Here is a 57,824-nt window from a genome sequence, read left to right as displayed (position 1 = left end):
ACTTTTATCTATTATTTTGCCCACACGTGTTGTAATGTTGCTTTTATAAAGAATTACTGTTAGAATGGTAACTCTAATGAAATTCTTTTCTTTATTTCCAGTGCCCAGGCAGCTAGAAATTAAACAGCTAGGAGGTTTGAGGGACCTACAATTGATTTCTACCCCAAGCAGTGAACTAAGAAATGAAGTTTCATTTTCACTGCAAATTAGAAAGGAGCTTTTCAATAGCTTTCCTTAATAGTCATTATACCAGATTAAAACTGGTAACAGACAGGAAATCCCTGACTGTTTATTGATTCTTTTGTTAGCTCAAGAGAGACTCCTGAATGGGATTTTTTTTTTTTTTTATGGGGAGTGGCTGCATTCACTCTAAGTCCTTCAATCTCATTCTTGCAAGGTGTATTTTGTTAGTATTTCTTTGGCTCCATTTCTTTAATCAGACATCTTAATTTCCACCCAACGTGAAAGTGACAAGCTGATGCACTGTAAAAGCAGATCTGCAACCATACCCTGGGAAGAAGTTCCAGATCACTTACTCAAGGGTTCGCACTTTCTCTGGGCCATGAAAAGTTACAGTACTTACGGCAAATTGTGCAAGCAGATGGAAAAGTCTGCACCATAAAAGCTGTCTTTTCCGCAGTCAGCAACATTCAAAGTAGATATTGGCACCTTATCTAGATTTGTGCCAGGTGAAAGCCAGTCTGTTTTTTTGTTAACACCTGCTGTAGGCCTGGCACATAAACTTTAGCCATCTTCCAAAGTGACACACCTTTCATTGCTTTTACGCGTTCCTGTGTTCTTCAAGAGCCTTTAATGTGGGCTAGTAAGGCTGAGTATCAGTTTTTTGTCAGCTTTTTGTAACTGACAAGCATACAAAACAAATAAAAGCAATGTGAATAAGGTAGATCATCTTTATTATGTTGGCTGTAGACAAGGTTTAGTCAAGTGCTGTTTTCTCTAAAAGGCCTACACTAAGCAGGATTATGTGGCTATATGATCATCCATGACCAAAAAAATGTTGCATGTATGCCACACTGGAGCTGATGAGGCAAAGGAAGGTACCAAGTCAAAAGAGATGCTGAAAGAATATAAAGAACACAGCAGTGTAAAGTATGTGACTAAACAAGGAATGGAAGGTTTAAAAATGTATGTTGACTTAAGAGCAAATTTGAATCTTTGGTTACTAATGTAAAATTATGCTATCAGTTGCTTTTACAAATGATCTTTGTGAGCGGTCTTCAGAAGAGAGTGAGGCCTTTTAGGTAAGAAAAATCTTCCATTAGAAGGAAGGATTGCCTTATACTCTCCATTCCCTACTTCTCCATGGAATTCCTCTGTCAGATTTGTCCATGTGTATTTCTGCTAAGGGTACAAATTATCTCCATTACTTTATAGATTAAAATAACCCCTCTTTAACAGTTCTTTTCATATGTAACAGAACTATTATTATTCCTGTGTTTATACAGCTCTTCTATTTTGAGTAAGTAAGAATTTATTAGCGTCCCCAATTTACAACTATATCTTAAAATGAGCATATGAGAGGTTTGTAATCTCACACAGGGTTTAGCAAAATCGCACATAATGAGGAGAGAGTGTAGTTCTCTCTGCTCTTCGCATGGAGAGTGTATTGTTCAAAATTCTGGGTCTTTCAGTTTTGATAGAGACTAATACAGATTTTCCTTTTGTGACTGTTTGATAACTGCTTTCCACTTCGCTAAGAAGGCATTTAATTAGTCTTTAGTTGGCTGTTACATTCCACAAGTATAACCAAGGTTTCATTACAAAAGAACATAAGCAATTTGCCAGTAAATAAATTCATGAGACAGCCATTTGATAATGTTGTCCAAATAGTATCCTTTTGCTTGAGATTTGGATACTACCAGTTTTACAATTTTACTAATAACATATTTTGAATCTTAAGTTTTTATAGTTGCCCCTTATATTTTCAGTGACCTGTAGTTCTCGTGCCCTTATACATGTTGGTGATTCCCAATCCCCAAATACTCCAGATATAAAGAAAGCAGCTTTAGAAAGATTGTTTAGGTTGTAAAATTTGAGTTACAGAAATACCTGTTCTCAAATGTAAAGCCTAAACAGAAAATTTCAATACCTACCATTAGACTAAGAGAGTTTTTTTCTGCCCTTCCACTTAAGATTCTTGTGAGGGAACAGCAGAGGGAGGAAACTAATCAAAACAAAAAGAACCTGAAATTTGGCCAAATCTTGGACCGCACCCACCAAGAAGGGATCTTCATCTCTTCATCTCTTGTTCTCAGTCCTAAGGATGATGCAATGCTGACTTCCCACACAATAGAGAATGAAATTATGGTGTAATAACTTGTTGCTCACTCATAGTCAGACTGAGGAACCAAATAACTACTTTCCTCATTGAATTTAGACACAACTGGAGAGAGGACAAATTTAAAAAAAAAAAAAAGCTAGGCCTTTTTTTTTTTTTTTTTTCCTAAAAAGGAGAAGTAAAACCAGCAAAAAAGAGATCTGGGAGCTAAGCTGAAAAATAAGGAAGCAGATCTTCCTGCATATGAACAATGAATGTTTTAAAGTTTAAACAATATATAAATTGAGATTATAAGTGTTCACTGAAGCATTCACGTAATTAGAAGGAAACAATAATGTCTCATTAATTTTTTGGTAATAGAATTATTTTCTGATACACTGAAGTCATTAATGGGATTTTAAAGCTCATTATATAATGTGCTTGTATTTCCCTGAGAAGCATGGCTGTAACTATCTCTTTGCTAGTGTCATTTACTGGCTCTGGCACAGTGGATGCCCCAGCCTTAGCTAGTACTGGTTGTGGCCAGACCACACTGAGTTCTGGGCTAGTCTATGTGGGGTAATGGCCCAACGAGATGGAAGTGGTATATAATCTGTGTTGGATACTGGCACAACCTGAAATAAGGAACATTGTAGGACATCTTTAATACTATATTTCATCTTCAGTACCCTTGCCCTCAGTTCCTGTGCTGCTGAACCTTGATTCATACCGTAGACACTTGGCTAGTAAGTTCTCCAGAGGTAAATTGCAACATATCCCAACTCTTAAGCCATCTAAATTTTACTGTCTAGTCTAAACTACTTACCTAAGCTCCTCTGCAGTCAATGGAACTAGATAGGCATCACCACAGAGTAATTTTTCCCTTTCCGTGGTAGGAGGGTGAGACAGGTGTGATGAAACTCTTTTTGGGGATGCCTGTTTCATTCCTTTGTCTGTGGCGGGAACATAGGTAATTAGGTTAGACTACATGCATAACTTGTAGAGGACTACAAATTAATTGAATCTGTGCCTCAATATGTACTTTACAGAGTTCTAGGATAGACGCGCTCAGTAGCAAAAGTACTGTAGAGTTGTAGAAAAAAACACATGCTAAAGGTCAAACTCCTTCCTTTTACAATGGAACCTCCAGTTTTTGAGACTGGGCAGGACCCTTATTTCAGTGCCAAACGAGGGTTTCTGTCTTTGGCCCCTTACCTACCCTGCAATGGACTGCTTAGGCAGACATAATGAACCCAGCATTTCTGGTCATGAGCCAAATGAGTACACAGATCACATACAGTAAAGCAGGTGTAGTAGACATGGTGTTTGTCCTGGACACACCAGTTTTATGGGCATATATTGAATGCACTGCATGTGCTCAGTAGGTTGAGGATTTCCTGGAAGCACTTGGTCATGCTATCACAAGCAGTACAGTAAATCTATGCATGTGCAGCAATTCAAGTATTTCCCTGAAGCAGATTTTCTGTGCATATGAACAGCAGCTGAATTGCACAGGTGCAAGGTGTACATGTGTGATGGCAGATACAGACAGGGAGTAGAAAAAGATCACAGCTGGGATGGGTCTGCTCTTGTTGGAACAATTAATAACCTGCTTCTAGTGTATTCCTACACCAAAAGGTGTGCCAGGAGTGACTTGTAGGTAACTGCTGCCATCAATTCATGGGTCAGAGACCTTGAATTGAAGACCTTATTGTGCGGAAATCCTTGTCAAATATGACTTCTGTTACATTGAAGGTAATCTCATTTACACTAAGGTAAATGAAAAACAAACCACTTCCTGATGTGAGCTTGCAAACACAAAAGCTATTTTTTAATCTACACTTAGGTTACATTTTCTAACTGTAAATCTAGCTATCAAGCAGCTGCTAGAGTATGTAGTGTTTTTATGTGACTAAAAACTTCCGTTACGGCTATGTCAATATGTGCAGGCTGAAAATCTGACTCTTGTAATAGAATGATTTTTTTTAAGTTTTTAAAGAAATGCTTTTAGAAAACTTTTAAAGAGGATACTTTCCCCTGCATTTTATTGTAAGAATGTAAATGAAGCAGCAAAGCAAATTTATTTCCATGCTATCTTTTACTGTGTGTGTGTGGTACTGTTCTAATTCTTAAGAACACGCATGCTTATTTTTTATGGTTTTTTTGCTTAGGAAAGTCTTTTGCTCATTCTGGGAAAAAATTCTGTTAATCACAGGAAAATATTTTTAAGCTCCCTGTTTATAAAAAAGAGAGGAAAAAATGCCTTTCATCTAGAAGTACGTACTTCTATTAGTATATGCCATTAGACTGTCCTTTAATAATACAGTTATAAAAATGATTATCTTAAATCTAAAGTTAATTTGGTCTAAATTCTCATCAAAGCTTCTTAAATGGGAAGTGGCCTCTCAATTAAAACCGATACTTTTCAGATAGTATTTTAAAAACCGGCAACCTTAAAATAAATAATATTTTCATGGAAAAATTTTGGGATTTTTATAATTTTGCATCAAAATAATGAGAATTTTTTGATTCTTTAAGAGGGTTTATAAACAAGGTCAAAAAGATGAGAAACATGAAAAAGCATCAAGCTAGGTATTTTAGGAAAATAAAAGGTCTGCTTAGATAGACTAAGGGAAATGTATGTAAAAAAACAAGGGATGAGAATGCAGCAGGGCAGCTAAAAAAACCTATCTGGATACTTAGCTTGAAATAGAAAAACAATTGATTTATTCATGGAAAATGGGTTTACTTTCCTGGAAACCCAGAGAAAAACTGGTGAAAGCTGTAATTTTGTTTGACAGAAATGCCTGATCGGAGGGATCTGTGAAAACACCAGAATTTTTCAGGAAGTGAGGGGAATTTACTGTAGTCAGACTGTCCAGACCATGCATTATCACACAGTGATCTGTTCGAAGCCTGGGAGGAAACTTTGGTGTATGTGGGAAAGCCAGTGTGTATCGTCCAGAGCTTGCTGAGTGTTTTCAGTCTCAAGTAATGCTGTGGGATAGAAGCTGTGAGGGATTCAGATGAATTAGTTCAGTGCAGCAGAAAACCACTAAGCCTGAAACCAGCAGAGGTTTATTTTTCAGCCAAGTGCAGACCTGCAAACAGATTCAGGGAGGCACTGAGGTTTTGGGAAGATGGAGGGAGACCTGGTGAAATGCCTTGTGCTTAGGGGCCGAGAGCGTTCGTTCACAGGCCGCGCTGTGAATATATCACACTGTCCTGCGTCAGTGTTCCCTTTCCCCATGAAAAGATAGTGCTAGGGAAGGGAGTCGTTATCTGTTCAAAAAATGTCCTTTATGGTACTACGGAAAGAAGAGCCCATCTGTTTTCTCTAGTGTAGAATAGACTCTAATTCTAGTTTCGTGAATTAGGATCTCAGGGCAGCCCCTCCACACAACCTAGACCCTAGTTAGAGGGGACTAAGAGCAGGTAGCGCATTCTTCTCATATTTGTCTGTTTTTTGGCTTTTTTTGTTGTTTTTAATCTAACCTGCTCTAACTGAAGAGTCTGTTCATTAGTACTACATTGTCGTCAGGGATATCTGGAGCACTGGTTTGTTGCTCTTCTAGTAAAATGTAAAACCCCTCGCCAGATGAAAACTTAGGGAATGTTCGTCGTATGCATGGAAGGAGGTACTCTGAGTTTTCTGAAGTGAAGCAAGTGTTTGTGGTTGAGGGCCTTGAAAGTAGCATGGAAGTGTTTTCTCTCTGCGTACACATGCAGATTCATAAATCTCTACAATACTTGAAACAGATTAAAACTTTGGAAAGATTCCCTAAAAGCTGTAGTCATACCCCTGAGAGGAGAAGGATGTTGAGTCATCATGAAGAAAGGAAAAAAGCTGAATGTTTTTTCTATTACAATCATTACAGAGGTCAGACGCAACCAAGACAGACAGTTGAACAACAAAAACAATGGTTAAATGATTCAAAAGGCTAGGTTTTCTGCCATTAGACAGAACCATTTCAAGCACTCTGAAAGAAAATGTGGAAATGAATTGTCACTCCAGTATATCTAAACATATGTGCCTTTTGAGTCCAATGCCTGAAGAATGATTAATTTTACAATGTTTCAGTAGAAACCTTCTGAAAGACTTACATGTAGGCTAGCTGAAGGCTATTGCAAATATACCAGCATCAGAAAGGTAAATAATCAAGTTGCATTTACTTTTAGAGATCTCTTGAGAGTGTCAAAAAGATTAGGTAACATTATGATTCTTTGCAGTATGGCATAACGTAACTGTTTAAAAAAGAAGTCAAGCTACTCTTTTGTTTATGTAAATTCTTCATTATGATCAACCAGCTTGCCTTTTTTGTGCAGGATAACTGTAAAAGTGAATGATGTATTTGAAGATTTAACTAAGACTGGAAAGAATACTAAAAATTTGGAAAGAATATCATACGTTCAAATAACTCGGCCAGGTTTTAATTTCACAACATAAGGTATTTATTGTACACTATTACTTCTACATTGATCACACAATGACTTGTCAGAAAGAGAATCTGCCTGCTCTACATATTAACTCTGCTGTCATTATAGCTTTCTGAAAAGGTGATTAATTTTTCTGAGGGTGGTACGTTTTCCCATTTGTCATAAAACAGGAAAGACTGATTCAGTGCCTGCTTCTGCTTCTATTTACAACAGCAAATTAAATGCCCCACAACAGAAGCTGTTCAGTTTCTGCTACTAATTAACCAAGTTGGAATCTCAATTGAGAAACCAGAGTGGTTACTAGTTTACATGTCGCTGCGGTGATAGAGTGAAAGAAGGGAGCCAGTCTTAACCCATCTGCTCCGTCTATCTGGGTTTCCTCCTGTTCGCAAAGGATTGGCCAGTTGGTTCATCGTTCACTTGGGTGTGACTGGAAGGCATGATGAGTCATGGTTTAAATGCACGACTCATACCGAAAGGAAAATGAGGCCAGTTTTAACTCTAGTTTTAGTTTTATCTCTAGCTGAGTTCTGTTAAAGTCACAGAGTGCCCAGAACTGGAAAAGGTAACTCTATAGAAAACACAGAGAAGGAGGTATCACCATCAACACAGGAAAAGAGAGAAGTATTCCTGCAGGTCTCAAAAATAGAATATTAGATGATGCACAGAGTAGTGGTGATCTCTTGTCAGAGGATGCTGAGAACAGCAAGTTTACAATGGGAAAATGTACTTGCAAACCTGGAGTTTGTTATAGAAATGATGGAACTGATTATATAGTGTCATTTCCTGATAACTTGGTTCTTTGTTCGTCTTTTGTCTTGTGAGGTATTGCCTAGGATGCGATAGTCTGCTTGATAACTTCCTATTGTTCCTGCTTTCCCTTTCCCTTCTTTGGACAGTTGATGATCTGTGCCTGGGGAGGGAGAAACTGCTAGTGCAGGAGAAGACTCACTCAACTTTTCTCCAGAAACCTTTTGGAGCTGGGATTCTCACACCGCGAAGTAGGAGCTTCCTGAAGCAACTTTCACTGACAGCTTATTTCAGAAACACAGTTTCTTTTCCTCTTTCCCTTAACTGGGATGAAGCACTGAAGTGGGGCTGCAATAGGCCAAGCTGCCTAGTCAGGGACTAAGCTAACAGTTCTACTCAGCAAAAACCTCTTATGCTGCTCCTGCTGCTTTCTGGTGATTACAACACTTTCTGAGACATGCTCTTTCTCAGGCAAATGTGTAAAAATTGCCCTTGACGACAGTTGATCTTGGGTGTTTCCCAGCCAGTGATTACCTGGCCTAGGAGCTTTACAAAACACTCTGCAAAAACACCAGAAAAAGTCAGTGTAAAACTTACTCGCACATGCTGACCGCACAGCAGCCTACTGTTACCTTATGCCTTGTGCCAGATTAACTATACAAGCTGTTCACGTGAAGTGAACAGGCTGAAGTATAGCCCTGAAAAGTAGCCTGTAAGTATTTTGGTGACAATTCCTAGAGTGTATCTTGTATCTTTCCGGAAATGACAGTACAGCTCCTGTCTCTTTTCTGCAGAGCTCACCCAGGGTCTTTTGTCCCCTCTGAGGTGGGGAAGAGGAGGGAAGACAGGGATGGAAGTGGAGGTCCACTTTGCCAGAAGAATTGGTTCTTGTTAACTTCTTTGCAGACAGACTTATTTCCTGATAAGGAGAATTGCAAACATGACCTTAAATTCCATGTGAGGTATCTTCTGGCCGTCATTTAACTCGGGAGATTAATTTTTGCATAGTATTTCATATGCCACTATGATCAAAAATCCTCATCTTTTTGTCTCCCTAGCAAATTTTGGCTATATTAATTCAAAGACCATGCCAGTGCGTAGCTGACTGTACTAGGAGTTTGTGCAAGACCGTTCCCTGTGTTACCATATGCTCCATAAGAAGTCAAGACTTGTAATCCTCTCTAAGGGATATGTCCATTTACAATAGCTCCAGAGCAGAATCTTCCATACGTGCTTCTGCCAAGTTCTCTGCTACTGTTGGGGCTTCAAGATGGAGCACTTTGCAGAGAGACCAGGCTCCCTTTGACTAACTTCTGAAGACGCTCAGGAACAGTGTAGGGCTTGTGAGTTGCTCGCAGGAGCAACGTTCTCTGGGGTACGTTTGCATATTACCTACTCCTCCTTGCATCCCTCCATCTAAGAGTAACTTGGAAAATTTGGGATGCTGGGGTTCAGGTGGAGCTTTGCAAGTCGCACACAACCTGTTTAAAACTCTTTGTGCAGCCACAGCAGAACACAGTCATGTTTGGTACTGATAAGACACAACCTTTCAGTTCTGAGGGCTTGTTTGCATGAATTCCCACCACGTGAAAACAAGTTCTTGCCTAAGAAAATGCAAATGCCTTATGCTTTACGACAAACGTAAGTCAGAAATTGTTGTAACTATCTCGTGGGAAGCCTCTCTCAAAAAAGAGCAAAATACTAACGTTCTGGTTAAAATACTCATGAATCACCACACAGAAAAAAATGACAATGCCTCTCACGTTTAATGCAAGATCTCAGAAAATGGGTAGAACATACTGAACTGAGGCAGTTAATGACACTGTTGTATGGTGATTAGTATATGACATCATGAGATCTATTATACTGCACGTTCCTTTCAGACAGAGAAACATAATAGAAACTGCACAGCTGCTGAAGTCTGACAAACTGCTAGGAGAAGAAATCCTAAAAATAGTAGTTTAAGTAACAAAAACATGCACCATTTAGATATTTTTCTCGGAACTTAATAAATACATGCAGAAATTGCACATAGATACACAGTAGTTACTACTGCCTTATAATAATAGGTGAGAATGAATAGTCAGGAGCTAAAACATTTGTGGAATAAAGTAATAAATGGAAAAGAATAATTCAGGAATGCAAATGAGCAGGCACTTCAGCTGAGAATATAAGATTTGGAATTGGAATTTATATCATATCATATGTAGCTAATGTTTATGCAAAATTAGTCAAATAAGTACTCCAAAGAGAGAGTAAAATGGAATATATTAAACACTGAGTCTCTCATGTGATAAGACTTTTAACAGAGTATGTATCATTAAGCAGATGAGTACTCCCACTAAGATCTGAATTACCAAGTGTTTAAAAACCCATTCAAAACGTGCCCTGTTATGTTTTATATCAGGAAATACCAGAGATTTTTTTTCCCCTCTGTCATTTTGACTTGGATTATTTTAATATTGCTTGGCAGTTTCATTGGTGGCACAATATGATTTGGAGGACTAAAATCATGTGGCAGAACAGATCATCGGGCTCATCATCAGTTTCAAACGCTGATCTTTGAAAACAAGAAATAGCAAACTTTTTTTTAAGAACAGTTTTGAGAAAAGGTTGTTATGTAATAGCCAATAATGACCAATTTTACTGTCTTTGGGAAATTACTTTTTCCAATCTGACCCCTATCTGAGGTTTCTAAACCTGCCTATCAAAAGTTCATTCAGATCAGCTAAAGTGTAAAATTATACATGTATAAAATACAAAATACAGTTTGAGGTTCTACCAGTTCCATTCAGTTCTGTCTCTTTGTTGTGCAAATCTTGTCACGTTGAATGAAATCGGTCATATGCCACCATAATCATGTTTATTTGGATTAGGGGCTGTTCTTCTACCAACGAGAAACTTGTAACTGCTTCTGTGTTGCTGGCAGTTGAATTTGTAAGGCGTGATGACTAGGCCTCACATGCTTCTGTTAATTCAGAAGGTCTCTGTCATTGTTATCAATACTTGCTGTTGCATAAAGTGAGAAATATTGTACAATAACCACTTATAAATTGGTAGAAACTTCTCAAATATACATTGCATTTAGTTTAGTGTTGAAAGTTCTCACTTGCGCAGTACCAAAGGAATCTTATTTTTGTCAGAACATTAACAGCTTGCTTGTTTTTCGTTATTTGCCAATTGCAGTGGAAATGATGCAGCACAAAAAACTGCTGACTGAGGAGTCGGTTGTATTTTCTAGATACTCTGCTTTTGAAATAACACTATAGATTATCGCAAGTGCTGCACTTGCCTGAATTCTGCCTAGTTTTTACACTGCTGATACTTCTAAGAATAGAGAAATCTACCTTAAATGCTACTTCTGAAGTCACATCAAATTCAATATTAAATTTAAATGTTAAATTTAAATTAATTAATTTAAATTAATGTTTACATCCTTATGCATGGTTGTGATGCTATTCCTTAAATGACATTGTATCTTAACACCTATATACGGATTAATGTTTTGTATTGTTGAGCAGCCATCCAGTACTGAAGACAACTATGATTTACTTGTGTAGGGAAATGACCACAAGGATGTGTATTAATATGCACTGGTGTGAGGTGGCACAACTCTAGTGATAGTAGAAATCAATAAACCCCAATATCAGCTGGCCAAATAAATGATGATAAGTTTGATGAAGGTCTCAGTCAAGAGAGACAACATTTTCATCATGTGAGGCCTGTGATGGGGTTCTCTGACAAGCAAAGGCTGTGCTAAAGGCCTTTAATTACTCATATTCTGAAATAAAGAGCCCACATGGGGAGCCGACTAGACTAATACTTGTGAATTTTTCCAAGAGTTTGTATACATAAGCCTTGAGTGAATCAGAGTGAACACTTGAGATTTAGTGTTCTCGGTGTCTGACAAAGCATCGCTATTTTATCTGGGTTTTATGCACCCGGGTACATTCTATCCTAAGTCTAGATATGATGTCTACTCTACTTCTGAATAACTAGCAAAGACAGTTACAAAAATTTATGCTGAAAAATTAAAGAACCACATTTTATTTGCAAGCATTGTTCTTCAGTGTTTCTGCTGGGGAGTTACAGGACGTTAAGCAGAGAGAACTTCACAAATCAGATAATGTGTTTTAAACACATTGCACTTGGTATAACATTTACAAGTTTAGCAGATGTGACCTGGTGATAGAATAGAATAATTGCAAATACTAGACTGTGGGAGGCACCTTGAAATATATCCACCTTGAAATAGGTATACCTAGGTATATAAATATACCTATATATCTAAAACTTATGTCTACTTAAATTCAAAATACTGAACCAAGCAGTATGTTCCTTGCCCCCATCCTAATCCTGAACATTTACCCCATGCTTCCTTGTTTGACCTAAGCATGACTCTGGTTCTACTTCTCTGTGTACGTCTATGTAGCCAAAGCTTGAGTAGATTCATGCCTGGACCCTGTTTAAATTCTTTACTTGAGTGTCTGGGTCCCAGAGCACTAAGCAGCTCTTCTAACGTAGGCAGACTAGCAGGTGCAAGCAGAGCACGTCCGATGGGTGCAGACAAAACCAGGCCTCTCACAAAATGCAGCACTTTTGTTTTTAACATGACAAGAGAAGCAGCAACCAGTCATGGTGATATAGATAGCGTTCTGGTGGTTAGAAATACTCTCTCGAGAGGTATCTCCTACTTTCCAGGAAAATACCCTAGCCTCCAAGCCAAGGTGGGAGTGCTTTCTACCCCTCCCTTGAAATCGGATCCCCACATAGGAGATAATATGCTATTGACAGGGGAATAAAAAGAGCAACTGAGGAGTTTGAGTGGCCTTATGACTGGAGCACCTAGCTAGAAATAGAAAGTACTGAGCCCCTTATTTCAGGGGTATGAATTACATCAAAAAGTTCATGCGTAAAATCTGAGTGGGGTGCCCCAATATCCAAGCTTATATGGCCCTCTTTCTTGTTTGCTCTCCTTCTGGCTCACAGATTGTGCATATTGCTGCACAAAGACCCACTTGTGATGTGAGAGGATCATGAGAGGGATGCTCCATCCACGTGTACGTTTTAACCTATTTTCTGGTAATGGAGACATTGTGCTGGACATGACAGGGCTTTCTAATTCTTTCCTCTGAGCACTTTCGGAGTGTTTTTTGTAGAATTTAGAAAGCGTCAAGCATAACAAAACTGTGCCATCACCACTTTTCAGAAAATCATCTTTTCATTAGTGCTCAAGACAATAGTCTCTGTTGTTCAAATTGCTCCTCTATTTTTAAGCAGCATGAGCACATGAGAAGGATTTCATTTTAATCTATGATGTGCATTGCTTTAAGCTTGTAATGGATGAGTTATAAAGATAGGTAACAGGCCATGAAAAGTGCCAAAATTATCTTTGATTAAACTGAGATTGTTCAGAAGCTGTTAAGGTTTCAAACAGCAATATATGACATATTGCCAACTAGCTAACTTCCAGATCCCAGATGTACTTGACTTACTAGATAGATAGGCATCATTAGATGAGCACGTATTATAGAATATATATATTTAAAATGAGGCTTCATCCAAACAAAATAATGGCATTTAGGTAGAAAATGACCTGGAAAATCCTTACAGTGAAAGCATAAAATTTAACCATTGATGGCATAGAGTAGAAGAATTAATTAAGCAAAAAAATCCCCAAGGGGGAAAAAAAAAGTTCTGAGAAAAATTGTCATCCTTCCTGTTGAATTTAAAGTCATCTTGCTTGCAGCACTTGTTAAAAGTGTTTTTGTATGTTAGGATTCTATAAAGCCATTGTAAATTTAGTTCAGTATATAATGTATAGTTTATGTACTGCAACCATGTGCTTATGTTAGGATTTTACTGGGGAATGGCAAACAACCTGCTAAAACAAAATGTGTTTGCATTATCAAATAGAGGCAGGAAACAAACTTCTGGGAAAATGGGTTCCAGGTAGGAAATGTGCCTTTAGTTTATCAGTGCTAAAGCAGACATACTAGAGATAGAGTCCTCTCCCTACCTTGCAGGCGGCAAAAGAAAAATAAGCTTATACCTGGAGGAAAAATTGTTAGTTGTTTTTTTTTTTTAAAAAAGAGGTTGCTCAAAAGAGCAATGAGGAAAAAGAAATCAGCCATCCAGTAAGAAAAAGTGTGTTAAATTAGAGAGCTGAATAATTCAAAAAACAGCTAGTATGGTTTTGGAGACTTACAATCAGGGAAAAGCTGCCCATCAGGAAAGTTAATTGCCTGTCAAGGAATTAAGTCAGTTATTGTGTTGCTATCAGTAAATTCCAGGTTTTTATAGAAGCTTTGGAGTGGCTATCAAATTATTTTCTTCTGCAGAGAGGGAGAAACTCTTGTAAAACAGCTGTCTGACAGCAGGTTAGAGCAGTTCTAATGAAAAATTCCATAAAATGATTCACTTCACAATAGGAAATGAGTTCTAACAGAATGAACAGGTAACAGAGAAGTTCAGGCATGAGACTGTTTGTAAACAACATTATAATTTAACATTTTTGCTTTATCAGAATGGATTGCTGGTTCATACAGCTAATACATGGATAAACTGCGTGGATATACTGCATCTTCCAGAAATAATTACGCAGAAGGGAGAGTGAAATTGAAGCAGAATTCACAGAATGCATAATCCAGCTTTAAAGAGAATTAGTAACAAAATCTAGGAAGGAATCACCTGGAAAACTAACTGAAAAAATAGCAATCCCGATTACCTAGTCAGCTGTTCATAGTGAATAGACACAAGTGGGCTGCAGGTGGGGGCAAGGGAAAGGGTGTGGGAAGCTGAGGCAAGATGCCCTGCTTGTGCAGGTACTCCTGCTTGTAGTCCCAGGAATTACTGCAGCAGTGGAGATGTGTCACCAGAGGTATCTGGGGTTTGCACCTACAGACCTGCACTGGAGGGGGGTAAGAAATCACTGCATCCTTTTCTCCCCTCATCCTCCAGACATGAAGGAAACGGTCCAAGAGAGTTTTTCAAGGAAGCCCAAGAAGACCCACATACACAGTTGCAAGATTTACAGTGAATATCTGTCTTTTTTCCAGATCTTTATTCCTCTAGTCAGGTAGAACTAAAAGTCTCTTTTTAAACTGAAGAGTCATCAGGAGCCTCTGAAGAAGTGCAGATGAGCAAATTTGTAAGTTATTTTCCTCATGTTTCTTAGCTAAAATCACCAAGTAATTTCTTTCTTCAGCATGTTAAAAAAGCAGTCTTCAATACCACCTATCAGATGTCTATCCCCAGCATTTCCATTTATCAGGCTTCAGGCCAGAAACAGTACAGAGGCAGCATCTCTTTGGGTTTTGTTTGCTTTTCTTTCACAGACTAGCTAAGTACTAAATAAGCTTAAGTAAGCTTGTTCCACTGCTAAGAAACTTCAGGTTGAACCCTGAAAAAGCTCTAGTTCTTGAATTCCCCTCAAGCAGTTGTTACAAACAACTCTCCATTTATAAATGATCTCCTACATTTTCATGGCAGCACCACAGTACTCTTTGTTAAAAATATTTTTAACAGGAATTTTTCCAATGTCTCATTTGCTTTATCTCCTCTTACTGTTGAGTGCTCTAGAGCCTCTATGGAGTTGTAAGAGCATTAGTTTTGTCTGCAGGTTTGCAGTCTTTTTGGCTGCTTCTTTGTCACCCATCGGCGTCTGGAGCTATGGTGACAAATGCTCACATGTTTTATCCTCTGAAGACCTTCTCTGCCTCTTTCCAACCACATGAAATGAAACAAGCAAAATCATACGGGCAGCATGGGGAGCAAGTCCTTTTGCTCCGCTTTCCCCAATAAAATTTGGAAGTGGCTCCGTAAGGGAGGGAAGTCACACAATACTGCTGCAATGTATGTGGCACCCAGTGGGGCTTTGGATCTGGCACCAGAGTACAGGAGAGCAATGACTATAGCTGCACAGATGTGCCATAAGGATTTCAAGCTCCCTTTCAAGCGTTCTGAGTTTGTTCACATGCCATATGGGCCCTTGTGTGGTTGATGGAATAGTTTGCTTGTTTGATTTCTCAGAGTGATTTGCAAGTGAAGACAAATGGGGAGGTGCGGATGCTCCTCAGAATCTAAGTTTTAGGTACTTTTTATATCCACATAGCATGACTCAAAGTACCAGCAGTCTCTGTCTTAACCTTATTGCTAGAAGGCTTAAGCCTAAGCTTAAGGTTTAAGCACAGAGGCCCAAGTTTTAAGGGATGAAAGACTCTTGTATACAGATGCAAGATATGGTAAGGTGGATTTTGGAGTCAGACAGTGGATTAAGATGCCCCCGTAGACCCAGCCGATGGGTAACTGGACGCCAAGGTCCCTATACAGTCAATGGAAAAGACAGAGACCTCTATAGGAAGCACTTAGGATGGTCTAAATAAACACCTACTCCCTGCTGTTTGTTGACTGTGTTCCCAGAAGAGCATCAGTCCTGGATAACATGCAGTCTGAATTGCTCATGTTGTTTTTGAACTCAGGCACTTTCTGTGTTGTCCAAGTCCCTGTTAGAAGTCAGAGGAGTCTTAATACAGTCTAAATTTTAGAAGGTGACATCTGACTTGCTGTGATTCTCCATTTTGATATATTTAGAGAAATCTGATATTCAGAAAGTCTTAATACCCAGTTCCTGATAATCAAACTCTGGGACATTACTACATACATTACTGCTTACCCAAACACTAGTTAGCTTTGAAAAGTTGACTTAAATTGTCTGGTGAGCTATCTAAGCCCGGTGTATACTAGTCCTCTTCTTCTAACCTTGTCCTTTAGTTGGCATTGACTCTCATAACGAAAATGGTATTTGTAAGGGTACCCCTAATTTATTGGGGCTGGAAGTTTTTATTTATTTATTTTTAAACAAAAGTGTTCACTAATGTTTCATTAAGGGTGAGACTAATTGAATAGCATGTATTTCAGAAAGCCTCTGCTTACTTCAGGCAGATATTAAGTAATTCCTGCTCTTGGAATAGGAAAGTGCGTCATCAGACAAAAAGCTCCAAATGCTTAAGATCAAACTGTAATAGTCATTTTGTTTGTTCAGCTGTACATATCACAGTAGGTCTGAGCTCACTACCTATCTAGTGTATTTAGAAAGCCACTCCACTTTAAGTTGCTTATCTTTTCTAAGCATATGTTTTAACAGTCCTGAATAAAGAACATTCTTTCAAAGAGGAAGAAAGAAAAAAAGAAAGAAAGGAAGCGAAAGAAAGAAGAAAGAAAAAAGAGACAAGGAAATAAAAAGAGAGAGAAGGAAGGAAGGAAGGAGAAAGAAAAAGGAAAGAAAGAGGAAAGAGAATGAAGGAAGGAAGGAAAAAGGAAGGAAAGGGGAAGGGAAAAGAAAAGACAAGGGGAGGGAAGGGCAGAAAAGAGAAGAGAGAAAAGGAAAGAGAATGAAGGAAAGGAAGGTAGGAGAAAGTAAAAAGAAAAAGAAAAGGAAAGAAGGAAAGGGGACAGGAAGGGAAGAGGAAAGGAAAAGGGTGGAGGGGAGGGGAGAGCAGAAAAGAGAAGAGAAAAGAGAAGAGAAGGAAAAAGAAGGAAAGAAGGAAGGGAAGGAAAAGCTTTGGGTTTGATTAGTAGTGATTAGTGACGATAAAGCAAATCAGAAAAGTAGCAGTGGGTTCTAGGGAGAGTTAAAGGCAGTCTTTAACAAAATTACTGTTTTTAAAAGATAGTAAGTGTTGAATCAGACTTTATTTGAAAAACTTCCAAACTTGTCTATGCAGAGGTGAAAGCTATACAAGCTTTGTTGTGTGTTCTCATCTTCTGTTAAAGGGACAGAGTCGGCATTGCCAGAATATCATATTTCGTTATCTGTAGTATCGTCTATTCCTAATTTCACACAAATGGTATTTAAAAATCCATATTGTAAAGAAAAGCAGTAGGAAAGTTAGTGCTACCTCACTCGCTCCTTCGGCCAGTGCCTACATCAAAAGCAGAGGGGAGATAGATAGTTTCTCAGAGAAAAGGGTGCTGCAGCCTCAGCTCTGAGAAACATTTTTTTCTCTGTCACATCTTTGAAACAGCTGAGATCTTTTACTGAAAGAACTAGAAGGGGTATATAAAGGTAGGGGAAAGGAGAAATGGGAGATGCCTGATAGAGAAACCCATGGCATTTCCCTCCTAGTCCAGTGTCTCTGCTAAATTTTTCCAAAGAAAAGAGAAGCAGGAGGAGCATTTCTAAAATACTTTTACAGTATTATGCTGTTAATCCTCTAGTTAAGAGCAGATTGTAGATGTATTTTATCGTGTTTTGTAAATATTTGACATTTTTTTCTCTGTTTGCTTGGATTTTTTTAACTCAGTTCCACATACTAACTCTACAGAGACACTTCATAAGAGTTGGCAGGGCTGTAGTTGTGTGAGTGGGAACAAGTGTGGTTAACAGGAACGACAAGATAGAATGTTTTCTTCATTACTTTGACTTCTTATTCCAGTGTCTGCCTTCTACAGCTAAAACTGGACCTAGACCCAGCTCAAATGACTGGAGCAAGAGGCCTGAGTTTTGCACACACCTCAGTGCAAAGCACTGCACAGAAGATCCTTCCTGTTGTTAGCTTCTGAAATGGTCTGTTTAGTTCATTCGCAGACACCTCAACTGAAACGTCCGGATGCAGCACAGCATGTAAACACTCCAAGCACACAATTAAATTCAAAGGAACTTTAGTGAACAGTCAAGTTTCAAGTTAAAGTGCTGGACACTTTGGCCTTGATCCAAAAAAACACTTCAATGCCTGAATAAAACTTTACTACTGTGAGTAGTCCTAATGGCAAATCAGTGGGAACTACTCGCAACTTAAAGTTAGATATGTGTTTTAAGTGCTTCGTTTGATGTGGGCACAGTGCCCCACGGTAAGTGCTATGTTGAACCAGGGCCTAAATCCAGTTTTCCATGTGGTGTGTTCTTGACTTTGCTGATTACCTTCCAGGCAGCCTTGCTCACTTAGATGGGGATTCAGTTATTTTAGAATCAAGTTTAAGCTCTTTTAAATGCCACTTTTCTGTGATTAAAAAAATCAGTGATGATTCTCTTTTGTAGACTATGATACTGCTAACTTTACTTCAGAGCACTCTGACAGTCAAACATGGAATTAACAGTCTCCTGAATATAATTCACAGGATGAGGAGACTACCATAAACATCTGAAAACGCTGTATGTGGAGTCATACTCAGGAGATACACAGCTGTCACAGTAAACATGTTGTCCGCTGTCTTTGGTAAAATCCTGCTTGTGTTTTCTTTCTTTTTCATGCCTTACATTTAAATATTGTGTAACTAGGATTTTGTCTCTTTCCAGGTTTCACCCAGGCAGAAAAAAAAAGTGTTTGTGTTAGTTAAAGGGGAGTTCTGAAACAGCTAACGTAGAAAAACAAACTTACTAGCATGCTTTTCCTGTTCTTCCTTCCACAATGTTCTAGGAATCCTAATTTTCAAAAATATGGTTGCTCCAATTGATTGTGAGGTTTGCAAGAGTCTCCCAATTCATTGTGAGTAAGAGCAATCCTGATATTGCCGCACAACCCATTTTGGTTCCTTGAAGCCCAAACTGGCTGGAACATTGCCAACGTGTTAGGGCACTCTTCCCAAGGCTAACCCTTGAGATGTTCAGATTAGTTAACCTAAGTAGGAAGAGAAAACTTGAAAGACAACATTTGCTTTTTATTTTGTAAAAATGTAACTCAAGAAAACCAGGGTGTACTGGACTTAAGGCACATTAAAATTTGCTAGGAAAAACAGATAACTAAATACCAGCAGTTCTGTAGAGTGGATTTGATTCTCAGTTTTTATAACATTAAATAAATGCTTTTTACATAAAGGGCCTGCAATCTGTCTAGTGCTTTGAAAAAGTAAAGTAGCATAGGCCAGATTTCCAAGCAGGCATCAACACAAATTAATGTAAATCCAACTGAAGTCCACAGAAACCAGTCGTGGAGGAGAGGACTATTCTGGACAAAAACAAAGATATTTCTGTATAACTTGTAAGTATTATGAACTCTTTTAGCTTCCCTAGGATGTCAGACCTCGCTTAACGTAGCTGTTCATGTTAGCTCTTGCCTAACGCTTTGTTGAAAATAACACCTTTGTGCAAGTATTTCTGGTATGTTGAGAACACTGGATATCTCCCTTCTGGTAGTTTCATGCGGATGTAATCAGATAGTGAGCAATTAGTATACTATCCTACAACTTAGAGAAAATAAAGAATTGTTAGCTATAAAAACTTAAATAATCAAAACTCCACGCTGGGATAAACATAATTGCAAACCCGAAACATGTGTCTGTACTTATGTTGTAGTAACAGTGGTAGATGTCACATTACCCACTAGAGGGAGCTCACAGAGTCAAAAGTAAAAGTACTTTAAGTTTTGAAGCGGTAAACTGAGAGCTTTTTAAAGGGTTATAAATCGTTTTAAGCAAGTAGTTTAGCAAGTAGTGCATAACTGCATGTCACTTGTTATTTTGGCTGGGAGCAGAATTTTTTCTAGAAAGACTATTCCTTTTTTGAAATTATTTCACACATCGTTGTTCATATTCTTCTTGGCCTGCAGATAATTTCATAAGCAGGTACTATTTCATCTATGAGATGTGGGCTTTTTACTGATTAGATACACAAGAAGGGACTGAAGTCCCTGCACAAGCCTCATATTTAAGGCCATATTTGTAAGTGTAGATGTTTGAACGTGTCTCTGTCTTCCATGAGCATTAACACCTGTGTTTTTTGTACTGAGATCTAATCAGTTAACTTATTTACTGAAGTACATGCAGAACATGAATACAAAAGGACCTGATCACAAGAAAGTTGTGTTTTTTAGTGAGTGATGTTTGCAAATGATGCATTTGCTTCTGCCTGCTCTTTTAAAAAATTCTGAGTGTTGACTTATCTCAGCTGTCCAAACGGAGGAGAAAAATGTGACAGGGAAGAGTCACATGAGCAAGGTGGAGAGAACATTGAACTGAAACAGTTACAGAGAAAACCTGTAGGAATAAGGAAAGGAGGGCTGTGCACTGAGAAGTGTCCTACGCTTGTAAGAAAGTCACAAGATAAATAGAAGTGGAAGGTTTTTGATCCTAGAACATCACACCAATGCCGCGTGGGTTGCTGTTGATGTTAATATGACCTAGCTAATATAAGCACCAAACTGTATTTATGCAATGAAAGCAGTAAGAGCCGATTAGTGGGGATGCATTTATTTCAGCACAAAAGTGCTCTACCTTCAGCATAGTTTTAACTATATATAGGCTATTAATCAAGGCTGTGATTTTTTTTTTTTAATGGAAATACAGCAGTTGGCATGGATGCATCTGTATCAGCAGAAAAAAGCCATATACTGGTACTGGTTATTCCTCTTTTCACATGAGACCGATCTGCAATGCTATGGGCATCTTTCTTTATCACAGTACAGCTTTGTTGATCCTAGGCATGTTAGACAAAAACATGCCCTTAAATAAATCAATTTTAGAGTAAAAAAATGTTGTGTAGACTAGGCTTGGAAAAGCTCTCGAAAATGTCCACACAAGGGTTTTTATATGTTGAGTTAAGGATAACAGTCTCTGCATCCCACTGATGCAAGCCATAAAGAGCAAGAAAGCAAGTGGCTAAGGCATATAGCCCACTCACTGGTTCCTCTTCTTAGCTGTAACTACTTCCTTTCTGTCACTCACAGTTCTCACATCGCCATACTCATTCTCAGCACCCAAGAGATAGTCTCACATCTGGCCATACATTTGTTACTTCAGCACACACATCCTCCTTTCATTTCCCTAATTTCTGTATTAAAATATAATATAAAATTCAGACAAGTCACTAAATCCATAGACCACATGTTCACATATTTCCCTACGCTGTTTAAAGAAACAGAAAGTATCTCTCAGTCACGCCCTGCATGCTGGCAGAACGCCTTGCTGCCGTATACCCATCCCAAATCCCAGAACACTCTGCAATTGTAACTTTCGGCAGCTCTGTGAAGCACACAGCCATCACCAGACCATGTCATGACGTAACTGGTCAACTGGATCCGAGTTCCAGACTGATGCTGCTTACTCAGGAGCGGGGGAAGATACGTGGCTTGTGGTCGGGGGCAATTAAAGGAACCGAGGTTCAGAAGGGAGAACTGATGATTGGCGTGTAGAAGTGCTGAGTGACTCATAGACTAAATCTTGTGCTTTCTACAGTTTAAACCACTCGACTGTGCAGCCTAGAAACCTTGGGTCAAAGTGAACAGTATTTTGTGAATGATTGCCATCTTTCATTCATATGGGTAGTAAATAGGTGTAACATACTGAATATAACCATGACATTCCTTTTAAAGAACAGTAAAGAACCTATAGGTGATTGTGGTTGCTCCAGACAAGGTTGATTTTATTTTTTTCATTATTATAAAATAATTGTCTACTTTACATTTAAAATATCAGTTTTACAGTTTTGGTATGTATCTAAGCATCATCTCAATAATTTGCAGTTTAAGACTGCAAAATCAAGGGCTCAGAGGAGAAAAGAATAAGACTGAGGCTACCCATCCAACTTTAGCTGGATTCCCTCCCCACCTTAGTGTGAACTATGGTAAAGTCTTACAATCCCATTGCCTGGTCTTTTACCAGAGAAGCCCAGCCACATTCAAGGAGGGACGACTGGGGCCAGCTGTTCAATAATCTGCACTGTCCTCCTTGCTCAATATGTAGCCCTGGACCTTCATCACTGCATGCCTTCCAGCCCTACCATGGTGACATCATGGGCTTTCCAAGGATGTTTCCACTGTTTTATCTTTGGATATCTCACATTACTTCCCCTACACAGTACCTTGTAAGATAAATTATTATTCTCATTTGTCCTCCTATCCCCTCCTTTTAAATGGAACTGAAGCATACAGAGATTAAAGCACAAAATGGCCATTCATATTGGATGTGCAGTCTTTGATACTTTGCTTGTTTGTTCATCTTTTCCCCAGAGCATTTAACACCACAGAGCAGTTTAAGGCTGAGAGTGTAACTTTTGTAAACTTAAGTGCAGATATTAATGCTCGCTGCCTTTAGAAATTGGAGCTCAATGACATTTATTTGGCATCTTCTATGCCCCTCTTCTATGTGTATATGGACATAAAAGCTCTAATGTGAGGGCAAAGACTGCCCCCCCACCCCCCCAACACACTGTGGCTAGCATGTGGGAGTACATGCAAGGGGAAGGAAAGTGATGCCACTACGCAGGTTCAGTCAATTTTCCTCACCGTCCTGCTGGCTGGGGCTAGCGATCCTCCTGCCACGTGACTGCCTGAACCACTCTCTCTTTTCCTGCAATCCTCTTCCTCAATCACTGCACCCTCTGCACCCTCCCCGACAACAGTGCCAGGGCCCCTTCAGACAGCAGTCTCCCCTGCCCCTCTAGGTAGGTCCATCTCGTGCATTGAACAAGCAAGGCAATGTTTGTGGGGAAAATACCATGTGACTCTCTAATCAAAGACCAGGTCAGACTAGCTCCTTTCTCCGAGGTGGTCTGGGACTGGAGTTCTAGCAGCAAATGGGCACATGCCAGAGCTCCCCAACCATATAGTCTAAAGGAAGCTTGAAAATGCTTGTCCGTCTCATCTTTGTGCGTTTCTAACCACTGTCAACGACTTAAAATGCTCACAAAGCCCTATACAGCAATAAAGCAATCGGTTGGGGGGGTAGGAAGGAAGGACGTTTCCAAAGACAATTAATTCACAAAAACAGCGAGAATAGAGATAATCCTGGAAAGGCAAACACTAACCAACCAACCAACCAAACAAAAAACCACCTGTAGGTCTTTGTTTTCAAGATTTTTCAAGTGTAAAATCACCCAAGAATTTACCAGCTTCAAGACTGCATGAGTCATATCCTTGCTAACTGGAATACTTAAAAATAAGCTTGTTCAGCATTTGTAACGATGGAAGGAAGTCAGTAAGTAATAATGGGAAATGGAAAGCACAGGTCTTGTTTTTTTAAACCCATGTACTTCACTGACTGTTTTCTTAAGTGATCTGAGGCAACTGAATTTGTCAGGGTAATAACACGTTTATTTTTGTTATCCTGAATAACCTGAGTAATACAAAGAAACACACTGCATCTAACAGACTGTGTCTATGTAGTTTTACGCATTTAGAAACCACTTTTGTCACCTGAGCTTTTCACTGGTGTTTCCTTGCATTCTGACCACTGGTGAAATGTAACCAAAAGTTTCAGACGGCGCTGCGGTGTTGCTGAATATGACTGCAGTCATTACAGGCATTGGTCAGAAGTTATAAAACTGACTGCTTCATTGGGAATTGAACTCAGAAGCTGAAATTGGCTTCTAAGTTCTTGGGTAAAATGCAGAGTCAAAACATCTTTGAAATAATTGTGTAAAACACTTTTTTTACTGTATTACACTTAAAATGGACCTAGCAAGCAGAACGATTTAAGGTCTCACCTTGAGTAACAAGAAGAACACAAATCATGTTACCTATTTGGAAAATACTGTGTAAATAATAACAACAAGAGAGTAAATCTTCTCTTTAAAAAAAAAAAAATTCAATTACTGAGCCAGCAGAGCTGACCATTTCAAACTAACATCCACAGAAGAATTCAGCATGTCAAAATCAGAGGTCATTGACTATGAAAACGTTTATCATCACTTTAATTAACATTAAAAATCAAGAGATGAGTGATAGATACAGCTTTTACCTCTCAGAAGGCTGTTCTAGCCATTTTTACTCTTGGCAAAATTTAAGTGACTTTTTGGGTTATCTTGTCTTTTCTGCATTTTAATTTCACTTGTCTATGAATATTTTTGGAAAATCACACTCCTCTACCCCTCTTATCTTTGAATAACATCTCTCCTTTAATTTTTCTTACTTTGTTTCTGTGATACACTTTAATTTTTCTTCCCAGGTAGTTCTATTTTAGTTTTACTCATTTGGATTGTGATGCAATCTCTCTGAGTCACTATTCTCAGACACATGAGCATCTATGCTGGCATGTAAATATGTGCATACGAAACAGCTATTTTTGACTTTGCACCAGAACTAAAAATAGGAGGAAAAAATTGATTGCAAACAGTTAAAGACCAGATTAAATACAGAGCTATGACTTCAATTAGTTTGGTGTTTAGAGAGTTCTATATTTATCCTGGGTGGTAACTGGACCACACCATGAATTTAGTGTCTGTGCACCTGTAAAAATGTTTCCCAAAGACTTCCTTATTGATCAGTATCTGTAAGTTAGAAGACTCATATTCCCTGGCTTCTTTCAAATCTTCTTTCCCTGGCTTCTTTCAATCTTTTGACTACGTGTCAAAAATGCGGGCTATTTCTTCTCTGCATGAATGTGGCCCTCCTTTGGACTTTTCTCAGGAAGTATGATTTGAGACTATTTTGACATATAAAACATAACGGCTGTTCTTAACTAGAAAATTTCAAGGTGGGTAAAGTTATGCTCCCTGGCCAATTTCCACACAATCAGTCAGATAATAAGAGAACTGTATATATTTTGTCCAGTTTTCACCGAATTTAAAATTCCTATTTGAAGAACTGGGGTACTCAAGTGAATTTGTGTTAATATATTTCTGTGGAATTCAACGTAGTCTAAGTTCTTGACTACTGTGGAAGTCTGCGTCTGAAATCAGTACCAAACAGACTATCTGATGTTTTCAAAGCTAGATAGAAAATCTGTGACTAAATCCATACATTCATTTTGAAAAGGATACTCCCGTTTTTGAAACATGTAAATAAAGAAACGAAGAATACATCCCAAATTCTGCCACGTCCTGTGCTCAAAGCAAAACCAAGACGACTGTACAGGGTATGTTCGCCATCAGCGCAAAACTCAGATCAAGGCTCTTCCAGCATTCCCATACTTGACATCCCACATGTTGCTTTTTTTATCCATTATGCTTTTCCCCTTCAACTTCCACAAGACAAAGCGGACCCTCAGATAACAATGTGCTCTGAAAGAGGAATACTGGGTTTTATCGCCCAGGCATCCCAGGAGAAAGCACGTGCCTTGGAGCAGTGTTTTCCCTTTGCCTCTCTGCACTGGCTGGGGCACAGGCAGCGCTGGGCACGTACAGTGCCCTGGCGGCTCAGGAGAAGCGAATTCAAGGCTGGACTCCTCCACAACCTCCTTGCACTCTCCTCCTGTTGCCTGGGCTATTACTAGTAACGTGCAGCTTGTTCTCACTCTTGTGCTGCCGGGTGTAATGTAGGTAGCCAGCACAGAGAAACAAAGAGGCAACTTATATTTTGTTTGTCCCCTTTGTTGCCAGAATTGCTGGGGAACATTTTGGTGCCAAAGGACTTCCCCGGGAATTGTTCTGATTAACCTAAAATCCCATTTTTCTAACAGATTAGTGATAATAATCAAAGCTAAGGTTCCTGTGGAATTCTTAAGTTCATAGCTTTCAATTATTAAGATACATTTTAGTACTAGTGACACATGTGAATTCCAACCTCATAATGCTGCCAATGCTGAGTCTGTCAAGCGAAGTTAAAAATACAGGGTGGTTTAAGAACATTCAGAACATAAAATGCCTTTTCTATATCTGCTTTTAATGAAAAAAATATTGTATGAATAGAAATGGAAGTATAACAAACAATTTTCAATTGATCTAGGAAAATAAAAGGATAAATAGAGCAAGTAAAACAAATATTTTAATTCCAGGTTATTTGTATGTCACAGAACTCCTGTCTCTACTTATAGCCACTTACGTTTCAAAACAGCCCAGAAAATAAGAACAAAATACCCTTATGGTACTTGTACTGTCATATTCTCAGTTGAAACTATGATGGTAGCGCTTACATATTATGTTTTCGTTTCTTGCATGCCAAAAAGTACAAAAAAAAAGACTCACAAGCTATCTTTATGCTTGAGGAAGGAAAATTTGATCTCATCTGTTTCCTTTCAATTTCATAACTTGCAAATTATTACTGGCAATACACTCACTTGATAAAAAGTAATTGTGTTACTTTAATTTTTTAATGAGCAATTTCTTGAATTTTATACAACACTTCAGAGTAGATACGGGCTAATAAAGCATGATTTTTTTTTACCCATAAGGAGATCCATTTTAAGATAACTTCCAAACACTTTAGGCATGAGGAAAATAATTAAAAAAATCTCCACCAAACTAAAATTAACATACATGTATTCCATATATTAGCATCGCCCCTGCTGTATGCCTTAGTATGGTCCAGATTCCCAACACAGAGACTATTTATATCATTTTCTAGTGTGTCCGTATCTTCTTAAATTGGAAGAAATATGTTTAGAAAAGAAACCTGATCTACTAGAACATATAATGGGGATAGATTAACTTCAATTATGTTACTTGAAATAAAATATCCATTATATAATGGATGAAATATCCATTATATTAAGCTACTGACTGGCAAGCATTAAATCAAATATAGACTTCTACATATTCTGTATCTGTAGTAAAGTATTATAACATATTAAACAGACCTTTATTTTAAAATCTCTTTCCAGCGCAGGAACTGTATTATACTGCCTCATATAAGCTTGTTGAGAGTTATGAGGATCCCTGTCTTTTTTGGTACTGTATTCTGAGCTTTTCCAGTTGTTCTACACACTGTGTCTGGGCCAGCTTCAGTGTTCGATTCTCCTCTGTCAGTTCTGCATACTCCTTAGCCAGCTGAGCAGCATCCATGCTTTCTTTTTCCACTTGTTCCAGCCTGGCAATCAGCTCCTTTCTGACGATTATGAAAAAATATAGGTTAAAAATTGAAGTATACAAAAATGTATTATGTGTTATGTTAGAGCTGGACTATAAGTTGTTAATATGGTATTAACTAAGCAATAGAGGCCTAGAAAACTAATTTATTAGAATCTTCCTTTTCCTTTGAAACATTTAGCTGTCAAAATCTCTGATATGTTTGTTCTTCAGTGACCAAACCTGCAAAATGCTGAGAATCTTCAAATAGCTTTAATTTCAATTAGAAATGAACATGCAGCACATTGGGGAGAATCGAGTCCCCGGAGACCATATGCTAACATTTTGCCTGTATGGCTCATAAGATGAATAAAAATGTATTTTTTTCTCAATATAAAATGTATTTGAAAGTGGGCAAAGTTTTTGGTTTTTTTTTTTTTGGTTGGTTGGTTGGCTGGCTGGCTTTATCAGATTCTGTGAATTATGCCTGGTTTCCTTTTCTCTGCCATAATGTTCCTAGTAAATACTAGGCATATGAATCTGAGCTACATATATCATTTCTATACTGATTTTAGACACATGCAGACCTTAGTTCTACTGCTGAGGAGCAGAGTTCTCAAACTGCAAACCTGACCCCTCCTGGTCCTTTTAAGAGCAGACACTTGAGGATTTAAGCTGTTGCTTCTTCTAGGATGGAGTCGTACAGCTCCCTGTATTCCCAGAGCTGAACAGAAGCTGAAGTCTCCTGTACAGCATCAATTGAAATTACCTCAGCAGAAGTTAAGATAAAAGAGGTCTTACAACAACAGAACACACTGAATGCGTGAGTAACTCACTGGCTATCTAATCGCTCTCCACTTAGTTACCCAGCAGATTAGCCTGGCCTATGCTTTTTTTTTCCCCTTTAACTCGGACCATTTCTTCACCCCTGCTACAGGAAATCTCTTTTAAAAGGTTCTTAGCTCTTTTGATCATCCTATCTCCGAGATTAGTTAATCTTTAGCTGTTCATAGCCCTGTGACTTTATTTCCCAGTCATGCCAAAACAATGCTGGTAGATCATCAGTGGGAAGATGTAATGTCTTCAAAGTGGACAGCTTTTTCCACAGTCTCTAAAGGGGTGTTCTTGCCGGCCAGCCCCCCTGTCAAGCTAGACCGGTGCCTGCAGACAGGAAATTCTAACAGACTAGTAAGTCTGTCTCTGCAGGTCACAGAGTATTCATAAAATGCTGGCTTTTCAATATTTGCATGTCACTTACATAGCTGCAAAACTATTACAAAGGACACTGTGTAAGCACCTGGGTTTTGAAAAAGAGTTCTTCAGTCTAGCCTTCTTTCAGGATCAGTTTAATCTCAACTCTGTTTATTACAGCTTTCAGTGATAGCACAGTTTGCTCATGGCTTAGGTGGTTGTTTACAGCCATAGTTACTGCAGTTCGGAGAGGTCGCATCTTAGAAGAGACCCCTGGAACGCACATTCCTCTCAACTGTTTCCCATACAAAAGCAACTAGGGAGAGTAGCAGCCCTTGCCAGTAGCGATTTTAAATCATCCAAGAGTTGAAGTATACAGAAATCCTCCCATAACTAGATAAGTCAGCTTTGTTTTACACCACTTTGCTATGCTATACCAAAGACCTCTTCTCTTTCCGTTCATCAGGAATAAGATATATTCACCAGGTATATTTGAACAATTTGTCAAGAGAAAATATTAAGGCTATGTTTTTGTTTAGCAGACTTCTATTAATGTTTGCATAATATAGCTGTAAAATTTGTAAAAGGAGCAAGCCATTAACAGGTTTATTTCTTTGCTCAGGCCATGCTAGACCAACCAATTTTCAAACTGGCCAAGAAGAACTGGTCTGTTTAGAAAGTTCAACATTCCAGCCCCTATTAATGGGACTAGAGACCACAAATAAGTAATTGCAAGTATATTTTAGAGAGTAAGAAACGCATCTAAGGAAAATCAGATTTTATCTACTAGTTTTAATTACTTCAGTCACGTGGAGCTTCCACTGGAAGATTTTTGTTTCTTGAGATCAAAAGTGAGCTACCGTACTATTTCTTTGCAATCATTCTGCTTGGGCAATGCTGGACTGAAGGATGAAACTGTTTCAAGCTACAGACTGTTCACTCAAAAGTGTACCAAAAAAAAAAAAAATTCAGAATCATTCCTCCTTACTTTTCTTATGCTTATCAAGTTCTTAAAGGGAGGTGCAGCGAACACACTAATAAGTAATGAGCATCTTAAAAGCAGGTAAGACCCTTTCCATGCCAACTCTTAGTACACGTAAAAGAAAGTGCCAACTACTTTCGCTGGACTTGAGCCAGGACTGGCAGTGGCAAACAGTATGCAAAATCAAACAGCTCTATTAATGAATGTCAGTCCTGATTTGATAAGAGGAGGCTGTGAGCAAGTATAGTTTTCATGCTGCTTTCCATTAAAATTCACGCAGCACAGATAACTTCCTGGGATTCAGCTTTCCTATTAAACAAAATCAAAAATGAGTTAAGATCAAAGCATACTTGTTTCTGTAGCCCGTGCTCTGGAACCTCTCTCCCAGAAAGAAGCTTCCTCACACTGAGGTAGTAAAATTGCCCGCTTCTGAGTCAGCAGAACCTACTTATTCCCTTCCCATCAGGATCAACACCTGTTTAAAGGGTAGGGTGATGTTTCAAGCAAATACTGCCAGCCTGCCACAGAGATCTAAAATTAGAGTACCAGAGAATTGCTAAATGTTATGAATGGTGTGGTTTACGAAGCTCACAAAAGGATGAGGACACTAACTAACATTTGCTTCTGATCTAATCCAGGATTTGAACTAGCTTTCAGAGGTTAAAGAACACCACACTAAGCTCTTGCACCATCTAGCCTTTGTTATGGATGCTTAATAAATGGGTCTAGCATTGTGTAATCTGTGTTTTCTGTTAATGGTTATCCTGTGTTTAAACATTAACAGCATTCACAAAGTATTTTCTAAAATGGTGCCAAGGTACTTGAAGCTTTGAGACAATCTGTAATGTACACTTTCAGTGTTCGTTTTTTCAGGGAGGTGTTGGAGTGGGAAGGGAAGACCAGCGTGAAACCAAAAACCACAAGCCACACCAGAGCAGGAACAAAAAAAAAAAACCTAGCATGGCCTTAGTGAAGTTATGTCTCTTGTCCTGGCCTTAATGACTACCTATGTGGAGCACTGAGCAACCTTACAACAACATACCCATTGAATAAATACCAAGACAAGTTATTCCTGCTAGCTCATCTTTAGCAAATGGAGCAGATAAGAGTATTTGGAGGTAAGTGTTTCTGGAGATGGATTGGACTCAAGGAAAACAACTTCCCCAGTGTGAAGAGACAGACTTGCCTTTTCCCAGTTGTGAACAATGTATTCAGGATCCTGTGGTACTACACAGTTCTTTCCAGGTGACATGGGGTTGTGCCTTCTGGTGGCAGTGCCGTAAGGTTCCTTCCTCATTCTGTGTTTGGCACGGCTTTCCATCAGAAGGCAACAGGAGACCCCAGTGAGCTAGCTGCTGTCTGGGAAGACTGCCTTTGCATGTTTAAACAAAGTCTAGTAACTAATTTTTAAAACAATGGGATAGCCAGTTTTAATGCACATAGCAGTTTTAATGTAATGACAGTATTTCTCAGATGCCAGCACAGAAAAAGGAAAGTATTCATTGATGCAATAGGGCAGGTTGAGGTTTTTCTTTGTATTAGAAAAGTTGTAATTGTCACTGATTTGGCAGGTAACGGTATTTTGGGTATGTGTAAATTGAGGAAAAGTCAGGTCTAGAATGGACATATTAGTAAGATGAAAGGTTGTTATCTTTATGGTTTATACCAGTTTTTTTCTGCAGTACCTGCAAGTCTGAAGACTACTTGCCTCAGCAGTGCTGGGAGAGACAGTCTAGACACAGTGTACCTGGAGAAACCACTTGGACTTGGGACCTTGGAAGTGCTCCCAGGATCATCAAAGCATGCTAAAGCATAAGGAAGGACCCCACAAAATTAAGCAGACAGCTCCGCAGCATGTCAACAGTAATATATGTAAAGGAAGGAAAATAAATCATATCCATGACAAAGAAAAGGAGTGATCCTAAACCAGGTGGTGGTCAAATTATATTTTCTGGAGAGTTATATTAGAATTGTCTGGGGGAGGAAAAAGAGAAAACCAGCCAGAGCTAAGAATATAAGATATAGCTAGCAACCATGGCAACGCTAATATTTAACTACATAATCCAGGGTCATTATCTAGTAATAGCAATATAACAAGTGCTCAAAATAACCAGCCATCCCATCCCTTTCACCCAAACTTAGATACCCCAAAACATCTGTTATGGAAATACATGTGTGTTTCTGGAACATAAATTAAATTACATTCTGTGACCTAAATGTGGTGTGTTCTCACTTCCACACCCTTTTCTTTCTTTTCTATCATATCTCCCATTCCAGACTGATTTTGTCCCTCGCTCTACATTTTGTTGGCATAAATGGGCATAGTTTGAGTGAAGAAAGCAAACAGAGCTATGAACATTTATATTAGCAAAAAAATCTAACCAATTTTCTTTTAAATTCTTTCAAATTCTTCCTAGATTTTGTCTTTTTCCTGAGCTACATCCTTTTTTGACTTCTCATTTCCTTTGCCCTGTGATTTCCACCCCCCCCCCCCCCCTTTTTTTAACCTGTATATGTCAGAGCAAGAACAGGAGGACAGGAACCTGCAGCCTTCCTTTCCCTCTCACACATTTCCTATTTTCCTGGGAAATAGTGTCACCTTCTCTCGCCCTCCTAGCCCAGTACATTCTCTTGCCATCTTCATTGTATACAAGAGAAAGGGGTAAATAAGCTCCTGTTCTTGCTCTGACATAAAGCCACCCTTGTCATTTTACACCACTACCTTTCCATACTTCAGTCATGCATAATTCTTACACTATAATGACAGTCAAGTCAAACTTAGCAGAATTAAAAACCTTTTAAAAGTTTTGAAAGAGTAAATAAGTTGTGACTGTTTTAAAACAATGTTATTCAACTTTCTTTTTCTTAAACATACCTCCTTTAAAAATATACCTATATGTATTATTTTATATATAAAAGTTTACTTTTATATATGAACGTTGGAGTTTGGGAAAAAAAATCATTTTGTTTGAAGCAGAATGACTATCATTCCATTTTTTGTCTTACTAAAAAGCTCCAACACCCCTAAGAACATTTACGGCAGGTTAACTTAAAATGATTTCTTTCTCCTAACCATCAAAGCCAAAAAATTTGCGCAATCCATTTTCTGCTTCAATCCTGACAATCCTCATCAGTCTTCTGACTACACAGTTTTCTATTAGTAGGCTTCACAGGTGCAGGCACTGCCAGGTGAGACCTGACATTTGACTTCCACAAATGAGTTAATCTGTTGAGAGGAAGTTAAGAAAAATGGCAGGGCAATCATCGGCCAGCACTTCTGGTTGCATTTGGTAAAAATGTACATTGAAGAACAGTGCAAAACTTACTATTTATTCACATTATAAGGAATAAAACTCTATCTTTGTCCATTTTATTGCATTTAATATTTAAAAGAAATAGATTATAGATATCAAGTGTATTAGGCAACTGTGAATCCACATCTCCACACCTTCAATTTCAAATATAGAATAAGATCAAAACATCTGCAATTGTTTCTAATCTGCTCAAGTTTCAGAAAGCTCCAAACAACTCCACCCTTTCAATTTGATTACAACCACTTTTGAGACTCAAAGCCATGCACCTCATCAGACTTTTTTTCTAAAAGACAAAACAGCTTTCTCTTCTGAGAATGGAATATTCAATATGCATGTCATCCCAGCCATCGCGATCCAGTCTTGACCTCTTCAATTCAGCATATGCTACCCCATAAACTTCCTTCAACTTTCAAACTATTATTGTTGAGAACATTTTTATATAAAAAAAGTCACTGATCACGGGACAAAAACCCTCTTACTTCTTGCTGACTCCTTCACCTCCGCATACATACTGACTTAACTTTCTAGTTTTATACAAAATCAAGGTTAACATGGTCAGGTCATGCATGCTTACATATGTGTATATAGGTAGATGTGCCCTAATAACTTTTGAATCCACCTTCCACTTTCAACCAAATTTGATGGGGATGACGATGTCTCACAAAGAGTTGTTTTTTGACAGGTTTTATGAAAACATGTTTACAGAAAGGAAAGACACTACAAAGGGTGGAAAGGCAGCATCATGAGCCCTCCCTCAAAATACTACACACAGGAGAATCTACCTGGAAGGAGACTTCATAAACGGTTCCCAGCTGGGGAAAAAACTTCAGTTGGCACTTGCACATTTTTCGACCTCAAAATCAAACAATCATAGCACACCAATCTGTAGGAAATAAGGTATCCTTAATTCTAGTGCTTGTAGGACCACTTCTTCAGATTAGGAGACTTAGAAGGTGGTGAAAGGTGCTGGACTGACATCTTAAGGTCTAGGCACTTTGCAGCTACATAGGATGTGAATATCTAGGCCACAAATATGTAATTAGGAGGTACATAAGAATACCAATAAGGGAATTTGCTCCCTTATTCAGCCACTCTTGTTTTAACCTATGTTTACTGAGGAGTGAAATCTTTTATACACATAGAACAGGTTCAGCAAAGGTAGCAATAACGGAAGCTTCTTCACATTGTTCCAGTGTTGACCCCCCGCTGATGGAGTTAAGAAAAATGCCAGTTTGAGGTCCTTTAATTCATCCAGGATGATCACGGCTGAGAGACTCCCTTTGGGTCTCACAGGGTTGATTAGGGCAGTTTTGAGTTCAGGTAAACAATTTTGTGCATGTATCTGCCGTTGCCAAGAAGCAAATGGCTGGTACCATAGATTGCATAGATGTGCAAAAATGCAGTCAAAATTTCATTCTAATAGGTGCAAACATATGAGTCTAGCCTTCAAGAGCCTCAAGTTTACTTGTAAATGTGCATAGCTAATTCAGGCATGTGTCAATAATAATAATGCAATTAGTACGCCCTGAAAAACAGATAATCTACTGCTAGCTTTTTTGAGTTTATACATGTAAAGTTAAGCACTTAAATCACCATTTAATTTTTTATATTCGGTTTGGATTTTTAGGGAAGTCAAACACGCATGGTTCCCACGGAAGAATTTAGTTCCCACTAAAGACGCAGGTAAGCAGCTTACTTTAGACAATCAGTTTGACAAATCATTGTAAAACTATTTGAATTAAATATATACTATATTCAGCTTTTTTGATTCACCGATTACTTTTGATTGGCCAAGTTTAGTTAACAAGACATCAGATGCAAACCCTGGGAGAACTTAGTGTCAATCTTTGTTGGTTATTTTTTTGTTAACCTCTGTGTTAATCTATCAGCAACTGAGTGCCATGAAAGTCCTACAACGGAAGGGGATTCGGTAATGGGAACCCTCAAGTTAATTCCAACATGTTAGGCAAAGACTGACCATACTATGTCTATAGCCATCAACCCCGATAAAGATAAGTCCCGCTTTCTCACCCTGTGTAGTTTGGATTCAAGGAGATATTTGGCTATCTGTACTGCTAAGACGACAGCATTTCAACAGTTTTCCCTACCAGCATGCTTCTGCAGCTGAGGGCTCCCATGGATGCAAAGCCAGCTGAACTGCATGGTCAACTGTACTGAGGCTGCTATGAAACAGTGACAGTGGTTCCTCCTCTCTGCTCACAGCCCTCTCTGCCAGAGCTCATGCAACCTCTGTTACTACACTACAAAGAGCTCCTTTCCCTGTTTCACTATGCACTGCACCATCACAGAAACATCATGCAGCCTTTGGAGGAATGTGTGGGTTTTATTTTCTCAAGAAGACTCAGAGGTCCACACTGAGGTAACTCTCCTTTAGGAAGGCAATGTCGCTTGGAGTCAACCCCAGTGTGAATGTGAAAACAGAAAAGCATTTGAAGGAGACAGAAAGTGTACCTAGCAGTAACTGTTATTCCGTGGGATTGGCTGTCTGGGAAATACACTCACTACTGACTCTCCTCCCCGTCTCTCTCAGAATGTCTTTGTCAGGTTTCTTGTGGAGAGGAACTGAGAGTCATTGAATACGTTGTGCCATTTAAGAGCCACGTGAAGATGGAGGGAGTATGAGTACAGGTCTTGCCCTCCCTCTCCCCCCCCCCCCCCCCCCAAAGCCTCCTGCTTAAGTAGTTTGGATATGAACTCCTAAAATGTGAATGTACATAGAGGCAACACAACCCAAAGAACAATGTTGGTGAATAATAAGTCAAGTAATCTCAACCGGAGTAAGGACTCATATACTCGTCATTATATAAAGTTAAGTTGAAAAAAAATCCTTAAACTAAAAAGGAGACTTGCACCAGCTGAACTAGATTTCTATGTAACAAAGACACAAGTGTCCTAGAAGCTGTCAATGAAGGTTTTAGGAGTGGGCTGCATAACTGAGGGCCCAGAGCTATGACAACACAGTGTCCTTAGCGGTCCCAGTTGATCCTAAGGACTAATGATCTAACTGTGGCTGTCAGGCAGAAGAATAAGGTCAGAAAATATCATCTGAGATACACAAGTTCAGACTAGGGCTTTACAAAGAGAATGTACAACAGCAAATACTGTGGGAAAGTTACTCACTTTCTTTCTTCCAGCAGAGCAATTTCTTTCTTGACCTCGTGGTACTCTTCTGCTATTTTGCAGTGCTGTTTGTAGACCTGCATAGATTCCTTAGAGTCATGACAAGGAGGCAGAGGCTTTATGAATAGAAGAAGAAAAAAAATACACTGCTTTTGAATGAAACATTAGAATAAATGCATATTGGAAAGATACGTCTGTATCCTCAGTTCTGTGACAATTACTTAGAGAAAATTCCTTTTAACCCTCACTGCAGGATCTAGCCTGACAGGCCTAATGACTGCCTTTCACAGAAGGGAAAAGCTCTTTCATGTATAAGAATATGCATAAACTTTCAAACCTTATTAGGATTTTCAGAATTTTCCTTGCTGACTTTGTAAAGTATCCCTGAAAGATCGTTCAAAAAAAGATTTCTCCCTTACCTTCCTCTTTTTCTGCTACAAAAACGCTAAAGTTGGTTCGTTGTTCATATCCATATCTACACTGTAACATAAAATACAGGAGCACATTTTCACTGGAGAAACTACGGCACTCAGCAGAAAGGTAATTTAAGTGCAAACAAGCTCTTATTCTCCAGTCTTGCAAGACGGGAAGGAAAGATACGGAAAGCTATTGACTGAACATTCTTTATCATAGACATAATCCTTCTCCCAGCTTATTACTGAATGGGACAAGACATGAACTGGGAAGCTGGGGATCGGATGGTGATCCTGCTGGACTCAACAGGAGTTATACTGCTGACTCCAGTGAAGCCAAGATTTCATGACGGTTTCTACCTGAGGAATGCCTCAATTGGAAATATTTAGTTAACAGAAATGCTATGAAAATTAAATGTTTTATTTGCACAGTGTTTTGAATTTCCAGAAGAAGTGAGGATGAGAGTTAAAAATCGAAGGATAATGACAGCAGTTAAAAAAAAAAATCCGCATGAGACAGAGAGAGAGAGAGAGAGAGAGAGAAGGCAAAAGCCCCCTAACCTGAATACCTACATCAGTACAGAAAGGCGGGTTTTTTAATGCACGCTAGAGATAATAAATATGTCAAAGAAACCACTTTATCTTGGGACTGCTCATATGAATCACAGCTAAAATCTTGAAAATACAGTCTGGTTAATTGTCAGTGCTTTTTGTTCCTTAAAAAGAATGTAACTTAATTCAGGCTTCAGACTCGACTGTCACATTTTGGCCATAACACTTTCAGGAAGCGTAGTATTTTTAAGTTATTAGCCATGAATCAATTGACTGTAAATTAACTCCAAACAGCATGCTTGAGCCACCTGTTTGAAGCAAAAGGAAGCACTGAAAATAGTTCCTTTACTGCCCAATTAAACAACATCTATTGTCTTTCATAATAAAAGTAGACAATTTTTTTACTTCTTTTTGTTCTACTTTAACTGTTATTTGTAGTATAATAGTTTAATGACGTTGTTAGGAAAAAAAAAAGCAACAGTTCTTGGACATTTCCTGTTTATGAACTCGCAATCCTGTGTTAGCTAAACTACAAATTTAAATTTTACTAAACATACTCAGAGACAAAGATTAATCCAATAGGCAGGGTAAGTTTTCTTCAGATGTACCTCAACGCATAGATGTAACTAGTACATGGACCTTTGCAAGTACCTGTAGATTGTACATAGTTCCTCATGGAAATTTTGAAACGGACACTCATTTTCCAAGTTTTGAATGTAAATAATGGTATGCCAGAATTGTTTCACGGCACAGTTTTGAGCTCTGGAGAAGTCAGGACCCCAGGGAAAGAGCTGTCCATTACTTGGTCAAGCTGGTTCCTAGGAAAGGGATTTTAATTGCATTTCAATGGGGATGAGCAATAGCACCATCCGTATAGCCACCCAAATAATAAGCATAAATTTAAACAGGACAGAATATAGAAGTCTCAGTGCTCTAATCCGAGAATGCAAGGGTGAGCCAAAGTAGCTCTGGTATCTACCAGAGATCAGCAAACAACAAATGCATCACAATAAAACAATTCTGAACAGTACCCGGGGGAAAGTCCCTAAACAGTGATCCTTCAGAAGAGAAAAAAATTGCTCTTGCTTCTAACTTAGTTTCCTAAAATCTAGCCGGTTTAAGTCAGTTTAAAAATTAAAGCAGCATTCAGTTTCTATATTCCAGCTTCCCACTCAAAAGTTATATTTAGAGAGCTAAAAATTATCTAGTCATGCTGAGACTTAGTATCTAATTCCCACATAGAACCAGTTGCTGACTTGGAAACCCCTTCCCCTCATTGTTTCCTCTTCAGTGTCATTTTTTCTTACAGTGATATTTTAAGTTTTTACTCAAAATAAACGGACAACAAGAAATACAGTCATTTACTAATATTCTTTTCATACAGTTCTGCTTCAATCTTGAGTGATGCTATCAACTGCTAAATCAAGAACTTTTTTTCATGGTGAAAAGCTGCCTATTTACCACATAAAAATTAAGGTGGAGTGACATTTTTACTTTAAGATGTAAACTTGATTACGATTTTTTGGGTCCGGATGACTGAGCATTTTGGTTTGCCTTCTTGAAAACTTGAAATTTCTGTCAGAGGTTTTTGCAGATACTGCCTAGAGTTAACATGAGTAATATTTGCCCAGTAGTACATGAAATACAGGCTTATGCATTCCTTATTTAACAGATTGCTTTATTACAACGACAAGAAAAACGTGGAGATAAAACAGTCTAGTCAGTTCTCTTCTGCCAACCAGAAAATACAAACCAACGCATAAACACAGATAAATTATTTCACCCCTATCTTCTTCCAGCCTACTTTTTCAACATACACAAGAGTACAGAGAATTAATGATACATCTTGTCCTCATCAGGAAAAGCGTTTCAGAAGATGCAAGGCAAACTCCTGAAAAAACAAATGCAGAAACAGAGGCAAAACTTACTTGTTCCGAAGCGGTAACTCCAAATAGTCAGCAGACATTTACAGCATTAAGTTATTTCCGCAGCAGAGAGAACAATAACAGAATAGTAACAATTACTGGACTAGTCCATATGCATCTAAATGGGGTTAGGAGGAACCTACAAAACCACTGAGTCCTGTCCTCTGCTAACACAGGCAAAACCTGGGATTCATGAGCTTACTAAGTTCTACCTTAGAACAACTTAAGTCCCCTGCCCCAGTCAGAAGTCTGCCCCAGAGCCTCACCAAGGATCAGAAATATTTTTCTAATTTCCTGTTTGATTGCACTGAAGATAAGCTTGTGTTTTTCCTGTGCCAGCACCGTCCTTCGTTTAAGTAGTCCTTCTCTATCCTGTCTGTTTTACCTCTGTGATGTATCATATAATTCCCAAACCTACATCTTGGTAGGTCAACCAAGCTACATTCCTCTAATCCCTCCTAGGTGACATTTCCATTCTCCCTAGGTTATTCTAGCAGTCTTGTTCTGCCCCTCATTTCAGCTTGAATGCTTTTTTGGCATGCCTGTGACCAAGCCATATGCAGTATTATAGATGCTACTTTGATGGCATTCTTTCAGCAACTCACCTCTGGCAGCGAAAAAGAAAAGGAGTTCCCAGGCCAAGCATTTTTCATCCCTGAAGCCTGTATTCTATTTTTTGGTAAGAGTTTACATAGGCAACTAATTGGAACAGACCTTAATAAATATCAGTTTGCAGTATGTATTTTTTCCCTCAGAATCCAACCATCATACTTTAATTTCTCCTCAGTACAGCCCCAGCTTGTTAATTCATGACATATCTTGCCCATTCAGAAATCAATATATATAAAAGCATACCTGCTACATAAGCAAAAAAGCCCCTGCCAAAGAAAGTTATATTTAATGGCAACAGTTGCTACTTTTAATCCTGCTTATTTCAGGCTTCAGTGTCATCCACCCTCATTTTCCTGCGCTGGCAAAATATGCGCACACAGCATCTCTCGTTTTGTTCACAAAGCTAGTACAAAAGCTACAGCTTTCACTGATACTACTCATGTGTCTTGTTATCCCTAGTTTTGGGCAAGGGAAAATTTCTCTGTAGTTTATTGAACAATTCGCTTTGACAAACTTTTTACAGAGTCTAGCAAGTAGACACTAGGAGACCCCCCCCGTTACAGGCTGTTCTGTAAATGCAAAAGCATGTGTACACCTGTACATGACACACGCACTATTTGTTTACATTTTTATTTGGAATAGAAAAGATGTGGAAAGATGCCATGAAAAGGCAGTTCACGGAGAAACAGAAGAGCTTGAGCTGACTGTCTTTTAAGACAGGTTGAAGGAGCTGTTCTAACTAAAATCTTTGCTAGGGGACACTAAAAGACAGTTGTTTTCAGTTTGTATTCTTTTTTTACTCTACTTGCGTAACTGTGTGTTTTGCCTTTTTTGCCTTCCCATATGAATATCAGCATTCTGTATCCACAAAAGACCACAGCTGAACTGGTAAGATTTGTGCAGTTGATAGTGTTACTCGAGTGTTCAAAAACTTTAAAATGCTCTGTTTGTTAATGTACTTTGGGTTGTTTGCATTTACTTTTTGATTCTGGGCTCTTGGAGGAAAAAAAAAATAAATCAAAGTTTGCTTCTGAACAGGTCAAAGTTTAAGGAAAAATACTGTGTCATGCATTTTTGGCAGCTGAGCATGTGGACCCATCTAGAAGGCAGTCCTTAGCACTCGTCCACTTAAAGAGTGGTGTCTCACTTTCTGTAGATTTGCTTTTTTCCAGCTACACCATTCTGGAGATACAGAAAGTTGAGTGACAATGTTCTGCACGTGGCCCATGCTCATTATATGGCCTTGTGTACTCTTCCATCTTCCATAACCACATTATACTAAGTAAAACTGATAGCTATACATCGTAACTAGGTTTTGTTGTGTAACTGCAACTCTTCAGCCAATCTCAAAAATCTAGTCTAGTTCAGAAGGTTATTAAGAAAATAAGCAGCTCTCTTCCCTCCAAAAATTTCAAGGCAGCTGGATGGAAGGAATTGAGAGTTTTTAATCTCCTTTCTGAGAGATCTTCCATTCTTTTTCAATCTTAGTATGGTGCTCTGAATTTGTCAATATGCATGATTTACATAACCTAAAATAAGATTATAGTTATTACAATAATATTAAAGGAGACTTATCAAGTTCATAGGCCATGACATCTAATTCTAGGGTGCCAAGACACTCTGGAAATTCTCTTGGAATTTAATCCATATTCCAAAATACCAAATATTATAAAATACAGTATATTTTTAAAACTTTCTAAAATTATTTGTATGCCTCTACTGAGGGTCTTGACAGTCAGTAGAAGTGAGATTTCCATTATCCAAGTTCAAGAGGAAACAAGGCTTCTGCTAAATGTGTGTCACATATAACAAACTGTCCCTTTCATAACATAAAATATCTTCATTGCTTTTTTGTATAGACATTTCCAACTGAAGCATGAAAAACTTCCCTTTGACTTAATACACTGATACGATAAATGGCTGGAGCCTCTTCTCTCTTGCAGCAATTTTATGGTCATCTAACTCCATTGATTTCAAAAGATGTATAGTGCCAAATAGGATATAAATGCCTCTGTCAGGCTCATGATTTCATGAAATGAGATGGTACAGAGTTACAGAACACCTTGTGTGTCTGTATGTGACTTCTGTTCTTCCCTATTCAGGATGAAACTCTCAGCTGGAATAAAGAGTTTCACAGAGAAGAGGGAGTGGAACTGAGCAAATCACAGGAAATGCTGGGATAGGAGAGACAAAATACAGGGCTTAGTAATGTGGGTACTTAACACTGGATACCTTCATCTATATTCAGTGACTTGAACAACAAGGCCTTAGATGCTGATGTAGCGTCTAAATATAGCAAATAGCCACTAGTAGAATGTCTGTCAGAGAGGCCATCACCCAATATGCAGCTAATCAAAGAAGTGCCTTCCAAGGCCAAGTCCAACTTTTACATAGGGCAAAGGTTAATTTTTCCCAATAACAAACTGACAAACGTAGTGAGCCTAACTTCTCTGCACTACTGACTTCATTGCTTACACTGGGGGCGGGGGGGGGGGGGAGAGAAAAAACATTGAAACTCAAAAAAGTAAGCGCTTTGTCCTTATTCAAAGTGCTGCTCTTCAGTGGGAAGACAAAAAATTCCAGGACTGCAAACAAAAAAAAAATCAAAAGAAAAAACTGTATTCATATGAGCTTTGTTTTACCTGGGCATCTCAGGAACTGCATGATTTTTATTAATAAACCTGCAAAAGAGACCAAGCTTTTCCTCTACATAGTTTAAGCTCCTCTATTCTCATATATAGGGCTTCTGTATCCGAGGTGACCCTATATAATATTTCTAAAATAAAACCCAAAAAATAAAAATAAAACTTTTGAGTTACACTAGAGATGTTATTTTCTTACAAATTACTTGTTGGAACTTCTTCCCTTAAAAATACTGGAAAATGTAACGTTCAGAAAGGTAATCTGAGAAGACAGATTCAGATTGAAAATGTTATGTAGTAGATCAAAATGCTCAACTGCTTATTTTTATTCTTCAGAAAGAAGCTCTAACTTTCAAATGTTAAAACAGTTCTCTAGTAAGAGGAGTGTTTGTAGAGCATGAATTATTTGCAATTAGTCTTCCACAAATACCTTTTCTAGCCAATTCTACCTCCAACTCTGTAAAGTTGGCATCGGTGCTCTGAGAGCAGTTTTCACTACCCTGATGGGGGGAGGCTGCAGTGAACTTTGCCCTGCCATCGGATACCAGTGCCCAAGGAGTAAGTACGGCAGGATCACGGTAGGAAAAGAGGGAACGCTAGGTAATTCTGCTCAGACAGCCAAGTTGTCTGCCAGGGCCTAACATAGAAGGACAAGGGCTTGAAGCCCAAAACAGAGGTGCAAATTGCTTGAGATTCAGGCTGTGGTCTGCTGCCTGCATGCATAAAATTCTAAGGCTCCGATTTTCCAAGTCACTCAGCGAACTTACATATCTTTCAAGCCACTTTCAAAATCCAACCCAAAGATCAACTAATTTGGGCTCTTCATTCCTACAAGTTTCAAAATCTTCCTCTATATGTTCGAGCTGGCAAGTTACCACATTTTTTTAAGGGCATATTATTATTTAGCCACCTTACCAGGCATTTATAGTTTATTTCTTTAAATAACATGTTAATGCCTTTGATCGTATTTATGGTATGGTGATGAAAATCTTGCGGGTCTAGCTGTGATATTTTTATTATGAAACTATGTACCAGCATTCTTACAAATTCAAGCATTTCAAACTGCTGTGCCACAGCTGATTAAAGGGCACATTTACACGAAACCTCATGTGTGCTGGTTTACACTAGCTAACTTTAGGATAGAGAAAAGCGTGGTTGGAATGACAAGGGACTCCACCATTCAGCAGTTACGCAGGTCCTGCTGAAGTCCACGTTGTTACAGTTAATTTCCTACTGTAATATGGGAGCTATCTCTTTCAAAGCTGGTTCGTTACATTAACATAAATTGCAACCACATGCTATACAGAGCTGATACATCATTACCAGTTTGGATCATAGCAATTTAAAAAAGTAACGCAATTAATAAGAAAATGCAACTAGGTAAATTGTAACTTTGTTGCAGTTGTTGCGTGTTTGAAACATTAAAGCAGTTTATATACCACGCAATTATATTAAATGCTTACAACTTCAAGCTGTGATCCAGACTGACATGAGCAAGGAAATTCAAGTATTCACTGCTAAAGCAAAATGCCCTGTTACCACAGCATCAACTCAGAACCTTGCGTTGACATAGCCACCTCAGGTTGGACATAACGACATCTAAACATAAATGAACGCCTAGGCTTGAAAAGCTAAAAGATGAAGCACCAACACTAACTTTATACTTCTGAGTGGCTGAGTCAGATTCTTCTCAAAAGTTATCCTTCGAACTCACTACCAAAAAAAAGTTTCTGAAGGATAATAAAAAGAACATTATCTGTATCAAAGTCTTTGATTGTGTCTTTGAATTTATTGTCATCTTGAGATCATGAGGGTAAAGGAAAGATTTAGGCTTCTCTTGAAAAAATACTAGGTACTTAACAGACCAAAAGAGTGTACTTAGGGGAACTGCTCTGTCTGCGCTTAGAAAACTTTTACTCAAGGGCTATTATTTATCCAACAGACTTGAATGCTTCCAGGGCAACAATTTCAATCTATCACGGAAGTGCACATTTAGAGAGTACATTATACATTCCAGAAATGGGTTGTAAAAGTCTTAATAAAAAATCATTTTGCCTGCAAAGTACCTACACCTAGCACGGGTAATTTTGTTTCTATTTACCAATACAGTAGCAAGGATAATCATACTTTGCTCTTTTAGAGCCCTCATCACCCACAGATCTCAATGTCCTTTAACAAAGAAGATAAAAATTATTAACCTAATTGCACAGATGAACAGGAAAGAAGCAATTTCTCCAGGATCACACAATCTGTCACTGACAGAGTGAGAAAAAGAATGCAGGTTCTTGAATTTCAGTTCAGCACTTCAGCCACAAAACAGTATTTCTTTTCTCAATTTTAGTTCTGCTGAGGGATAAAATATCAGTTGTCCTTTGCGGCACTGGACGGCCAGCAGAATGAAGAGGCAAACATACTACCCTGTTTCCCTCAGTGCTGATCTTATTTTGCTGTTCATCCCTTTAATCTTTCCTAGTTATGCCCAGTGAAGGAACCTGCCTCCACTCTCAGGATTTGAGGGATAGAGCAAGAAGAGTCTCTGTCTTCCTCAGTTCCTTCTCCAGTCATTCTTTTGATGAGAGTAGCAGGAGAGAAAATAAAATCTTTTAGATCAGCAGCCCTCCAGTATTGTCTCACTAGTTGATGGGGACAGGAAGGGTGACATCATTGGACAACATGGTCTGCTAATGCCTTTCTCAATTTACACTCAGGAAACAACTGCCTGCATATTGAAATATCAGAGGAAGTCTAAATGCTCCTGGGACACAGATGATCTGAAGTACCTTACAACGGCCAACAAACACTCCAGAACTGCCACAGAGGAAAGGGAAATAATCCCTGGATACAGAACTGGCTCTGCGCCCACTGAACCATGGAGTTTCCACAGACTGACATCTGACTGAGCAATGTATCAGGGCTCCGTTTTGCTACTCCGGCATCACAAATTAGCCTGGTGTCAAAAGCATTCACCCCTTTTGCCCTGCCCTGTCTGCAGACATCTGCTAGAGCAAGCACTAGGGTTGCTGGCTATGCAGCATAAACTAGAGTAACTCTGAGGATGCTATCATCTACACTGGAGACTGGCCCCAGTTAAGCAAGATCAGAAATAAGATGGTGCTGCAAAATATACTTTTGCATTCTCTTGGAATGCTTCAGAGAAAGGTTATTATACCGATCTTCGCACAGCTTGTGGGTGTTAGAATATAATACCTGGCTCATACCTTCTCCCATCAAAATCACAAGAACTGTTCATTGTAGGGCAACAGTGTGTGCCCAGCTAGGTTTTACACACCAATTGTAAAAAATAAAAAAGCATGTGAGATTGTAAAAATAACCATATTTCTCTGCAATTCGATTACAAATGTCAAATGATTTTTCTGCAGATCTTGAAAGGAAAATATATCCTTTTATGGAAACATAAAGTCTCAAGAAATGTTAACGGTTTAAAAAAGCAACACTGAAAATCCCATCTTAGTGTAACATCCAGAGTTTTCTACCATAATAAATCTAATCAACGTGAAGTCGAAAGGTAATTAAAATATAAATAAAATAAATATATCTAAATAAAAATAAATATATATAAATATATAAAAAGAATGAATGAATAAATAAAACAAATTTACCTGCAGCTGCTGATCTAGTTCTGGAAATGCCAAAGCGAAGGAGTCTTCTGAAGAAGCATCATCTAAAAGGTAAACACGAAGTCAGAAGCCAGAATCTACTGAAAAGGTATTTCAAATGATCTGGTAATGTAGTTGTACATTGCATATATCCACTATAATATCAGGACCTTCCAAACACCTTTGTATATGCTTACCTTTCCACACTTGAGATACTTTAATAAACCCCTTGAAAACACTAGTGAGTTGGAAATAAGAAAACGTTTAAGTGTTGGGAAGACAGGAACCCTAATTTCTACTGCGGTGATTAGGAAGCAAAACAAAACCAGTTACATAAATAGAACATGTGATAATGTAATAAAAACAGTAAATCCAAACAATCTTTATTCTTGAGTTGTCCATACAGTGCAAAGAATTAAAAGATTCTTCCACAGATAGCATCCTTACTGCCAAATAGGTCATGACTTGAAGGAAAGGGAAAGATGTCTTGCCCATCACAGTACAATGGCTTACCAGGGTTAAAACAGCACTAACAGAAAGGCTTTCTCCCACCCTCCAAAGGCAATCACAAGAATGCACAAACCAGAGTGGCAAACCTGGAACTAGAAGCCTGTTACCTACACAGATAGGATTAGAATGGGGAAGCACCACAAACGTCTTCATACCACAAAGAAATACCTTTACTCTGACCTGTAGGTAACTCTCCTTATGTGATAGGGTCAGCCCATTCACGACAATCAGCCAAACTGTGTTTTTATTTATTTCTTTATTTTTAGCACAGGCTTGCAGCAAGGTGGGACAGAGTGTGCCAGTTACGTCAGCGTTGTTATGTGGACACCTGCCCACTAGTAGCTGGACGGAGATCAGCAATATGAATCATACTTGGTAGCGTCACAACTAGCTACTGCAATATTTCTTACTTGCTGACTTTCACACTATCAGTTTTGCTCTGGATTGTGATGACTGTTTATGTATCTGACTACAGGTTATGGGAGGTGAAGAGAAGGTTACTATTAGCTAGCTTACAGAGTCCATTATTTGTAATGTGTCAAAATTAAACAAGGATGGCTCTCACAGGAGAAAATTGCTAACATAGGTCAAATTCTGCAAACTGCTCTGTGCTGGCAGACTTGCATGCTACTACAAAGTCCCCAAAAGATTAAAAGAACCATGTGTCAAAGCAGTATTCTGTATATTCTTAATGAGTACAGACTAGGATCTAAATTATGTGTCAAACGTTTTTTATCTCTTTATCCTGTCATCAGTGGTCACACAGCAAAGTAGGTTAGGGGCAAAAAGTAAAATAAGCCATCTTATTCTATCAGGAATGAACATACTGGCTAATATACAGTCCAAACATTATTTCAACTAGCATAGCTAGAGCTGGGCACCATGGAAACATGCTTATCCTTAGTTTCAGTCTGCATGCTGTTGTGAAAACCTATGTAAACAAAAATTGTTAGGAAGGAATGCCTGGAGAAGAAAAAAAAAATACAGTGACACTGAGGCAAAAGCAAAGGCAAAACAACGAACTTCTGCGGAAACCAAAGTGAAGTACTGTATCTTATGGGGGAGGATTCTTGCTATTATTAACAAAAAGCATTACCTCCCCCTCCCATACGCCTTCATTTTGTACACCCTGTCCCAAAAATTTCCCTTCTGGAAAATACTAAATTTGCTGTAAATCTACAGAGTTGTATCATGCTGATATGAAAGTGTTTACCTTTAAGTTGCTGTTGCTTTCTTGTACAATATTTAAAAATAGACTAATATTCTAAAAGAAGAAAGATGAATCATATGGCAGGGCTAAAAGGAAGGATGGAATAGGACTCAGTTGGACTAGGGGTACAGCTGCTCTACAAATATTTGGCTGAATAGCTGTTACATATTCTGACAGCGACATTGGACAGTCGTGGACAGCAGTTAAGCTGATATTTGTTTTTACAATTCCAGCAGTACAATCTTTGGTATAGTAGCAGTAAGGAGGGACATCAGACGATTTTAATTTAACAGAAACAAAGCAAAAGTAACCCCAAGAGCTTTTAAAGAAATATTAGCTAATATTTTTTTTTCACTGAATCAATTATTAATAATAAAAAAAGTCAATGCTGTATCAGGATATTAGGAAATATATTCTATTACCTTCATAAAAGAACCAGTAAAAAAATTTTAAAAAGCTTGGAAATGCTTTTAAAAGGATAGAATAGAGAAAGAAATTACTATAGAGGAAATCCTTTCAATAAGCAGATGTTCCCTGCTTATTTTCTGAACTCAAGTGACTGAGTCAATGGTACTAAAAATAGAACATATTGGTATCCTAACCATTATGGCATACCGTAGTACATTTTATAACGGGCCTGCCCTAGCATCTATTGAACAGCTGCTAAGGTTTTTTTTAGTTATGCTAGTTTAAGATTTATTTAAATCGTCTGATGTTCTACACATCAGATAAGCTGGGGACTTTGGTGGCTTGAGATTTTTTGGAGTTCCTAATTCTCTTAGGCTCCTTTGAAATTTTCAGCTTAACTATTCAGTCCACAAAAATTAATGGATATCTTTAAAACTAACGGCAAGCTTTTTTCCCACGAAATGAACAACTTTCCTCACAGCCTCCAGTGAAATAAATTATTTCTTCAGGCCAGTCTGTATTTCAGTGTTGTCAAAGTAACAAATACAACAATGACAACAAAAATAATTTGGCAAAAATTAATCACATGCTTAGGTTTCACAGAGGGGGAAGTGACAGCAATCATTCACCTCCTAAGAGTTCACCCCAAAAGAGTTTTTGAGGATGTTTTCAGAAAGTCAAGAGGAAAGCTATAAACTCCTGCATGTTCTTCCAAAAGAATCACTACTGCCCTTACAGGCTTGAATAGTGGGTGTATTTGGCAGGCGGTCAAACTAAATGATAGGGACTTCTAGCCTTAAAAATCTATGACTCTGAAAATCAGAAACAGTGAAAATATCTGAAATGTCAATGAAATTATTCTGAAGATCAAATACCCTCCCAATGATCTGTTTACCTACCTGTACCTGTTCTTTTCTATTCTACATTTCCTTGGCTAGACAATAGAATTCAGAACATTCTCTGTATTTCCTTTTCTCACTTTATTATCAATATTCAATAAGTTCTGAGATCGGAATAAGGCATCATTGATATAATCAGAGACCCTCTTTCTAACAGTCAGTGGCTTTTCTATCCCTAACAAAAACTGAAAATAAGTAGGCTGATTTTACACCAACTGAAAACAGCATCTCACCTCTGCAGTCATTCTTTTATGCCTCCCTTCCCTATCACTCATAAACCGGATTTATAATTGAAGCTGGTTGTTTTAACAAAATCAATTTTTTTAAAAAATTATCAAAGATAGTAACTTGCTACACCTGCAATTGAGTGAAGACTCTGGTCAAAACAAAAAACAAAAAGGAGGAAAAAATGCACATGAGTATTTTGGTCACGTAAAGCCAACAGCACTAATCCATGATGTGAGATAGTCAGTTCAGAGACTTCATCTCCAACCTCCTAAGTTCAAATAAGTATGTTGCATGATTTCTAAATACGTAGCACTTTCTGTTTTCCCACAGATCCTGACATTAATTTTTGAGGTCTGGATTTAAAAGACTTGTACTGTGATGACAGCTTGAACTCCCTGCACACTGAGCTGTTTTTTAACCAAGGAAGTGGTTCGGTTGTTTCATCAAAGATTCATACGTTGTCTCTGCTTGTTGCCTGAAAACTATCATGATAATAGACAGCATTTGAGAGAGGGTCTCCAGGGAAATCATTTCTTCCTTTTGTTTTCCATTCAGGAGGGCTGAGACAAAGTACCCTTCTATTTTAAAGACAGCTCTCTGACCATCCCTATCTCAAAACATAACAAAAGAACAAGCTCCCTAAGCACGTTGCCTAGCCAACACACTTCCATGCTGATACGGCGTGAGTAGCAGCTTTCTTTAGGGACAACAAGGCTAGGTAGCTAAGCCTTCATTGCCCATGTGAGTTCTTTTTGTCTCTCTGTGGATAGCACCTATTAATGCAAGTATGATGACGGGATTAAAATGTGTGATACAGAGATCCACTCAAGCCATGTGATTTAGAAGGCTGAACTACATTTAAGACCGACTGTCTTCATACAAAAGGCTTAATACTTATTAGTAATGTCCTGATGCATTTAGTCCCCTGATAGATGCTAATGTTGCACACTGAAGAATGAATCACGCTTTCTGGAAAGCTTTCCTTATTTAATCATGTTCTGGCCTTTTGGAGGTACCCGTAGCCAAATCTCCATCATACAGACAAACAAGCAAAATTGCTCACGCTTTGCTGTCTGTCTGGGACTGTGAAGGGTTCCAGCCCAGTCTCTTCTTACATGGCTGCTCCGTTTAGCTGAACTATTGGCAATAAAAGTCTGATGAATACTTCAAGAACAACGTCTAAATTTACTTGTCTCACAAATTACAGTTTCTCCAGTATCTTCACAGTTAGAGAAGACCCTACATGCAAAGGTAGACAGAAATAGAATATACAAGTTTAAATGTGTTAAAAGCACTTTAAGGTTGCTAAATCAGGCACTCAAAATTTAGGAAATGCCAATCACAACTCTGCTTCCTTGAGTAACTGAATTACGATCCTGTCTTTAATTATGTGCTCAGGTACTATTTTTTTCTCCTCCATGCGTGGGCAAGTGTATTCAGATCTCTTCCTCCTAAATTAAAGAATCAAATTGGTAATGTAAGTAGGCTCTTATCCTGTAAGTGGATCAGCCCTTGCACAGGAACAGCGTTCAAACTCCACTGCAAGTAAATGCAGCTAGCTGGGGAACGACACTGAATCAGGGGGTCCAGTCCCGGCCCTGGGAGTGCAGTGAGAGCTGGTAGTTAGAGCAGTGGTTACTGACAGACAAACACAGACTTATCAAATTCATCCTGGAAGGCTCTGTGGCTAAGTGACTGAGACTTGGCAGTGTTGTATGAAACTCCCTGGGTTCTATTCACAGCTCTGCCTGAAATGACCTTACGCAACCTCTCAGTTACCTCACTCATAAAATAGTGGGGAATGGTCATTGCTTGACCCAGGAATAGGCTATGAGGGCTTGCTCAATAATAAGAGTTTCGGACATCCCAAAAATAGCAACAGCCCATACCGGAACAGATAAGAGCAGAACCCTCCAGCTCAGTATACCTTCATGTAAGTCGAAAAGGCCCTGTGAGGAAGATATAGCCTCTGTCCCTCTGAAGATTAACTTCCTTAGTTCCTCTCAAACTTCCACGCAATACAACAGTAGGTGCTTCCTATCCTAATAAGGTCCAGCTCTCATGATTACTTAAAGATGTGGGACTGCAAAGACATGTATAAGCTCTAACTAAAAAGTGAATGTACTGTGATGTCCTTACTTTCTCTTAAAATAATGTTTTATTATTTGTATCACAAAAGTGCCCAAAAGACCCCAAAGAAGGGCCCACGGTGCCAGCCTCCGGACAGACAGGCAAAGTGACAGCATTTCTACCCTTAGGAGCTAACAATATATCTTAAGATACAATGGTTCTCATCATTTCCAGAGATCAAGCCACTTACTTGTATGCTGGGTGCAGTTTTAGGAAATGAGCTTTGTCAATTTTAGCCATATATTTCAGCAATCCCCACTGGTTTTCAACCAATACACTATCAGCTGGAAATCCTCTGTTGCTATTAGATCCAAAATGAGGATGGAGAAAAGATCTGAAGGAGCTATTGAAGAAGCAACTATTGTAAAACACATTCTTGCATTATCAATGATAAAAGAAAAAATTCTTCGTGGTCACTAGGATAACAAACACAAAGAGGCGCAAAATAAGTCATTTGCTGTGCTTGCAAATATCACCTTGTTACACTGCCTGTCAGTTTGTGCCTTTGTTATCAGTGCTTTTTCTGGAGAGTGCTTATTAGAGGCAGACTAATTCCAAACAAAAAAAATTACTAATAATTTCAAAAGCAGTCATTTATCACCACATGTCACTAGCAGAACTTTTCAGCTAGATTCAGACTTTTATTTTAGGAAGGAAGGTGAAGAGATGTTTACCTATAAAACTTTCCTTAGAACAATTAGACAATGCAAATCCACTATGCCAAATTCAATAAAGTTCCTGTTACAGTCTATCTTAATATGTGCAATAAATAAGATTTAATGATATAAATTAGTACAAACTGAATTTCATTGGTTTAATTAAATTGATGTTGATAAATTGCAATACGCTTTCTCTTTGGGAATGCTTATTTTAATTTTTGAACACCATATTGAATTTAACTTGCATTAGTTTCCAAGTATACAAGGTGTGCTGAAATAAGAGGTCTCAGACTCATTAAATTAAGTCAAATTGGTACCTTAAGTCAAACTGGTGCAATATGGTGTGCAGACACACCCTGGGAAACCTATGCTTGATGCCAGCTTAGCGAACTTCAGTAAAAGAGCCAAACATAGATGTCTATACATACAGGAATAAGAGACACACAATAAAGTTGTCTTCTTATATAGCATCCCTGTCAGCAGCTGAAGGGCTGTTTCTGAGGCTTTTAAGGAATCGGTTGGCCAACTTTCACATTGAAAATACTGTACAAGGCTGGCCAGGTTTTCAGTCGTCATGTGTTGACTGACAAATAATATAACCCAAATTATTTCTTCTATGCTCAGGAAAAGCCAAATGCCTTCTTGTTGGTCAGTTAGCAGAAAGTAAGTCTCTTTTCTTGAGCTGAGTACAGTCTCTCCTTTCAATTCTTCTCACACCCAGAGCTTGGTTACAATCCTAGCCAGTGAGATAATCACCACCCAGAAGAAACATTCCATTTCCCCTTTTTATATCTAGTTATGCTCCTCCTCCCAGTAAACAGTTGTACAGCTCCCGGAAGAATAATACAGCCTTACTTGGTGAAACCTGTCACTGTGCCTTTCAAATGAGATAAAATTTAAGGAAAAGCTTAAATCAGACAGATTCCCTCTCCACTTAGCCCCGGTGAGTTCCTTAACCCTTAGCCTTTTTTGTACACCCTAGGAGTATAAAAAAATCTCACCTGATGCTTTACTATCACACTTAAAATAGGCAACTTCTGTCTGAACTGAGAACAATACTCTAGCCAAGGAGGAGAAAGATTAAAAAATGAGGAGAAAAAGAAATAAAAACTAAGTACAGAGCATCTGAAGGTATATCTGTTAAATGTTCTTGCAGTTCACCTTAAAAACGTGTTAGATAGTTATTTGTACTCTCTTGATTCAAATCAATATGATTTTCTGGAGATGTTCAAACCTGATAAAGTTTATTCCCTTTGGCTTCTTTAAATACATTATATACTAATAACCATGTTCAGGCTTACTACTAAAAGAAGGAGCCGATTTCTTCTGGTGTGGTAAAATAGTATGCTGATATATACCTCTTTGTAGCCCCAGGGAGGGTGTGAAAAAGAGGAAAATGTGGTGCTTACTTTACTGGTTGATATTTAGTCTTTACCATACTCACAGACTGTGAGTCTGGATCGCTTACTGCCGGAACCCTTGTATATTAATATTAAATGACTGCAAATTAGAGGAAAGTTTAAAAAAAGGTAACAGAAAATACTACCTTTCTATAACTTTAAGAGAGAGGCTGGAAATTATTAACAGGGTAGAAAAGTAAAAAATAAAATGTGATGCAATGTTAAGGAAGTTTAAGTTTCCTGCCTTTCATGTCCTTCTTCTTCCAAGCTATTCACAACCTTGTCATTTCCTACTGCCGTCTCTTGTCACAGACCATTATACCCTCTTTGATTTTCCCATGGTCTCAGCTTTCCTTAACTTGTTTTCAGTTTCTCACATAAGCATGCTTTTTCCATAATTTGCAAGAGCATTCCCCTTTCTTTCACATCTCTCTTTAAGAACTATCTTTGCGTAATTCCTGTAACAAATTTATCCTGTTATTACAGCTTGAGAGTTGAGAATGATTCATAATTAGTTTCTGTAGTAAAAATGTAATTACAAGATTATTTTAATTTATGAAAAAGGGGCCCACAGACAACCACAGATATTTTCTTATATCTCTTCTCCCAACTTTTCAGTCTCACTCATCTTTATGAGCTGTAAGTTCTGTGCCATAATGCATGAAAACGTGTATTTTAAGTCCCCTTGCACAGGAGAGGAGATTCTACTTCAGGCTTGTGACCGCAAATGGATATTACATAATCATTAACTAAGAAATCTAATGTGTAATTCAGAATATTTTTAATATGACAAAATTATATCCAGAATGAAACTCTATTCACACAAAGCTCAGGAAGCTGCCTAATACAGTATCCTACAACACATGGCATCTCATAAAGTACTCACCAGCAGGGGATTTCACTTTCTGTTATCAGAAATCCTTGTATTGTACTTCATGCTATAACCACATCTCTACCCCGATTTCAGGCACTCACCTTTAGCAAAAACACACCTGGTGTTTTTTGGGATGCTTTCCAGCTTCTGATTTACTTTATTTCATTCTGATTTTTACTGTGTGCCAACAGCTCTCTAGACCTTTATAAAATTTAAGGCATAAGTTAGTAAAATTTTTCTAATTCAAAGGGGTCACGCCTGCACAGGCTATGTAGGGGAAGTAAATGCTCAGTCAGCACTAATTGACAGGACAAACGTCAGTGGCATTTCTGCTGCTTTGTCAGGGAACATGCCATGTGAGGCATCCGTTTCCTGAAAGCTTTCACCAGGTTGGGCACGTGTGGCACTTTTCAGCCTTCCTGCTGAAAGGAACGGCTCTTCCTCTTCTAGCCTCACCTTCAGTATGAAGTGTCCTTACTTTTCCTTTTTTTAAAATACCTTGAATCAGATACACTGCATATGCAAATAAATTGGATAGTTAACTACAGTCTTAAGTATCTTCCACAGACTGTTAAAAGAAAGTTAACATTTAAAATGTCAGCCGAATGATTTAAGTCCAGTGAAATTTTGAATGAAAACATTAAAAGTTAATCGACAGGAAAACTGATCACACGCTATCACTCAGGAAAAAATCCGTTCATAACATTGGACTTCATTTGATACTGCAAACACTAGTAAAAACATGTAAAATTTAAAAGCAATTATTTCTTTATGGATTACTCTGTAAATTAAACTGTACCTGGGGAGTCATTCAGGCTGAAGGCAATTCGTACTGGCTTATCAGCAGGTACCCTGGCGGTGGTGATCATGTGGGCACTTGAGTCAATGCTTTTACTTGTTTGTTCCAGCTGCAATAATATAAACAATATATTTATTACAGAGTACATGACACCATCCAACAAACGAATTAAAATGTTTTTCATGCATTCATAGCTGCCTTTCTCATTCTAGCTAAGCAACGTTCAGAATCAAAGTCAAGGGAGCGCCGTTTCATTTTTCATTTAAGTGAAATTCAGTACAGAGACTGCGCGTCTTCTGTTATTTACAGATTAGAAAGAACAATGGCAAAGGAAGCTTCCCCTCTCCTCACCTGCTTGCTCCCCGCCATTGCCCCTTCAGCAAGCCTTGACTCGTGGCAATGCTGCCTGGTTCTGAAGGTGAAGAAGGAAGAAGGGGTGGGGAATTGAGAGTAACACGACCCCAAGCCTGCCATGTGATTGGAAACGTGCACACCACTCCAGATGGTGTCAATGAGGAGGAACCCGACCTCCTACCTTCCGCCCATACTCCCCCAGTCAAGCTGTGCCTGATGGACACACACTTAATGGTCAGAAAGGTATTGGCTCTCCAAACCTTGGTGGTGATTCTTCAGTGGAACACTGTGCAGATGTCAGGGTCTGCCTGCATGGGTTTGACTCCCGGATCGGGACCTTATTCAGTCCTTGGTCTTTCTTCTGAGACCACCAGCTCCAAAAAGTGGTTTTAATGAGATGAAACCCTGTCCATTAAGAAAACTACTAATTCATTTCAAGCAGGGCACCATAGAGTCACTGAGCAACAAAAAATTGAGTTACTACTTATCTGTACTAGTAAAACTAAAGCATCTCCAAATACTCAAAGTTGTACTCATGGTTCTACTACATATATTTAACCTTTAGATGCATCGTTTTGGTAAAACTCTATTAAAAAGCTGAACGCAAAGTTATTCTCCTTGTATAGCTGGCAAAAAGCTGCTAAAATTCACAGATGTTAATCTTCTGATTAGCTCCATGCGTGCAGAACATGAAGTGAATGGGACTTGCAAAGGATCTGCCATAAATTATTTTAAGACTGAAAACTATGTTATCCAGAGTGCATTGTACCCATACCAACTATGTGGACAATTACGATAGCATTTAATTTACTGTAAAAACGCCTCAGTTAATTAGAAACCGAGTGCTTCAGGAAAATACAATGAATTCACTAAAAGCTGTACCACATATCAGTAGATAACATGGCATTTAGCTAGTGAAAACAAAAGCCTATTTCCTAAGCCAATATCGTGCAGGTTTTCAGTGAAGTGGTTATTGTATTGCACTGAAAACCCAACAACCCTTTCTAATTTACACTTAATTATCTGGCAATCTCAGAAAGTCAGTAGAACAGAACAATATTACAGTCTTCCGTGGTGAGGCACGAGTGAATCAAATTCTTCCCTGGCATCACTGCCTTGCAATCAGTGGAAGAGTACCAAACTTGCATTTGGCCCATTAATTTCAGCATTTCTTTTTTATTTGCTCTGTCTGTCTTGGTATCTAGGTAGCAGAGTGATACAGTTGCTCTGTAGCAATGCTACCTAACAATTCATTGGCATTAAATCTGATCAAGTAATTTGTTATTTAAAATGCTTAATCTTTTCTTAAAAGAAAAGAAAGTTCCAAAATCATTACTTTGAATAAACCTTATTTGAAGCTGAGAGTGTCTCCTACTACTGATACATGAAAGATCTCAGGGATAGTTCTTTATTCCCTATTACTAACAATCAAGGCAAACAAGAAACTGAACCCACTAATATTAATTGGGCAGAGGCAAAGATAGGTCAACTAAACTGCCACAGTGTATACTCGTGGTCTCAGGAAAAGAACTCTGGAGTCAACTGAAATAGTCTATTTGGAAGTGCATTGCATTACACTAAATAATTTTCACCTTCTAAAAGTTATTGATCTCTTTTTCCCAGACCCTCACTTTTTGAGAAACATCTGAGACATCTCACTGTTTTTTTAAAAAGAACAGAACAACTACTACTCCAAAATTATTTATCATAATTCCTTTCCATACTTCCCAATTTAAGGCAAAACAAACAAACAAAAAAAAAAGATTTTAGGTGATGAACAAGGCTATAAGACATCACTCTATGTTGGTGGCACACTTTCCCCTGACATCTATTTACTATCACCAGTGGTCTTCCACATAAGAAAATACTTCCCAATTCATATCCTAGCCTAAGAAATTAAAATGATACATTCAGCTAGAGGATTTAAAATTGCCATAGCAATACTGCTAGAGGTAAATCTGTTGTCTTATCCCAGTCACATACTATGTGGTCTTTGATATTTTTAAATCGCCTCTTCTAACCACCTGCTATGAGAGGGCAAAAATCAATATCCCATTCAGTAAGTAAGGGTGAATTCTGTCATAACACAAAAGAGCGTTTTCACTTTGTTCTAATTCACAAAAACGAAATCTCATCTCTACATACACCAATTACCCTGCTATCTGTTTTGTGGCATTACATTTATCCCTTCACTCAATTTTTCGGCAGAATCCTCGAGCTCTTTACCCCAGGAAGCAAGCAAACAGAACAAAAAGGGATGGCAACATTCTATGTGCAAATAAGGTGATGCAGGAAACATGCAGGCTGACTGCCCCCAGTTTCCCACCTACTTTCTCCGTGCGTGAAGAATACTATCTCTATAGACAGAGATGTGTGCAAGTGGGCAACCTAGCATTTAATGAGATTTAATGAGCAGCCCCCTTACTCATGACAATTGCCTACAGAACTGGCTGCTGTTTCTTCAGAAAAATCTGTAGCAGAACTCAAGATTAAGTGGTGCTATAGCTCTATCAATTTAGTTCCCTTTTCACACCTGTTGCCTTACCTCACTCAGTGGAGTGTCTGCACTTGTATAATCCAGGGCCAGTCACTGCCTTGGCTTGTCGTTGCCTTTATGGACTAAAGCTTCAATAAAAGAAAAGGCTGCACCTGCTGCATAGCAACAAGCTGACAAGGTCTGAGAAGCTGAGACAGCTGTCAGGGCAACATGCTGCTACCTGCACTTCCCATAGGCTTTGCTGTCCCAAAAGATCACCCTTTTCCGCTTTTCTCCACAATTCCGCTTTTCCTTCCTCTCCTTTCCAGTGGCGAGGGATTATGATGTTGTCATGCTTCAGGGAGGAAA

General features: G+C 38.5%; 1 protein-coding gene across 5 annotated transcripts; it reads right to left on the bottom strand.

Annotated features, from left to right (window-relative positions):
• Window positions 1-24,074: 24,074 nt before the first annotated feature.
• Window positions 24,075-57,610, bottom strand: MAP3K7CL (MAP3K7 C-terminal like). 5 transcript variants are annotated; one of them, XM_068911821.1, is made up of 6 exons: window positions 55,161-55,193; window positions 54,977-55,037; window positions 54,626-54,734; window positions 45,512-45,573; window positions 35,748-35,893; window positions 26,856-27,159 (listed from the first exon to the last, which is right to left on the bottom strand). In XM_068911821.1, the coding sequence occupies exons 1-6, from the start codon at window positions 55,169-55,171 to the stop codon at window positions 26,979-26,981; spliced, it is 570 nt and encodes a 189-aa protein (XP_068767922.1). In that variant the 5' UTR covers window positions 55,172-55,193; the 3' UTR covers window positions 26,856-26,978. The 5 variants fall into 5 exon arrangements, with proteins under 5 accessions (XP_009665917.2, XP_068767922.1, XP_068767944.1 ...); XM_009667622.2 differs by lacking the exon at window positions 55,161-55,193 and having other exon boundaries at window positions 24,075-27,159; window positions 35,748-35,863; window positions 54,977-55,147; XM_068911843.1 differs by lacking the exons at window positions 54,977-55,037; window positions 55,161-55,193 and adding an exon at window positions 57,525-57,610.
• Window positions 57,611-57,824: the final 214 nt, after the last annotated feature.

Source organism: Struthio camelus, chromosome 1 (assembly GCF_040807025.1).
Source record: "Struthio camelus isolate bStrCam1 chromosome 1, bStrCam1.hap1, whole genome shotgun sequence".
NCBI classification, from domain to species: domain Eukaryota; kingdom Metazoa; phylum Chordata; class Aves; order Struthioniformes; family Struthionidae; genus Struthio; species Struthio camelus.
This window is presented reverse-complemented; position numbering and strand designations above follow the sequence as displayed.

Excerpts from the sequence above, each read along its gene's own strand:
- MAP3K7CL (XM_068911804.1), bottom strand. The coding sequence starts at position 55,099 with ATGGCAGGCTTGGGGTCGTGTTACTCTCAATTCCCCACCCCTTCTTCC. Across the intron at positions 45,574-54,625 it reads CAGCCTGAATGACTCCCCAG|ATGATGCTTCTTCAGAAGAC; the intron begins GTACAGTTTAAT and ends TTTACCTTTTAG. Across the intron at positions 35,894-45,511 it reads AACTAGATCAGCAGCTGCAG|TGTATTTTTTTTCTTCTTCT; the intron begins GTAAATTTGTTT and ends ATTCAAAAGCAG.